The sequence below is a fragment of the Pisolithus orientalis genome, assembly GCF_024613125.1.
Source record: "Pisolithus orientalis strain OTSU chromosome Unknown F5J12scaffold_52, whole genome shotgun sequence".
In the NCBI taxonomy this organism is placed as follows: Eukaryota; Fungi; Basidiomycota; class Agaricomycetes; order Boletales; family Pisolithaceae; genus Pisolithus; species Pisolithus orientalis.
In genome coordinates, this window is record NW_026260833.1 from 52861 (window position 1) to 121586 (window position 68726).

General features: G+C 45.3%; 13 protein-coding genes across 13 annotated transcripts; 6 read left to right on the forward strand and 7 right to left on the reverse strand.

Moving 5' to 3' along the window:
* Positions 1 to 14357: 14357 nt before the first annotated feature.
* On the forward strand, positions 14358 to 14973 carry F5J12DRAFT_786225 (uncharacterized protein; the record flags this gene model as incomplete). The annotated part of the gene is made up of 3 exons (XM_051743390.1): positions 14358 to 14395; positions 14517 to 14744; positions 14871 to 14973. 3 exons carry the CDS (start codon positions 14358 to 14360, stop codon positions 14971 to 14973), a joined length of 369 nt encoding a protein of 122 aa, XP_051595550.1.
* An 11997-nt stretch (positions 14974 to 26970) lies between these two features.
* F5J12DRAFT_727142 (uncharacterized protein) lies at positions 26971 to 27393 on the reverse strand (the record flags this gene model as incomplete). Its single annotated transcript, XM_051741780.1, has 2 exons — positions 26971 to 27147; positions 27229 to 27393. Coding segments are annotated over 2 exons (342 nt in total), but the record flags the coding sequence as incomplete, so codon positions are not given.
* Positions 27394 to 28626: 1233 nt separating this feature from the next.
* Positions 28627 to 29551, forward strand: F5J12DRAFT_786228 (uncharacterized protein; the record flags this gene model as incomplete). The annotated part of the gene is made up of 5 exons (XM_051743391.1): positions 28627 to 28759; positions 28815 to 28926; positions 29017 to 29030; positions 29065 to 29161; positions 29248 to 29551. The coding sequence occupies 5 exons, from the start codon at positions 28627 to 28629 to the stop codon at positions 29549 to 29551; spliced, it is 660 nt and encodes a 219-aa protein (XP_051595552.1).
* A 2342-nt stretch (positions 29552 to 31893) lies between these two features.
* F5J12DRAFT_691269 (uncharacterized protein) lies at positions 31894 to 32427 on the reverse strand (the record flags this gene model as incomplete). Its single annotated transcript, XM_051740387.1, has 2 exons — positions 31894 to 32003; positions 32052 to 32427. Coding segments are annotated over 2 exons (486 nt in total), but the record flags the coding sequence as incomplete, so codon positions are not given.
* Positions 32428 to 34272: 1845 nt separating this feature from the next.
* On the reverse strand, positions 34273 to 37594 carry F5J12DRAFT_786230 (uncharacterized protein; the record flags this gene model as incomplete). Its single annotated transcript, XM_051743392.1, has 14 exons — positions 34273 to 34625; positions 34810 to 34829; positions 34921 to 34995; positions 35214 to 35327; positions 35419 to 35493; positions 35585 to 35659; positions 35917 to 35982; positions 36044 to 36157; positions 36249 to 36323; positions 36542 to 36664; positions 37088 to 37121; positions 37171 to 37258; positions 37305 to 37354; positions 37402 to 37594. The coding sequence occupies 14 exons, from the start codon at positions 37592 to 37594 to the stop codon at positions 34273 to 34275; spliced, it is 1455 nt and encodes a 484-aa protein (XP_051595554.1).
* Positions 37595 to 44303: 6709 nt separating this feature from the next.
* Positions 44304 to 45623, reverse strand: F5J12DRAFT_965695 (uncharacterized protein; the record flags this gene model as incomplete). The annotated part of the gene is made up of 4 exons (XM_051749999.1): positions 44304 to 45065; positions 45168 to 45259; positions 45303 to 45364; positions 45394 to 45623. 4 exons carry the CDS (start codon positions 45621 to 45623, stop codon positions 44304 to 44306), a joined length of 1146 nt encoding a protein of 381 aa, XP_051595555.1.
* A 163-nt stretch (positions 45624 to 45786) lies between these two features.
* F5J12DRAFT_860616 (sulfate transporter family-domain-containing protein) lies at positions 45787 to 48902 on the forward strand. Its single transcript, XM_051746856.1, has 14 exons — positions 45787 to 46726; positions 46779 to 46854; positions 47010 to 47091; positions 47217 to 47295; positions 47363 to 47495; positions 47571 to 47746; positions 47823 to 47974; positions 48051 to 48088; positions 48147 to 48193; positions 48279 to 48467; positions 48527 to 48632; positions 48696 to 48776; positions 48821 to 48828; positions 48861 to 48902. Exons 1-10 carry the CDS (start codon positions 46237 to 46239, stop codon positions 48464 to 48466), a joined length of 1461 nt encoding a protein of 486 aa, XP_051595556.1. The 5' UTR covers positions 45787 to 46236; the 3' UTR covers position 48467; positions 48527 to 48632; positions 48696 to 48776; positions 48821 to 48828; positions 48861 to 48902.
* F5J12DRAFT_860627 (uncharacterized protein) lies at positions 48880 to 49401 on the forward strand. Its single transcript, XM_051746857.1, has 2 exons — positions 48880 to 48943; positions 49002 to 49401. The coding sequence occupies exons 1-2, from the start codon at positions 48910 to 48912 to the stop codon at positions 49262 to 49264; spliced, it is 297 nt and encodes a 98-aa protein (XP_051595557.1). The 5' UTR covers positions 48880 to 48909; the 3' UTR covers positions 49265 to 49401.
* Positions 49402 to 53813: 4412 nt separating this feature from the next.
* F5J12DRAFT_461253 (uncharacterized protein) lies at positions 53814 to 56702 on the forward strand. The gene is made up of 9 exons (XM_051739546.1): positions 53814 to 54112; positions 54165 to 54313; positions 54364 to 54458; positions 54530 to 54638; positions 54693 to 54738; positions 54797 to 55464; positions 55518 to 55633; positions 55683 to 55815; positions 55868 to 56702. Exons 1-9 carry the CDS (start codon positions 54036 to 54038, stop codon positions 56341 to 56343), a joined length of 1869 nt encoding a protein of 622 aa, XP_051595558.1. The 5' UTR covers positions 53814 to 54035; the 3' UTR covers positions 56344 to 56702.
* Positions 56703 to 58430: 1728 nt separating this feature from the next.
* On the reverse strand, positions 58431 to 61398 carry F5J12DRAFT_965726 (L-Aspartase-like protein; the record flags this gene model as incomplete). Its single annotated transcript, XM_051750000.1, has 10 exons — positions 60837 to 61398; positions 60648 to 60781; positions 60217 to 60574; positions 59978 to 60162; positions 59573 to 59922; positions 59489 to 59525; positions 59297 to 59437; positions 59184 to 59244; positions 59035 to 59128; positions 58431 to 59003 (listed from the first exon to the last, which is right to left on the reverse strand). Coding segments are annotated over exons 1-10 (2088 nt in total), but the record flags the coding sequence as incomplete, so codon positions are not given.
* Positions 61225 to 62360, reverse strand: F5J12DRAFT_461622 (uncharacterized protein). Its single transcript, XM_051739548.1, has 4 exons — positions 61933 to 62360; positions 61800 to 61879; positions 61431 to 61746; positions 61225 to 61360 (listed from the first exon to the last, which is right to left on the reverse strand). Exons 1-3 carry the CDS (start codon positions 62226 to 62228, stop codon positions 61529 to 61531), a joined length of 594 nt encoding a protein of 197 aa, XP_051595560.1. The 5' UTR covers positions 62229 to 62360; the 3' UTR covers positions 61225 to 61360; positions 61431 to 61528.
* Positions 62361 to 64675: 2315 nt separating this feature from the next.
* On the forward strand, positions 64676 to 66558 carry F5J12DRAFT_727148 (MFS general substrate transporter; the record flags this gene model as incomplete). The annotated part of the gene is made up of 7 exons (XM_051741781.1): positions 64676 to 64822; positions 64920 to 64985; positions 65107 to 65267; positions 65323 to 65457; positions 65512 to 65668; positions 65720 to 66218; positions 66278 to 66558. The coding sequence occupies 7 exons, from the start codon at positions 64676 to 64678 to the stop codon at positions 66556 to 66558; spliced, it is 1446 nt and encodes a 481-aa protein (XP_051595561.1).
* Positions 66559 to 67087: 529 nt separating this feature from the next.
* Positions 67088 to 68637, reverse strand: F5J12DRAFT_915549 (uncharacterized protein; the record flags this gene model as incomplete). The annotated part of the gene is made up of 6 exons (XM_051749157.1): positions 67088 to 67308; positions 67372 to 67432; positions 67505 to 67805; positions 67861 to 68225; positions 68274 to 68366; positions 68419 to 68637. The coding sequence occupies 6 exons, from the start codon at positions 68635 to 68637 to the stop codon at positions 67088 to 67090; spliced, it is 1260 nt and encodes a 419-aa protein (XP_051595562.1).
* Between the last annotated feature and the right edge of the window lie 89 nt (positions 68638 to 68726).

Consider the following 68726-nt stretch of genomic DNA (forward strand, 5'->3'; position numbering starts at 1 on the left):
ACTACCAAAAGGGTGTAGTGTAGTGTTTGCTGTGTATTGTCCAAAATTCTGCTACCAAAAAAGGGTAGTGTAAGGTAGTGTAGTGCTCATAGAGTAGTGTCTGCATTTTTGATTACCAAAATAGTGTAGTGTAGTATAGCATTTATTGTGTAGAGTCCACATTTTCTATTACCAAGTAAGTGTAGTGAAGTGTAGTGTACATGTTTGACTACCAAAAGTGTAGAGTGACTAGCAAAGGAAGGCAAATGCTTGATTAGCAAAAAAGTGTAGTGATGATCTTGACTAGCACAAGTTGGTAGTGGTACTGGATAGCCCTAGAGTGTACTTTTTTGACTACCAAGAAAGCACAATTGATTAGGGTTGTTGGGTAATGGGCTACTAAACCACTACCAACTTGATTACCACAAGTTGCTAGTAGTATGGGATAGCCCTATAGTGTGCTTCTTGTGGTGTAGTGATTACCAAAAAAGTGTAGTAGTATGGTGCTGATCACCTAGAGCCCACTACATATGTGCAAACATATTTTCCATTATGGAATCACTGTTGTTATCCCTTTCAGCAAACATGACAATTGCATGAGAGTTTTCTTTGTGCTTCTGGTATGTGATGAGGAGATTTGTGCTTGGGGGAGCTGAATTTCTGAGCCAGTAGATGTGCATCCTTTGTTTCCAAGTCTGAGCAGTAAGCTTCTTTCCAGTGGTGAGTACAATGTTCCCATCAACAAATGGTATCCAGCTGTACAGACTGGAATACCAATGGGAGATTTGCCTTCAGTGTGTCAAAGGCTACATCACAGTTGTCACATAGATACTTTTTCACACAACCTCAGAAGAACTCAATGAAGTTGAGCTTGAAATGGAAGAATATACACAAGTGTCCCTGGGTTAGGGCTAGGGTTCCAGTCATAGTGAAACTTGGCATCTGCACACATGTAGTGGCCTCTAGGTGATTGGCACTATCATAGTCTAGTAGGGTATTACAACTTGTGTAGTAGCATTAGATTTGAATGTAGTGAAAAGTTTACTCTAGTCTTTGGGTGAACCTATGTGAGACTAAGATCCTAAGTACTAGACCAAATTTGGTAGTGGATTCAATTGTCTGTGGTACTGCACATGCTGTATGGGACTGTAACGTAAGGGTTGTTTTTGGGCTTTCAACTGTATGGTATTTCACACAGTAAGACATAGAGAAAAGATTATTTTACATGACACTGCAAGACACTTTTTATATACAAGCAGGGCATGTGATACCAGGTGTCAAATGCCAGTAACAATGACCACCATATTGGGGTAGACCCTTACACCTTCCCCTGTAGAGTTGGCATAGGCTTGGAAAGAAAAAGGCAATGGAGAAAAAAGAGAAAAAGAAGCAAGGCAAAACAGCAGACATATGTGAGGGTTGACCTCATGATTTTTGACAGTTGAGGGTGAAGTCTTGGAATTCTATGCAGAAGAGGAGGTGTTGAACCCTGTGCTTCTGAACTCAAGGGAGAGTTGGATCTCCAGAGGGAATACTCCCTCACATTCATGACCTGTCTTTGGCATTCAATGATCACATGTCAAAAATATCTTGTGAGCCAGACCTTACAACTCAGCACATAGGGCTGCTTTTCAGCCATACATACCTGCTTACCTGCCTTCCTGGCTTGTGTGTTACCCCTTTTGACTGCCCTGTTTTGCCATGGGTCAGTGTTATGCTTGACCAAAGTCAAGACATAGGTTGAGCTCAGTTGCAGGCTAAAGGTTTCTACTGAGCAATGGCTGCAGTAACCTCTGTAAATGACAGAGGATTTGGGCAATGCCAGTAAGAGTGGTCCTGGTTAGGGACACTGAGGGTGAAGTTCTGAGGAACACTGCATATAATTGAGCAGCTCAAGTCTGGAGTTTCCAGGACTTGAGCTGGCAGTCTAAATACTACAAATGAATGGACCATGAGGCATCTGGATGTAATGAGCTATCTATGCCATTGGTTGAACAATGATGACACATGTCCTATGCATGTTACAAGTTACTAACACTAGTGGTGGAAGTAGAGAGCCATCAGATCAGAGAGAGGATGGCTCAAAAAGGAAAAGAAGTCCATCAGAACAAACATGAGGTAAATGTACAGTGAAGCAAGGAAAAACAGAGGCAAAATGTAACATTACCCCCTCTCTAAGTGTTGAAGTCCCTGACTTCAACTACTCTCTGTAAGGCTCTCTGGTCATGTTGCTAATGGCAGAGTCATCAAAATCAAAGTTATTATTATATAAGTTGTTATCCTCACTCCCAATGAGGGTACAATCATCTACCAATGCAAGGGTAGAGATTCTTTCTTGTAAAGGCCAACAAGGGTGTATGGATGGACACTGGGCTTGAGTATGCCCAGGATGTGTGGTGTGGCAGAGAGGGCATTTGTAAAGGCCACAATTGACCCTAATATGTCCAAGGCAGTGACAGACATAGCACACCTGATGATAGCATGGGTCAGATGGGGTGAGAGGATGATTAGCCTCAGTAAGTGCATTCAGCACTGGAGATGGTGGTAACTGGGCAAGGGTTTCAACCTGATTCATAGTGTAGGCAAGTTCTGCCTTGGAAACACCAAAGGCAATTTCAGGGTCAACCTCAGAGGGTGATGATGAATCATGTGACTTGCAGGGTTGGGGACTAGGGCCTGACAGACAGCAGGCATGAGGTCTGTCTGCTCTTCAAAGGGAGCCAGATGAGCAGGAAGATGACAGTGATGATGCTGGAGGGGAGGACAACATGGAGGAAACTGGAGGGGAGGTTGCAGTCAAGGGTCTTCAAGACCCAGGGGGAGAGGGAGCAATCAACATGGGATGTTGATGGATGTTATAAATGAGGTCTGCACCTCCAAGGATATCAAAAAGTCATAAGAGCAGAGGAACCTGCTCATGGGTGATTTTGTTCAGGATGGTTCTGGCAGGGGATAGAAGGGGATTCTGTTGGTTCACATAGCAAGAAAGTTCCTCAAGCCAAAGGGCTTGGATCATGGCATGATAAATGAGGTCGAGAGGAGAGTCCTTGTCAACTTCATGGTAGACAGTGCCAACAATGGAGGGGTCAGCAATGAAGAGGCAGTAAGAACTTATCATCTGGTCACTGGTGGGTTGTCATTGGTGATGAGCAAACAGGGTGTGGCAATGAGAGGGTTTGTGAGGGTAAGTGTAATGATGAGGAGGCATGCTGAAAGTGATGGTTCTGATAGTATGGGAGGATTGTCAAGCAGATGGTTTCTGAGGGGGAAAGTCTTTGGGGAAGCATTTCTTATATGTGGAGAGCATATCATCCACATGTTCTAAGTGTGCTTCTTTTTGCCATGAGTTTTCAGAAGAAGGGTAACCCTTCCATTTGATTAAAAAGGCATGTCCATGGCCAGACCTTTTATGGCTGACTATCACCTCAACTTCATACTCCTCTTCCTTGTTGACAAGGTCAGGTGGTGGAGCCAGGAAGTTTGGTCTGTGGATGTCATTTTTGTGATAGGGTGATAAGAGAGAGGCATGGAAGACATTGTGGATCATCCATTGTGCAGGAATCATGAGGTGATATGTGATTGGAGATAGGATGTCAGAGACAGTAAAGGGTCCTTCTCTTTTTGGGGTGAGTTTCCTGTTTTCATAGGAACATTTTAAGTTCCAAGCTTCTAGCCAAACCTTATCTCCTTTTTGGAACAGGGTGAAGGGTCATGACAAGCAGTCTTTCATTGTTTTTCTAGCCAGGTCATGTGCCACAAGGGCCTCTTCTCTGGCTTTTTGGAGTTCTTTGAGTCTGAACTCAGCAGCTGGAAGGTGGGTGTCCACAATCAGGGATGGAAGCAGTTTTGGTTCATAGCCATACATGAGGTAAAACAGTGATTGATGGGTGACAGAATGAGGGCAGTGATTATGTGTGAATTCTGCCATGGGAAGGTTGTCCACCCACTGAGTGGGGTCATTCTGGCAGAAGATGTGGAGGTATGTTTCAACCTCCTGATTTATGTGTTCTGTTTCTCCATTGGTCTGAGGGTGATACACCATTGACAGGGTGAGGGAGTATCCTAGTAGGGAAGTGAGTTCTTTTGCAAATGTTGAGGTGAACTGAGGACCTCAATTGGATATGATCTTGTCATACAACCCAAAATGGGAGTAGACCTTCTTGAAAAAGAGGGCTGCAATATCAGCAGCAGAGGTGGTTTTCTTTGTGGGTGATAAAATTACCCCCTTTGTAAGCCCATGGTCTACCACAGCCAAGAGGGAATCATAAACCTTGGAAAGGGGAAGGTCAGTCACCAGATCACAGGAGATCTGTTGACAGGGGCAGGTTGAGGTCAAGGGGATGGGCATGAGGGGAAGTGTTGTCAGGTGGGTGTTTACTTTATTCTGCTGGCAAGTAGCATGGCCTTCAATGTACTTTCAGACAAAGGACATGAGTCCTGGCCACCAAAACTTGGAAGAGATGAACTGTTGAGTTTTTAAGACACCAAGGTGTCCTTCAGAGGGGTGACCATGGTGGTTGGACATGATGGTCTGTCAGAGAGAGGATTCATCAGGGATATACACTCAGTCCTTATAGAGTAGTACCCCATTATCAAATCTCCAATCTGAGAGATGGGATTTGAACAGGAGGGGCATATCAACATTTTCAATGGTGTGAAGAGCCATCTGGACAACAGGATCTGTCATGGAGGAGGATGCAACCTTCTGGGTAAGGTTGGTGTCAATGAGGTTGACAAACATGGTTTGGGGAAGGAGAGTCACTCCTTTGTTGTCCTCATCATCATCCAGAATGTGGTTGGGGTGTCAGGAGAGTGTGTCTGGAGCTGCTGGGTCTTTGCCTGGGATGTGTTCAAGTTGCAGATCAAAGTCTGTGAGATCCAGGAGCCAGCAAGCTTGGTGATGGTTCTGGTTCTGGGGTGCTTTGAAATAGGTCAGGTTTTTGTGGTTGGTGAACACCTTGACCAGAAATGGGGATCCATGGAGGTAATGTCTCCAGGTTCTCAATCCTTGGATGACTCCTAGCAGTTCTCTATCATAAATGTTGTAGTTTTGTTCTGCTGGTTTAAATGATTGGGAAAAGAAGGCACAGGGTTGCCACTGGCCATTTGAGTCTTCTTGGAGGAGGACACCTCCAGTTGCATACTTGGATGCATCTGTAGTGATCATGAATGGCTGAGAGGTATTGGGCATCCAGAGGGTCAGTTGAGTCATGAAGATCCTTTTCAGGTGTTCAAAAGCGATTTGGCATTTTTTTGACCACTCCCAAGCAATGGTCTTCTTGGTGAAGTTGATCAGGGGTCAGGCAATGTTGAAGTAGTAGGGGACAAATCTTCAATAGAAGTTGGCAAATCCTAAGAAGGATCACACATCCTTAACCTTCATTGGGACAGGCCATTTGGCAATGCCTTGGGCCTTGACAGGATCCATAGCAACAGTGTTTTCTTTTATGATCATTCCAAGGTATTCCACCTTGGTGAGATCAAAGTGACATTTTTCCAGTTTGAGGGGTAGTGACAACTCCCTCATTCATTTGAGAATGTGACAAGTTCTTTGTTTATGTTCTTTGGTATTGGTGGAGAAGATGAGGAGGTCATCTGTGTAGACAACCAGCCATCCTTCAGCAATCATATCTCTGAAAGAGTCATTCATGAATCACTGGAAGGTGGCAGGGGAGTTGCACAACCCAAAGAACATGACAGTTGGTTTGAATAGTCCTTTGTGCATGATGAATGCAGCTTTCCACTGGTCTTCTTCTTTGATATGGACATTGTTGTAGCCTGATCTTACATCCATCTTGGTGAAGATGGATGCTCCCTTAAGTTTATTGATGAGATCTGAAATAAATGGAAGGGGATATGCACCCTTCACTGTGTTTTTATTCAGATATCTGTAGTCCTGACATGGGTGGAGGGAGCCATCTTTCTTTCCAACAAAGAAGAATGGGGCAGCCTGAGGAGACTTCAAAGGGTGAATTTTCCCTTCTTGAAGGTTCTCTTTGATAAACTTTTCCACAGACTCTCATTCAGAGGGAGAGAGTGGATAAGCTTTAGCCACCTTGGGGACAAAGTCCTCAACAAGGTTTATAGCATGGTCATATGGTTGTGATGGGGGTTGTACTCCATCAGAGGGTTTTTTGAAGATGGAGGCAAACTCTTTGTAATCTTCAGGGAGGGGTGGCCTTCATTTTCTTCCTATGTTCTTCTTGCACTAACTCAGTAGCAGTGGTAATCTTTCTAAGAAAGCTATTCTCACAGCACACATTTTTCAATTTTCTTTGTACAAACATAGGGAAAAAAAATCTTTGAAAAGATATGTTGTTTTATCTCATGTTCTCTGCTGAAATAACTGGCAATAATGTTGTTTGAAAGGTTTTTCTGACAGAAAACATGACACAGTGGATTTCCAATGTTTTATTGGTGAAAAGCAATTAGCATGACCCACCACCAAAAACCAAAAACCATCATCAAAAAAATTATTAGTACTGTTTTCTACATGTTATGCAATACATTAATCAAATACTTTACCACAAAATAATTTAAACACACTGATCATTGAAGAACATGTAATGTTACATAGAACATCAGAAGTAAATGATATATGTTTTGTATGTGATAATAATAAAAACATTTGGCCAAGTCTTTCAATGTTCACCTGAAAAAAAAAAAGAACAGTAGTTCAATGTTTTCTCTAATGACATGACATGCTAAACTACAATTTTTATGTACAAGAACATGGTACTGAGAGCATGCCAAATGTTCTAGGTCAAATTACAGTATCTTATCTCCCAGAAAACATAATAAATAAATAATGTATTAAAATATCCTGTTCTACCACAGAATAACTGTGAAGTAGGCATGTTATATGTAGAGGTGTTGTGAAGGTTCTGAGCTGTTTAGGTTCATTTGTGGGCTGGCTGCCTTGTGCACAGATCCAAGTTTGTCTCTCTTTGACATTGTTTCATAGGTGACAAGCTGACCACTCCCTTCCAGTGTGCTTGACTTGTTTTTCCAATCTTTCAGCATCTCTGCCCTAGCTGCATCATCAGGCCTCTTGCTGTTCTGCTCTGCTGTGCACTTAGTCCCTCAGTAGCTTGTCAGCATACTGAGGTCTATCTACAGATTCCACGATTATATCCTAAAATAAAAGATGAAACACATAAAACAGTACAATGTATCACTGATAAAATGACTCATCCAGTTCTTCCAATGAGGACCATGGTGGGTCTGTCATGCACAAAATATCCTGTTTGACAGTTCTGGACAGACAAACATGACAATTTTACTCATTGAATTATTCCAACATGGCACAACATTCCAGGGGTGTTACAAATGTATACTAGGCATATTCAGGACATAACAATGCAATCTGCATGAACCAATTTTTTTTATACTAAGTTTTTGAAATTTTGACCCAAAAATGTGGCCAGCCCCCAAAAGAATTTGTAAAAATCCTGGAAAAAGCGGAATAAGTAGCATTAGCCTAGTACAATATGATTGCAATGTCAGGGTACAGCTGTCACACTAGTGAGGAGCAGAAAAAATTGAGCAAGTCTGAGGTTTGTGGTCATGTGAATTGCTCTTAGACACTGTTATGCTCAACCAAGGTCAAGATGTAGGGAGAACTCAGCCACAGTCTATTGGTTTCTACTGAGCAATGGCTGCAGTAACCTCTGTAAATGACAGAGGATTTAGGCAATGCCAGTAAGAGTGGTCCAGGTTAGGGACACTGAGGGTGAAGTTCTGAGAGAACACTGTGTATGATTGAGCAGCTCAAGTCTGGGTCTACTGGACTTGAGCCAACAGATTAAATACTGTACAAGAAATGGACCATGAGGCATCCACATGTATTGAGGTAACTATGCCATTGGTTGAACAACAATGGCACATGTCTTAAGCATGTAATGAGCTGATAACACTAATGGTGGAAACAGAGAGCTGTCAGATCATGGAGAAGATGGCTTGAAAAGGAAAAGTAGTCCATCGGATCAAACACAAGGTAAGTGTGAAGAGAAAAGGGAAAAGACAGGGGTGAAACATAACATTACCCCCTTTCTAAGCATTGAAGTCTCCAACCTCAACTACTCTCCATAGGGCTCTCCAGTCATGTTACTGATGGCAGAGTTGTTGAAATCAAAATTATTGTCATACAAGTCATCATCCTTGCTCTTGATGAGGGTACAATCATCTACCACACTTGGGGTAGCAATTCTTTCTTGTAGTGCATGATGAGGGCATAGAGATGGGCACTGAGCCTGAGTATGTCCTGGGCAAGTGGTGTGACAATGGGGACATTCATAGAGTCTGCAATTGACACAGATGTGTCTGAGATGACAACAGACATAGCATGTCTGACAGTATCATAGATTGGAAGGGGTGAGAGGATGATCAGCCTCAGTCATTGCATTCAGGACAGGGGACAGGGGCAGTTGTGTGAGAGTTTCAACAATGTTTAAGGTGTAGTCAAGTTCAGCTCTGGAGATGCCAAAGGCAGTCTCAGGATTGACTTCAGATGGGGAGTCATGGGACTTGTGGGGTTGTGGGTTGGCACCTGACAGACAACAGGCATGAGGTCAATTGGCTCTTCTGAGAGAGTGAGACAAATGGGAGGAGTGGGAGGATGATGATGATGCTGATGCTGGAGGGGAGGATGATACAGAGGAGACAGGAGGAGAGGTTGCAGTCAAAGGTCTTCTAGACCCAGGAGGAGGGGGAGCAATCAATGTCAGATACTGACAGACATTAAAAATGAGGTCAGCTCCACCTAGGACATTGAAGAGTCAGAGGAGCAGGGGAACCTGTTCATAGGCTATTTTATTAAGGATGGTATGGGCAGGGGACAGAAGGGGGTTCTGTCGATTAACATATCTGGACAGTTCCTCAAGCTGAAGGGCCTGGATGGTGGTGTGATAGACAGTGCCAACAATGGCAGGGTCGGTGATGAAGAGTCAGTAAGAATAGTGGGTTGTCATTGTCATCGAGCAAAAGGGGTGTGGTGACAAGAGGGTTCATGGGGGTAAGTATAGCAATGAGGAGGCATTTCAATGGAGATCTTTTTGATGGCATGAATGGGATGTTGAGTGGGTTGTTTCTGAGGAGGGAAATCCTTAGGGAAGTGTTTTTTATAAGCAGAGAGTGTATCATCCACATGTTCAAGGTGTGCTTCCTTTTGCCACAAGTTCTTGGATGAAGGATAACCCTTCCACTTGATTAAAAAGGCATGTCCATGGCTGGACCTTTTATGGACAACTATTGCCTCCACCTCATATTCTTCTTCTTCATTAATCAGATCAGGCAGTGGAGCTGGGAAGTTTGGTCCATGGATGTCATTTTCATGATAGGGCAATAGGAGAGAAGCATGGAAAACATTATGTATCTTCCATCATGCAGGGATTGCAGGCAATAGGTGATTGGAGACAGGACTTCGGAGACAGTAAATGGTCCTTCTCATTTTGGGGCAATCTTTCTGTTTTCATGGGAACATTTTAAATTCTGTGCATTGAGCCAAACCTTATCTCCTTTTTGAAATGGGGGGAAGGGTCATGACAAGCAGTCTTTCATTATGTTTCTGGCTGGATCATGTGCTGCTAGGGCTTCTTCTCTAGCCTTTCTGAGTTCTTCAAGTCTGGACTTGGCAGTGGGAAGGTGGGTTTCTGCGATAAGAGATGGAAGGGGTTTTGGTTCATATCTGTACATGAGGTAGAATGGAGATTGATGAGTGACAGAATGAGGTTGGTGGTTATGCATGAATTCTGCCATAGGGAGGTTATCCACCCATGAGGCTGGATTGTTTTGACAGAAGATTCAAAGGTAGGTCTCAACCTCCTGGTTAATGCATTCAGTTTCCCCATCCATTTGAGGGTGATATGCTGTTGACAGGGCGAGGGAATAGCCAAGAAGGGAGGTGAGTTCCTTTGCAAAGGCAGAGGTGAACTGGGGCCCTCTATTGGATATAATTTTGTCATACAACCCAAAATGGGAGTAGACTTTCTTGAAAAAGAGGGCTGTGATTTCAGCAGCTGAGGCAGTTTTCTTTGTGGGTGTTAAAATTACCCCCTTTGTAAGCCCATGGTCTACCATGACCAGAAGAGAGTCATAACCCTTAGAAAGGGGAAGATCAGTGACCAGATTGCAAGAGATCTGTTGGAAGGGATGGGTGTAAGGGGTGGTGTTGTTGGGTGGGTGTTAACCTTATTTTGCTGGCAAACAGTGCAGCCTTCAACATATTTTCAGATGAAAGAGGCAAGTCTGGGCCACCAGAACTCGGACAAGACAAGCTGTTGGGTTTTCAGGACACCAGGGTGTCCAGCAGAAGGATGGTCATGGTGATTGGACACCACAGTTTGGTGGAGGGATGGATCATCTGGGATGTAAACCTGGTCTTTGTAAAGTAACACTCTGTTGTCAAACTGCCAATCAGAGAAATGGGATTTAAACAGAAGTGGCATGTCGACATGTTCTATAGCACGAAGTGCCATCTGAACTATAGGGTCTTGCATAGAGGAAGATGTGACCTTTTGGGTGAGGTATGTGTCGATAAGGTTGACAAACAGTGTTTGTGGAAGGAGGGTGACTCCCTTGTTGTCATCATTGTTATCAGGGATGTGATCAGGTTGGTGAGAGAGTGTGTCAGAGGTGGCTAGGTCCTTGCCTGGGATATGTTCTAGTTGCAGATCAAAGTCTGCAAGATCAAGCAGCCAGCATGCCTGGCGATGATTCAAGTTTTGCAGTGCTTTGAAATAGGTCAAGTTTTTATGGTCAGTGAACACCTTGACTGGGAACAGTGATCCATGGAGATAGTGTCTCCAGGATTTCAATCCATGAATAACCCCCTAACAGTTCCCTATCATAAATGTCATAGTTTCATTCAGCAGGGTTAAACAACTGGGAGATAAAGGCACAGGGTTGCCACTGGCTGTTTGAGTTTTCCTGAAGGAGAATGCCTCCAGTTGTGTACTTGGATGCATCAGTGGTTATTGCAAATGGCCAAGAAGTATCAGGCATTTGGAGGGTCAGTTGTGCCATGAAGACTTGTTTTAGGATGCCAAAGGCAGTCTGGCATTTCTTTGACCAATCCCAAGTGACTGTCTTCTTGGTGAAGTCAACCAGGGGTTGAATAATGTCCAAATAGTATGGGACAAATCTTCTGCAGAAGTTTGTGAATCCAAGGAAGGATTGCACATCCTTGACCTTTTTTGGGACAGGCCACTCAGCAATGCCCTGGACCTTGACAGGGTCCATGGCAATGGTATTTTCTTTGATGATCATTCCCAGGTACTCAACCTTGGTCAGATCAAAATGACACTTTTCCAATTTGAGAGGAAGTGACAACTCTCTCATTCATTCAAGAACTTGACGAGTTCTGCATTTATGTTCTTCAGGGTCAGTGGAGAAGATGAGAAGGTCATCCATATAAACGACCAACCATCCTTCAGTGATCATATCCTGGAAGGAGTCATTCATGAAACACTGGAAGGTGGCAGGGGAATTGCACAACCCAAAGAACATGACGGTTGGTTTGAAGAGTCTGTTGTGCATGATGAATGCAGCTTTCCATTGGTCGCCTTCTTTGATGTGAATGTTGTTATAACCCAACCATACATCCATCTTTGTGAAGATAGATGCTCCCTTGAGTTTATCAACAAGATCTGAAATAAGGGGAAGGGGATAGGCATCCTTCACAGTATGCTTGTTCAGATATCGGTAGTCTTGGCAGGGTTGAAGGGAGCCATCTTTCTTTCCTACAAAGAAGAAGGGTGCTGCCTGGGGGGACTTTGAGGGGTGGATTTTTCCCTCTTGAAGGTTTTCCTCAATGAACTTGTCTGCAGATTCTCTCTCCAAAGGAGAAAGCAGGTATGCTTTAGCCACCTTGGGGGTAAAGTCCTCAACAAGGTTGATAGCATGATCATAAGGTTGTGACAGAGGAAGGACTCCATCGGAAGGTTTTTCAATGACCAAAGCAAATTCCTTATAGTCCTGAGGGAGAACAGCTTTTGGCTTTTTCTTGTGTTCTTCTTGAGCCAACTCAGTGGTTGTAGTGATCTTTTGAAGAAGACTGTTGTTTGGATTGATTTTCTTTGCTTCTTCTACCAGTTTTCCAACCGACATCATGAAATGTGCACGGATGGTTTCATCCTCTGGTTCTTCATAATCCATAAACCTATTTATCCCCTTCTTTTCAACTGGGGACACAAGGTTTACAATGGGTTCTTCAACTGCAACAGAAGAGATGTTGTGTCTCAACTCTTTAGACCTATCAGTCTTTTCATCAATGGAAAGAGTGCCCATTCTCCAATCAATGACCAGGTTATTTTCTTGAAGCCAAGGGAGACCCAGGATGATGTTTTCCATTCCACAATTAATGACATGGAAGAAGGTTTAATGAATGATTCCTTCAACTTTAAAATAGAGGGTGGCAGAGAACAGGATTTTTCCCTTGGAGTTCTGAGTTCCATCTGCATTTTTAGCAAGGATGGGTTCAGCGAGTTGTTGAGTAGGAATTTGGTGCTTTCACACAAATCCCCAGTTGATGCAAGAAATTTCTGCATCAGAGTCGACCAGTGTGGTGGTTTTGATGTCTTTTTCAGTTCTTTCTGATGTGTAGAGGGTGATGGGAATTTGCATAGTACGATCTGGGGTAGAGGATACTAGTACAGGTGCAACAGAAATAGAACTGTCCTTAATTTTAGGAATGTCTGGCATCAATGCAGAGTTCCTTTCTAAAAATCCTTCCCAAGTGCTCTGGCAATGTTCACAAGAGCAATGGACCAGCAACCATTTCTTCATTGTCACTTTCTTTGATCTCCACAACTTTGCAGATTTTCTTTACTTTCTTTTGGGGAGTTTTCCCCTTGTTGGGACATTCTTGAGAGAGGTATCCTTTGTTGCTGCAACCAAAACATCTTCCTTCTTTGATGTGGTGGTCTCTTTCTTCTTTGGAGAGTCTCACTCCATCCATGTCCATGGCATTAGGATCTTTTTCTTCAATGAGGTTGTTCTTGGGATAGAACATCCTCTGTTCTTTCTTTCCAGAAAGTTCATTCACCTTCCTCCACTTTGCATCGAACTTCTGGGCTTGTGTGTACCACTCAGTAATCTTGGTGGGAGTGGTTTCCATCATATGGATTCGGTTTGCAATGAAGGGTTTGAGTTCCTGTGAGAAGAACTTGATCAACACAATGTCTTCCATGATGGTTGAGTCAGCAGCAGCAGTTTGGAAATCAGTGATGTACTGTTCTACTGATTCTTTTTGTTTCATGGTGTGTAGCTTGGTTATTGCTGCACCAGCAGTGTCAGAGGATGTGAAAGAACTTTTGAAGTCTTTCATAAAATCAGCAAAGGTGCTGAAACTCAGGGGGTTCTTTTCCAGAGAAGTCTTCTGGAAGGTAGCTGCCCAGGAGCAAGCAACACCTTTCTTCATATACAACAAGGCATAGACCACCTTTTTGGTGTCATTGTTGTAGATTTCTTCATTCACCAAGAGATAAGTCTGTACAGAGTACAGCCAACTCATGGCATTCTTTTAGTCACCATCAAAATCAGATGGGATGCCAATCTTCAATTTGGTAGCTTTGGTGGTGACAGTGCTGACTGTTGCTTTCAACAATGAACTGGACATCATAGTCTGTTGTAGAGGTGGGGGTGTGGGAAGGGTAGTGGTGGGTACTGGTGGAATGGGAGTACCAAGCATGGCAAGGGAATGGGTAAAGAGGTTCGAGAGGATGCTGGAAGTAAATCCTCTATCTGGTTGTTCAGGTTCATTGGAGGAGGTGTCAGTGACAGTGCTCTCCTGTTCTTTGTCAGATGACAATTCTTCATGAGTGGGTCACAACAGTGCCCAATGTCAATTGTTTCAGGGGTTCATGGTGGTGCACTAACCAGTGACCAATTCAGCCAAAGGCTGGGAGACTTGAGCTTTTGTTACACTTAATCAAGGTCAAGATGTAGGGAGAGCTCAGCCACAGTCTATTGGTTTCTACTGAGCAATGGCTGCAGTAACCTCTGTAAATGACAGAGGATTTAGGCAATGCCAGTAAGAGTGGTCTGGGTTAGGGACACTGAGGGTGAAGTTCTGAGAGAACACTGCATATGATTGAGCAGCTCAAGTCTGGGTCTACCAGACTTGAGCCAACAGATTAAATACTGTACAAGAAACAGACCATGAGGCATCCACATGTATTGAGGTAACTATGCCATTGGTTGAACAATGACAGCACATGTCCTAAGCATGTAACGAGCCAATAACACTAATGGTGGAAACAGAGAGCTGTCAGATCATGGAGAAGACAGCTCAAAAAGGAAAAGTAGTCCATTGGATCAAACAGAAGGTAAGCATGAAGAGAAAAGGGAAAAGACAGGGGTGAAACATAACAGACACAGGAATGCCCTTGAAAACACACTGTAACATGCAACATGGCTGGTCTGCATAACCAGAGCTCAGCTGTTGTTGAAATGGGCAATGTATCATTCCCTGATACACCCAAATCTGACAAGGATCAGCATGCAAGCAAATGCATGAGGACATGATCTCATGCTCCCAGCCCTGAGGCAGAAGATGAAGAACTGGAGTGGAAATCCACCAATGTACTTGACAGTTTGAAGTTTACAGCCAGTGAGAGTGAGTCAGAGGGTGAGCTTGAAGATGATGATGCCACATTCCAAGTCATGGGTGTTGGTGAGGCTGATCTCTGTGCTCAGTTGGTCAACCTTGCCATTAGTGCTGGTGATGATCCTCTTGGTGAGACTTGGTTACCTCTGAGAGAAGCAAAGTGTGCTGCCCAATGAAAATAGTCACTCAGATGCCCCAATGAATACAAGAAGGGTCCTGATGTCCATCAGCTCTCACAGAAAGCTATGATGTTCATTGAAGTGGTTCTTAATCCTACCTTATATAGGGTCAATAACATGTTACCACACCCTAAGTACCACATTCAATCTAACCAAAATTTTGGCCACCCTAAAAAGTCATGGGAAAAACTTTGGACCACTGTTTTTTGATGTATTTTCACCTGTAGCATCTGAATCAAGTGTTAATTTGCCCCCAAAAAGTCATGGGAATCCAGAATCAAAATAATTGTGTTTGTCTGTCCATGACTGTACCATGGAACATGATAAATAAATAGTGTAATAAAATATCAATATCCTGTTCCACCATGGAGCATTATAACTGTGAAGTAAGCATGTTATATGTAGAGGTGTTGTGAAGGTTCTGAGCTGAGACTGCTGCCCACTGCAAATACAGTGCAGAACTCCCCATTTCTTGCATGAACTGCCTTGTGCTCCTTCACTTTCAAAAGTGGACTGGGGACATTCATGAGTGGTGGGGGTGCTATCAGAGGCTACTCTTTCTCTAGTCAGTCAGGGCAACCATGGATTTTGGACTATCCTGGTCTACCACAGAACATTATAATGTGTGTCATCAATGTGTTGTTGCAAGAAAAACAACAAAGGACACAGAATACTCAAGTATAAAAAGTCAGGTGGCACATATCATGACTGACTGAGGTTTATTCCATGAGATAAGATCATGTGACAGCATGTGATGGGGTGGTTGAGCAAGGACAAGCAGTGATAGCATTGATGGTTGCAGATGCCACTTATCATGTTCTGTGGAACAACAGGACACTTTAATACACTCTTTATTTATCATGTTCTCTGGGAGACAAATCGGTGTGATTTGATTGAAAATATTTAGCATGTTAATATGGAATTTCAGTAGCATGTTTTTGCACATAACAAATATTGTTTTAAATGTCATGTTTATGAAGTAAACATTGAGCCAATAATCTGATGTTTTGTGGGTCAACATTGAAAGACTTGGTTAAAGTTTATTAGTATTATCACATACAAAACATTTATCATTTACTTGTGACATTCTATGTAACATCACACATTCTCTAATGACTAGTGTGTTTAAATTATTTCATGTTACAACATTTGATTAATCAATTACATAACATGCAGAAAACAGTACTAATATTTTTTTTGATGATTGCTTTTGGTTTTTGGTGGTGGGTCATAGTAATTGTTTTTCACCAGCAAAACATTGGAAATCTACTATGCCATGTTTTCTGTCAGAAAAGCTGTTCAATACATAAGATTATTTCCACTTGTTCAAGAAGAGAGAATGTGATAAAATAGAGTATCTTTTGAAAGAATTTTTTTGCATGTTTGTGCAAAGACAATTGTAAAATGCTTGCTGTGTCTTGGGATTAACCTTCTTTGCTTCTTTGACAAGTTTTCCAAGTGACATCACAAAGTGGGCACATATGGTTTCATCTTCTGGTTCTTCATAGTCCATGAACTTGTTAATCCCTTTCTTCTCAACAGGGGATACAAGGTTCACAGTTGGTTCTTCAATGGCAACAGAGGAGATGTTGTGAGAGAGTTCTTTCAACTGGTTGGTCTTTTTATCAATGGAGAGGGTTCCCATTCTCCAGTCAACAATAGGATTGTTCTCTTGTAACCAAGGGAGACCAAGAATGACATTTTCCAATCCACAATTGATGATGTGGAAAAAGGACTGGTGAACAAGTCCTTTGACCTTGAAGTAGAGGGTGGCAGAAAACAGAATCTTTCCCTTGGAGTTCTGGGATCCATCTGTGTTTTTGGCAAGGATGGGTTTGGTGAGCTGCTGAGTGGGGATTTGGTGCTTTTGCACAGAATCCCAATCAATACATGATATTTCTGCACCAGAATCAACCAGTGCAGTGGTGTTGATGACTTTCTCAGTTTTTTCTGATGCATAGAGGGTAATGGGGATTTGCATAGTATGATCTGGAGTGGAAGATACTAGTACAGGGGCAACAGAAATAGAACTGTCCTTTTTACTGGGAACATCTGGCATCAATGCAGAGTTCCCTTCTAAAAATCCTTTCCTAAGGCTCTAGCAATGTTTACTAGAGCAATAGAGGGACCCATGACTTTTTCTTCATCATCACTTTCTTCAACTTTGACAATCTTTCTGATCTTTTTGACTTTCTTTTGGGGAGTCTTCCCTTTGTCTGGACATTCTCAGGGAAGATTCCCATTGTTTCCACAACTGAAACATCTTCCTTCTTTGATGTGTTGGTCTCTTTCTTCTCTGGAGAGTCTTACTCCATCCACATCCATAGTGTTTGGATCTTTTGCTTCAGAGAGGTTGTTCTTTGGATAGAACATTGTAGGGAGCTGTATACTCCCTGACACTAAAACAGGAGTCTGTCACTAAATTCCACTTGCCTCTGCACCAAACCCCTATTGCTCCACACCTTTGGACACTTTCAGAATTCTTCCTACTCATCACCTCATGTTTCCTCCCAACCCCTGTTGCCTTCAGAGTTTCTCCCAACCTTCTGCATGTCACCCAGTCATCAATAAGCAATAAGCTGATCCAGAAATTCTGCATTCACCCAGACTCACCCAGAGTTCAGTAGCTGAGCCACTGCCCAGCCATGTCACTACTCATCCATGCCAGTTGCCTCTAAAAAACTCTGATCACCCCTGTCACCCCAAATTCCACAAGCCAGACTTCATGCCAGTATGCTCTGCCCTCCTATGCTTCCACCCTCCTGCCAGCTCCACCTCTCACCTGTACATGTACCCTTGTTCTGTTGGAAAATACCCCTTACTGTTGTCCCATTTTACTCTCATTTACCACTCACTGGACCATTTCACATGCATCTGCATTTCACTGACATCTGTCATCCTTTCTTTTATTTTCCAGTCTTTTAGTTTCTCTGCCCCACCTTACACCAACTTGTACCTATGTCCCTTGTACTATATAATTCTGCCATAATGTCAGAAATATAGCACCCACTTTTAGAGTCACTATCTCCGTGTGTTTTGTGAGTTCAAGAGTTCCCAGAGTCTAAGTGCATATATTGAGTCTACAGTGTCTACAGCATCTCCAGTGGTCTTTGTGTCTCCTACATCCTCCAATCCTACACACTATATCCTGTTTCCCTCTCACCTCAAATACACTCTCCTCATCACAGAACTGCTTCTCAGAATTTTGTATACCCATCTCACTGTTCCTCACATGCCCACATCCCTCCAGAATTTAAATTCCATGACCCTTGCACAAATACCCCTCCCTTTCTAGTTTTTTATTCTCAACTTCTCCTTCCACCCAGCGCCCCTTGGGATGTTCCTAGGTAATCCTCTCTACAACCTTCCTCTAGTTGCTTGCTTCCCAGAAGTCATGTCCCACAACATCCTCTTTTCTTTCTTTCCAGAAAGTTCATTTACCTTCCTCATTTGGCATTGAACTTCTGAGCATATTCATACCACCCATTGATCTTGGTGGGGGTGGTTTCCATCATGTGGATTCTGTTTGCAATGAATGGTTTGAGTCCTTGGGAGAAGATTCAGAAGTCAGTGATGTGCTGTTCCACTGAGTCTTTTTGTTTCATGGTGCATAGCTTTGTGATGGCAGCACTGGCAGAGTCAGGGGAGGTGAATAATGCTTTAAAGTCTTTGATAAAATTGGTGAAGGTGCCAAAACTTGGGGGATTTTTTTTCCAGAGATGTTTTCTGGAAGGTCACTGCCCAGGAGCAAGCAACCACTTTCTTCATATATGACAGGGCATAGACAACCTTCTTGGTGTCACTGTCATAAACTTCTTCATTCACCATGAGATAAGTCTGGACTGAAAACAGCCAGCTCATGGCATTCTTTTGGTCTCTGTCAAAATTGGATGGGGTGCCAATCTTCAATTCAGTGGCTTTGACAGTGGTAGTGCCAGTCACAGCCTTCAATGATGAACCAGACATCATAGTTCTGGGTGGAGGCAGGGGAGTAGGAAGTGTGACAGGGGAAGGTATTGGTGGGATGGGAGTACCAGGGAAGGGATTGGTTGAAGAGATTTGAGAGGATACATGAGGTAAAGCCTCTATCTGGTTGTTCTGGTCCATTGGAGGAGGTGTCAGTGACGGTGCTGTCCTGTTCTTCATCAGATGATGATTCTTCTCATGTGGGTCACAACAGTGCCCAGCATTGGTTGTTTTGGGGGTTCATGGTGGAGCACTAAACAATGTCCTTTGGCCAATAGGCTGTGGAGACTTGAGCTTTTGTTATGCTTGACCAAAGTCAAGATGTAGGTTGAGCTCAGTTGCAGGCTAAAGGTTTCTACTGAGCAATGGCTGCAGTAACCTCTGTAAACAACAGAGGATTTGGGCAGCACTAGTAAGAGCAGTCCTGGTTAGGGACACTGAGGGCAAAGTTCTGAGGAACACTGCATATAATTGAGCAGCTCAAGTCTGGAGTTTCCAGGACTTGAGCTGGCAGTCTAAATACTACAAATGAGTGGACCATGAGGCATCCAGATGTAACAAGCTATCTATGCCATTGGTTGAACAATGATGACACATGTCCTACACATGTTATGAGTTACTAATGCTAGTGGTGGAAGTAGAGAACTGTCAGACCAGAGAGAGGATGGCTCAAAAAGGAAAAGAAGTCCATCAGAACAAACATGAGGTAAATGTACAGCAAAGCAAGGAAAAACAGAGGCAAAATGTAACAGTCAGTTAGATCACATTCTGAGGCTCAATTTCTCCACCTTCTTTGAGTGGAAGGTGTAGGTAATGCTGGCTTTAGGCTGTTTAGGCTGTGGAGGCACATATACACAACTTAGTGAAGGAAATGACACCCCCAGCTTTGCTGATGATGCCTCTACTTTCCCAGTACCTGCTGATCATTGGGACCCACTGAGAAGGAACAGATGGCCATCATAACCTGGCTGATCTAGGCCATGATTGCTGTCCATTCTATCTCATGTAGATGTTGCTCAACAGCTGCTCCCTGCCCATATCTGGCAACATCAGATGAAAGATACACATGATGCATCTCATTGCCTGAGTCAACATGTGGGTTGATTTGATGCATTTAACTCAGAGCTTCTGCATTAATGGTCCTGTGGCACTTTGACATCCACTCTTGGTACCAGAGTGCTTTCAGCCTCTGAGTGCCAGTGCACCATCCAGCTCATCCATCATTGCAGTCCTGACACCCTTTCAGCAATGTTTGAAAGCATTTCTACAGAGACAGACAAGGATATTCACCATCTTATCCATGAAACTCCCCTGTCTGAGGTTGGTTCCAATATGGTCATCCAGTGAGTGCCAACATTGGTCTTGCCATGGATCTTTGCAAGATGTACAGTTAACCTATCCTATGATACCCCTGAGGGAAGTGCATTTTTCTTTTTACTACACCCAACTTCTGCAGGACAAAGCCCCTTTAGGACCAAGACTAAACTCATCCTACCTTTATTATTTTCCAGATTTATTTGCAATCCATTCTCTTCATCAGAGGCAGGGTCAGGCTGAGATGGAATGGTTGTGGGGGGAGGAGGGTCTAGGTGAGGTGGCAGCATCAGCAAACCCCAAAACAACTGCCAGAGTGACAGCTTACCACAAATTTGGTTATGCTGCCACAGTACCATATGGTACCCCAGAGTCCCCTGAGAGTCTCTGTCCTATAGCATTTTCATGTCACAGTATTCTACAGTACTTCACATTGCCCTAGGGTCCCCAGAGTGTCTCAGCCCTACAGCAATTTCATGCCACAGCACACCACAGTACTTCACAATATTCTAAAGTGCCCCAGTCCCACAGCAATTCCATGGGGATACACACATTTGGTAGTCCACCACACAACAAAATACTATGCTTTGGTAATCAGAACACTAATCAAACACTACAAAAATAATCCTAATTATGACTTCCAAACCTAAACCTATCCCAGTCTCATTTATGTAAGCCTAATCCCAATCTAATGCTGGTCTCACTCTAATCCCAATATATTGTACTTCTAATGCTTGTATCTTTCCAACTTGTTGGGAATCATGATGGGAAAGCACACCACTGAGATTATCTTGTCAGGGGCTGAAACCTTACTTGTGATATCATCACAATCCAGCAACACTTTGTGTGTAAAAACTCAAGAATTTTGGAGTATTTTGCATTTTTCTCATGCACCTTTTCACTTCTTGAGAAGATAATCATACTCCCATGATCCCATAATCATGGGCTACAAGACTCACTATCACATCATTACTCTACAGGCACTTCCTGTGGCAGTACACTAGCAGTAGTGTATGCTGGAAAAAAATTGGTGCACTTTGCACAAGTCACATGGCCTTCACCAGCAAACCCAGATCCTGCTGTCCAGCCCTGTCCAGCCTATGACAGTGGCTACAGTACTACAGGAAAGTCCTCCCCCTGTCAAGTGCTGTAAAAGTACTGTACAGCCCCATACAGCCTATACATGTACCATCCTGTTGAAGGTAATGTGGTTTTTGCTAAGGTTGTTACTACCCAAAAAGTGGGCCTCCAAATGCAAGCAAGCTTTAGTGTCATTGACCCAATAGGGACTCCACCTGGAAGGGTGGAGACTACAGGGTAAAACATTTCCTACTAGAACAGTAGACTCAACAATTAGTTGAAAGACACTTGGAAGATCTTGAGTCCTCCTGCTGGAATGGCAAAGTCTACTCCTGTATGCACAAAGTATAGAAAAGGGTGCTGTAGGCAGCCTCAGTAGTGAACAATCTACTAATATATTGAATATACCTGTAGACAGCTACAGAGAACCAGTAAGTAAAATACTGGTAACAAATGGTAATCTTACCCCCTGGGAATGTCTATGGTGTTTGCCTTAGTTAGAGACCATTGTTACCAAAATACTGGTGAAATGACTGCCCCACCTTCAACTGAAGCCAAAGCAGGGCATATGCTGACTCCAGATTATCACCTAGAAATGGCTCAGGCATGAACTCCAAGAGATCCTTACAGGCACTTCACCATGAAGCATGGCCCTTACTCTCCTAGTCTGCACATCCCTAGGACAGGAGAAAGGAATGGCATCAATGAAACTTCATGAGCAAGGCTTGCAAGTAAGGCAGGTTGGTTTTGTAGGATGATGAGCTGCAGGATTGTCAAGTCTACAGTGGCTCCAAAAACTGTCCCAATGTTTGAGCAATTTTGATTGATGGGAGTGTAGGATGTCAATGACTAAGAACTGGTCCAAGTGTTAGTGTGGGGTGTGAAGCCCATGGTCTGGGCTTTCTAACAAGTCCTAGGTGATGCTGGCCAGGCAAAAACTAGTGGAGGTATCATCCTTTTGGTGTGGTGATGCATTGGGACAGTTTTTTGAGTTTGAACCCAGTCTGCATAGTTTTGAGTTTAACAAAGTTTAAAATGCTGTGAGGTGCTTACTAATGCTTACATGATATATCACATGGTCTATTCAAGCATTCATCATCATAAAAACAATGCCAAACAATGAATTGGGACCATCAAGGCTCCCTCTTCTACCCAACTCATGACACTATCCTCCTTGTCCATCTGGGCCATTTGCTCAGAGTGATCTCCATAGATATTGGTGTCTTCTACAGTAATGTCATCAGGGTATATGTATGTCCAACACAATCAAACCCTTAAAAAATCTGCTTTCAGTCATCCCCTTGCTGTTTCCCCCACCCATACCTCACATATTTTGCAACTAATCAGTACTGAGAATGCTGAAAATGCCATGATGGTTAATCTGGCACTGTAAATCATGACCAACAATCCAATCACCTCTTATCTGGTGGGTTTCCACCTCACCCATGCCTGACATGTTCTCCAACTAATCAGTACTGTGACAGCTGGAAATGCCATGGAGGTCAATCTGGCACATCAGGAGATGATGAACAAACAAAACACCTTTTAGCCAGTACATTTTCACCACAGTGCAACTAGTTTCAATGCTGGGGTGAGACAAAACTTCCACAGTACCCACCAACTAGCCCATCCTGGTTGCTGGAAAATTGGTCATACCCAGGGGTGGCAAGCCAACATTGGACCCCAGAAAATCCTACCAGTGATGACACACTTCTGGGGTCAACTCTCCCTTTGCAACCCATATACTCCAGCAGCCCCTTCCTACAAGCAATCAGTCTTCTCAGTCACACACATCACCCTGGGCCCTGTCTCCCCACTCCAGCATCCTCCAGCTAATCCATGGCATATATCACCAGCCACATTGCTGAGAGCTGTCAAGTGTTTTGTAGGTTCATTAGGTGCATTGTATCTGTGCATTGCCTGTGCCATAGATACTTTTCCAGTAAATTAGATTTCCTGCTGTCTAATGGGTTTGAACTTTGTACACTCAAGGCAGAACAAGTATAGTTGAGTAGGATATTTAAAGTTACAAATAGGCATATATGTGAGGATACATTGATTCATGACATCCCAGCATGCAATGGACAAATTGAACTGTCTTGTGTATCATGCCCTTGTCAATTCACTTATTAATTTTACAGTGTAAATGACTTGGCTATTGGTCAGCTTAAAGTCACTAGCCACAGCTAGCATAGCCACCTTAAAGCTGTGAGAAGCTGTGCCTCTGGCTTATGCTCAGCCCAGCTAAACCAGTGCTGGCTATGACTAATAGCCAGCAGCAACCCAAAGTCATGGAAACACTAGGCTGACAGTACTCAGCAAACCAGTCCACATTCCCTTCATGGCATGCATTCAAGTTTGACCTTGGTTCCTGGTGGCCCACATATCAGCTACAATGTACCTCACCCTCTCCATTCTATGCAGTTCAATCATCCATTGCAGCAACATACTTTCACCAAGTGGCTCCCTGGGCCAGGTATCCCACTGTGGCAGATGCCATGGGTCCCTTATAATTACAACACTATCATACATGGAGGATGGTACAACCATCCAGCAGTTCCCTATCCTCCTCCATGTCCACCATCTGGCCATGCATCTTACAGATCATACATGGAGGGCACACCATCAACCATGCCACAGCCACAGACTAGTAACATGGGACATCCAAACTACAACATCCAGCATGTCACGATCACTCATGTGCCAGATTACTACTTTGGCAGGGGAAGGTATGATGATTCTCACTTCTGCCATGACCTGCTCCTGTCAGCCAGACTGCCACTGTCCCAGAGTTTTTCAAGCTTATATGTTACCATTTGCATACATCTACCTTATTATTCTTGAGAGAAAACTTTTTTTAAAAGTTACCATGTGCTTCCAAGATCTCATGCACAGTATGTGTTGGTCATTGATACACATCATGTTCTGTATACCCCCAATACAATTAGTTTATGCACTACAAATCATACTCATGTGACCAAGCTCAAAACTAACCAAAGAAAACATATTGTATGGGATGACTGCCACAAAGAACACAAAAAAGCTCCAGTGAGACCCTCAGCATAGCCTCTCAGCAACATCAGTCTGCTCCAATGGACCACTGCTAGTGGCTCTTAAGAGCTACTCACAAAAATTTGTGGAGCCTGTACCCTGGATTGTCACAGAACACAAAAAAGCTTCAGCAAGACCCTCAGCATAGCCTCTCAGAAATGTCAGTCTACTATGGTGAACTGCCACCAGTGGCTCTTAAGAGTGACTCACAAAGGTTAGCAGAGATGTTGCCTTACATACAGTATCTAGGGAATTCATTATGGCATTGGAGGCTCACAGATGATGCAACTATTTTTGGAATTGGCACAAGCCCCACCCTGAGGAACTGCTGCCAAGGGTGTTCCTTGTACATTGTCATCACCTCCCTCAGACATCCTATCTAGTCTAGTCCCAGGCACTCAAGGCCCCTTGGTCTTACTCACTGCATCAGAATTTTACCCTTCTCCTCACAAACTCACAGAATTATTTTCCTCCTATCAACATGTTGACATAAATGTGTGAGTATGCATGAAACAGCATGGATATGTGTGTAGACAAGATTTATTATTGCATCTAACCATACATGTGAAGTACTGTAGAGATAGTACTTTTTGAATGGTTTCAGCAAAAAAGAGAAATGTTTCCAATGCAGTATTTCTCACTGTATGCATCTATGGATTCTGCCTACCATCATGTACAGAACCTTTAGAACTGCTGTCACATGCAATGTGCTGACCAAAGGATGATCCAAAGTTCAGAGAATGGTTCATAACCATAACACAGTCCAGAGATAGGATTTAGTATCCTAACATAGTCAAACAAGAAAGGAGCACTATAAAACAACTTCTGGTTTTATTTCAACAAGTTCTTTGCTGATTGAAAGCTTTTGAGTATGCCATATTTACAAAAGAATTAAGCCTTACACATTTGATTCTCCTTTGCAATATCCACAAGAACAGGCCTCAAATCTTCCACATTCTCACCATGCCTTGAAAAAGCTTCCTCAATCAGTTTAATAACTCTACCTTGGACACCTGATGTCTGATATTGCTCAACAGCCAGTGTTACATGTGCTTGAATATCTTGCTGACTTTCCTTCTTGACTTGCAACAAGAAGTACAAAGATTCAAACACAAGAATAGTTCCTGCTGTTATAAGTTTTTTCATGTCAAAAAACCTCAGATATTGCCTACCAATGCCATGTTCTGCTATAAACCTCATTGGAGATTTCAATGAAGTTGATAATGCAGGAATAGTGGATGTTGATGGATTGTGAATGAAAGACTGACATTTGGCAACCAGATATTGACCCCAAACAACAGTGAGGAAAAAAGAAACATACCATCTAAGTGGTATTTCACAGCTATTATGAGAGTTGACATGAGGGGGAGATATAGCCACAAACCAGCTGTAAAATATATTGGTCACTCTGCATATTTAAGTCACAATAGAAAATGAGGATGCATACATTCTGTGTGAGGGAATGAGAAGTTATCAGTAATTCAAAGGTGGTCATGACTGACTGTCTGATGATTGCATATGGCAATACTATTGTCAACACTGCATTTGATGATGATGGAGCACACATACATCCTGAGAATAGATGATTAAATTTTCTGGTATGTCTAGATCAATGAAACTTACCATCTACTACAAATGATTTTACTGAGTAGGCACATTCTTCAAATGTAACTCACTTGCTATTGAAGCAAGTCACACAAAAGCAGAAATAAACACAGTCAGCATCTGTGTGCAACTGCCACCACTGCTGTGGCTCCACTCACATTCTATCAACACAAATGCAAGAGGGTGGCAGTGAACATGGTCAACATTATATCTTCACCATCTACTATGAATCCACCCACCCACTATCAGCCCAACCAGGTGGAGTTAGCACTCAACCTCCACCATTTTCAACACTTCACTCACCAGCTATCAATCCAAGTCAAACAGAGTATGAGGGAACATAATCAGAGTCTACCCTATACTACTGCCATGATTTCACTCATATCCTGTCAAAGAGGTTGTAAGTGAACTTTGTCAGCATCCATTGCCATGCCCCCACTTACCCACTAGCAACCCAAGTCCAGCAGGGTAGGAGCAAACATACATAATCAGCATCCACACTTCATTACTTGCTGCCATGGCTCCACTCACCAACTATAAAACCAAGTGGAAGTGAATATAATCAGCATCCAGCCTTCACCTTTGCCAAGACTCCACTCACTTCCTATCAACACAAGCCCAAGAGGATGAGAGTGTCAACATCTGACCTTTACCATCTGTCATGGCAGCACTCACCTACTATAGCAGGATGAGAGTAAACATGGTCAGTATCCTTACTCCATTACATGCTGCTTTACCTCTACTCACTGCCTATCAACACAAAGCCCAATGGAGTGGGAGTGAGCATGGTCAGCATTCATAGCCTCCTGCCCTGTTTCTACTCACTGCCTGTCAGCCAAAGCCCAATAAGAGGAGTAAACATCATCAGCATCCAATCTCCTCCACCTCTATGATTGCACTCACATCCTATCAACCCAAGTCCAACAAGGTGGGGGTAGAGTGGATGTGGTCAGCAATACTCCACCACATACTACCATAACTCCACTCACTGCCTGTCAATCCAAGTCCAGTGGGTACAAGTTTACATGGTCAGCATCCATGTTGTACCAGCTCCCATGACCCTACTTACTGCCTATGAACCAAAGTCCAACAGGGCAGAGTACCAACACCATCCTATGACTCTCATTCAATGGGATGCAAAACCTAACCCAACAACAGTGCTTAACTTTCAAGTGTCAGCCAAGGAAGTACTTACCAAATAGCATGTATTCTCTTGTCTAGCTTGGCTGTATTGGCACAATCCATCACAAATTCCTTCACTACACCAAATTGTGCTTCACTCCCAGCTTCAAAACCACATGAATCATGGAACACAAAGCATGGACCACACTTAAAGATCAGCTCATCCTCAATGCTGTGGTATCCACACTAGAAACAATCAATAGCAAGTTATGTTCAATGGGGGGATGATCTCACTGCTAATGAACCTTGCACCATAGTGGCATCAACCTGGATACAGTCAACAACAAGGCTCAAGAAAAGATTGTGCCTCTTACATACCTTTTTCCCTTCACCATTGAAAACCTCTGGTTGATCCATAGTGTTACAGATCCTCTGTAAGATAGTTGTTTTTCCCACATTTGCTCTGCCCATGACAAGGATATGAAAATGGTGGATGCAATCAATATGCCCTTTAGCTTGGGTGAGATCCAAGGAGTAATTGGCTTTCAGAGAAATTGTTTCTGGGACAGTTCAAAGTCCTTGCCTGATATCAAGAAGTAAAATACATACTCATGCATACTGAATCAGTCAATCCAGAGACAAGATTCTCCACAGTGTCCTGGGTAGCATGTGAAAGAATGCTAATGTCACTCAGTGCAGGTGCAAAAATGCCTGTTGGGGTGGAACCACAATGCATAACCTCAGCAAGTGCAGGAGTGGCAATCTCAGCCAGTACAGGGACATGAAGATTCACACTGCCTAGGGAAGACAGCACCCAAATAAATTCAGCCAGTGTAGCTTGCTTTGTCTGAGACATACTTGTTTGAGTGACTTTGATAGAAACTTGTGGAATGACAGCCTTGCTTCACAGAACTCACAAATGCAGCCATAAGTCACAGAGTCTGCTGAACCATCCAGAAGCCATGGATAATGTAGTAAAATTGGGGACTAGTGACTGAAAACAATACTTTGAGCAGCAGATGAGGTGAGAGTGATGGAAAATATGTGAAAAATGAACTGAAGACCCATGTTGTTTCGATGACAGGCACCATTCACATGCCATGTTAGCCAAACACACCCTGTGGTGTGATGCTGGCACATTAACATGTCAGTGCAATTGGAGTTACATTAGCCATGGCCCATTCACATTTCCTTTGTGAGCATTAAGTCTGAGTGACAGCAGCAATAAAGACTCACAGTTGTCATCATCCAAGTTCCAGACTGATACAGGGTCCTGCTACAGTTGCATGTTAGAAGAGAGATGGTAGGTGATTTATCACCACAGTTGAAGAGAAAGTGCCATGATGCAAAGGGTGGACTACCTGCTGACAGAACATTATGCATAGTAATGGTGTGGATGAGAGGACATGATCAGTAAATGCAGCATCAAGTGCCCTGTTCATCAAGTACATGCTGGTACTGAGGGGATTCTGGAAAGAAGCTGGATGGTGTTAAGGAAGGGGTGGTTGTATTCAGTGATGCTGTTACATGGAGGGCCTGCATCATGCCAATGACAGAGACATGTGCAAGGTGGATTAACAGGACATACAATGACAGACTTCAGATAATTTGTGTTGCCTGCAGTACTGACATCACTGAAGGACACCTGACAAGGCAATTACAGGAGGTCTGATTCTCTTGCCCATGATAAGTATTATATACACCAAACAAAATTGTGAGTGATCAATGTCTCAAAATCAGGGTGTGGAAAATAGGATTTTATTGGCATCCCTTAATATGCTGCAGTTAGATGCTACTGTAGTGTCCAGGACCAACTCATCAACCATCCTTGACACTGCTTCTATGGATGTTGAACATGGTTTGTCCTCTGGCAGTACATTTCATTAAATGAGCTTTGATTTATCTAAATCCAGGTGGTCCATCTGTTGATCATTCTATTGTCATGAATACCCTCCAAGCACCTCAGCAGGTCACATCTAGGCCTGACTCATTGACTGTCCCTGGTGTTCCCATCAACATTAATCTGTCTGTTGATCATCCTGCTGACAAAAATACCCTCTCAATGTCCATGCTTGTGTGTCATTGTGATAATGCTCCTATGGATGTTGAACATAGGTTGTCTTCCAGCAGTAGGTTTAATTAAATGAGCATTGATTTATCTAGATACAGGTGGTCTGTCCATCGATTCAACTGTGCTTAATGCTCCTGTCAACATTAATCTGTCCATTGATCATCCCACCAATGCAAATACCCTCTCAAGGTCTGTGCTTGTGCATTATCACAAATTGTTCCATGGACATCGGATTGGTGTGAGCCACCTTCTCACTCAAACATTAGCATTTGAAGCCAGCCAAAGGCTGTGAATGATCCACCCCCTGTTCTCCATCAGTGGCACTGCTCAGCTTTTCTTATGCATCAGGAGGCCATCATGAGCCTGATCAGGTTAGTAGATGGTGTGTACCCCCAAGACAGCATGGACCTGGATGTTCAAGAATCACAGAGGTGCCTTTCCCAGGAGCTGGACCCTTATCATGAGTGCTTGGATGCAATAGTTGATGCCCAATGGGCAAAGCTGAAGGGAGAGCAGGGCTTGCAGTCATTTTCTGGGAGTCTGAACTTGATGCCTGACTTAAGTTACTCCACTGGTTAGTGCATTTCATCACTTGGGATGAAATCATATAATGAATATCCAACAGACCTGCACATTGGCTTCCTTGATCATATCAAAACTGCATCACCACCTGTGTTGGCCTGTATCACTGTTGCTGTCACACTTCACCTTCTGTCAAATATGCCACAAAATGCATCTAATTTCCTGTTGAATGCAATAAAGACAGCCTTTCCATCTTTGAAGAAATGCACTTGTCTAGGAACTGACTTGCACAGAGGTAAACCTGCTGGAGGTTCCCAAGCCATGGGTTGAAAGGGGTCTAAATGAATCACCAGTCACCAGTAGGCATTATTATTTATCCAAATAGTGAACATACCTATGTCATGTCATATGTCCAGGCTAAGAACAACAATATGACCTCTTGCAACTGCAGCAACTCTTTGAGTACTGTCATGAACTGCAATATCCTTGACACAAGCTTCTGACAAAGTAAACATTCCAGCCTTAAAGAAAATGTTCTTCAAAAAGAAATTCAGTTTCACACTTGGAACAGAATGGTGTGGAATATACCCCTTTGTCTGGTTTCTTCCAAAGCTGAAGTGTTCCATCCACACCACCCAATATAAGGAAGCAAGAATTGTAATCTGTAGCATCACAGTACCATTGGATGACCATTATGGGCCCTTGCCTAACACTTATGGATTGTACCTGCTTCCCAGTTCACATGTTCCAAATAATGACATGGCTGTTGTTACCTGCTCTGCATGTTCAGATACAGGTAAAAGGGGATCATTAATTTCCAATCCTTACTGCTGCTTGCAAGGTATGGGGCATTGTCAGAGAATGCAATGGTGTGTATGGACCTATGGTGTCCTTCACTGGTCCAGAGAAGCTTGGTATGAGGGGTCTCCATTGAATTCTTATGGATTAGTGAAGTTACTTACTTGAAGAACATCTCAGACAAAGGCTTTTCAATTATGTAAGATACTTCGACTGGAAGCACCCCAGTTCACCTGCCATGGTGATGCATTATGACTGCTACTTTCCTCCAGTTACTGATACACAGGTCTTTGATGCAGAATGCAGTCCGAGTCCATGGGAAGGTGAAGCAAAATTAACACCAGAGCAGATTTTTGGCTTTGAATTGCCCATCAGTCTGTCATCTCCAGGCAGAGGTATAAACTCTAGACATCAGAGGCCAGAGGATGAGAACAAAGTGACCACTGCTGAGACAATGCCAATGCTTCCTAACTTTGTCTACCAGAGTCCATTGGAAGGTTGGTACTGATAATGGTGACATGAATTGACCATTGGCTTGAATTTTAAATATGTTAGGTCTTGCTCTCATCCCTCATCCCCTAGACTGATGTCAAAGCCAGGCCTAGGTGGGTGGTCTCTGAGGGAAATGTTGGGCTGGTCCGATAGTACCTACAGCAAAGTCCAGGTTGAGATCATGTTTATGCTTTTCTGGTAACATGGTAACACCAACTGAGATTCTGTCATTTAGGATGATGTACATGTGCTTTGCAAGCAGTTTTTCAACCTGACAAAACCATACAGTCAGCAGGATCCTGAGGCTATAGTGAGATATTCATTGGCAGTGGGTCACACAAGCTGTTTAGTTTGCTTCCATGATGCTAACACCTTGCATGGAAGGCTTGTGAAAAGTTTCCCAAAATGGTACATTATGTCTCCCTCTGGCCTGCAGAATCCTTTGCCACCATGTATCTCAAGAACATGGCATTTGAAATGCACAGGAAAGTTTTTTCAGGGAAATGAGAGTGCCCTTCATTGCAGGTCAATGAGTAGACATGACACTTTCTTCATGTGTACAAAATGTGCTCTGCCTCTATGGGGACATCAATCTGATCCTGCATGCATTGCAGGAATTCTAGTAGAAGCTTGTGTAGTTTGATTGTCAGACCCATACGAGCTGTTATGGTAATGAGGTTTAAAGAATGCGAGACACATTGAAGAAATGAATGTATAACAAATGTGCCATTCACCAAGAAATGCCAAGGGTGAGAGAAAGCAGATTTGGGTGTTGGAGCAACAAGCATGATGTCCTGTGCTGACTTGAGCATGAAATCAGCAGGCAGGACAAAACCTTTGTATGTCATCACTGACTGTAATGGGGGTTAAAGACTATTTGCAAAGTCATCAGAGATAGTGATGTGGGAATGATGGTGTACACACAAGAATGAGTGCCCAAGCACCTTTCCAAGCAAGAACTAGAATGAATGTGATCACAACAATCTTAATAGTCCCTGGATGATCTACTTTGTCCAAGTTGAAAAGCTACATCCCTGCCATGAAATACAGTACTCTATGGCTGCAAAACGACCCACCTGTCCAAAAGCATGTTTGATTTCCACATCTGTTTTTGCCTTCCAGAGTTTGATGGTCATGCACATGCTGTGTCCAGCAGCAGATGTTGCTAAGAAATTGTAATTCCTGCCCTGGAAACCACACAGCACCTGTACCATGACACCTACAGAATAAGCAGTTGCTATGAGGTATGTTAGCAGATTGGATGTACTTCCATGATGAAGAGTTTGGACTTGTGTTCCTGTTCTCATGCACCACACCCATACCTTACCATCAGTAGCTCCACTGACCACCTTTTGACCACAATCAACAAAATCAATAGCGCATGGATAATTTCCATTAGAAGAGTCACATGGGAATGGAAATGATAAGGATATGACAGAGTGGCCCACAGGATACAGGTCCAGGCCAGTCATTAGATTGGATATCAAGATGTGTGTCTTGTCTGGCAATAGCACCACACTCCCTCTGTAACCTTGATTGTCAGTTTGATTCCAGATGAATAAAATGAGGACTAACATATGCTGATGCATGTGAGCAGGACAGATTTGCCAAAGCGATTGTGATTTCTGGATGTCCCAACAGCTTGATGGAATATTAGAGGACACTAACAGTGAGATATTCTGATGACATACATCACTCTGTGATTTAGGTAGGCCACAACAACTTGATTCTTGCCTTTGAGGAAGTGTGCAGATCTCGGCTAGATACATACATCTGCCTCTGTTTGATGTGCATCAAGCTCTTTTGGTGCAGGAAGGAGGATTACCATCATATATATGTCTATCATTCAGAAAAGAGCTGTTACTGGTCAGTCCTTGTGACAACTGTAAGTCTACCTTTGTTCAGCTCTCATGCAATGTGGACTTTGCAGCCTACTCCTATTGTGAGGCCCCCAGAAGAAGGGTTCATGTCTAGGCAATGAACAGGTGCCATGATCCCCTTCTGGATGTCTTGTGTGTTGTCCAGGTTCTGGGTCACCATGATTCAGTACAAGTGGTACACTTCCATTGAAAGGGTAAAAAGATATCTGCTCACATTAAGTGCTGGTACAAGTGCCAATTTTCTGTCTTTACACCCAAAGATGAGTCTCGAAGAATGGGAAGAATGGACATCCCACTGCAGGCAAAGTACTGGACTTTGAAGGGACACCCTCTGTGTCATCACTCTTGTGTGGACATCCCAAATAATGAGCTGTAAATCTTTGCTGCCACTGGAAAGATACTTGCCACACAGAGAAAAGGAGAGGCACATAACAGAGTCAGTGTGTCCATCAGCCAGAGCCCCGGCTGGTTGGTACACATTAGTAGTTGAGTTGCTGGTCATGGTCATGAATAAAAGAATATTGAAGAATGTGAGTGTCAAAACATGGCATCCATTAAGCACCATTCAATGCTTTGTCTCTCTTTGAGGTTATGAATCCTTATGGGTGATGTTTGAAGCCCAAATCTCGAGTTCAAAATACAACTCATTGACAGTTATATTCTGAAATTTCTATCAAGGAGAATTGGTAAATGGGTACACATTTGTCTCATCTATCTTCAGTAATCTCTGCTCCTCTGCACAAAGAGAGTCACACCAACCCCTATTGTAACAATCAATGGGTAATCCCATTGGCACTTTGGCATTTGTGCTCATTTTTGGGGGATCAGGGTGGATACAGAATCATGGTGAATTACCCTGCAATCCAATATGACCTGCCTTCACCATTTGGTAGGCAGCACAGGAATCATTGATTTGCTGATACAGAGTGGCCAAAGTGGTGCTTCTCCAGGGTGGAGTTGATACAACATAAGTGCACTGTTCAAGAGGCCCTTCTCCTTCATCTGAGCTGATACCTTTTATCCCAATGTGTTTGAGTAGTGGAGCATGCCTATGCATGCTGGCATCATCTTTTGCCATCACAATATGTGCCTGAAACAACTGTGGTATAGGTGAAATGGGGCCTTAGCCAGAGTCAGTGACATAGATAAAGTGAACCTGCCTGTCACTTTCAGGTGGTACTAGCTGTGGTGACTAGACACCTTTGTTTCTTGGAATATCCACCCTGGAGTTCATCATAGATTTTCCAAAGATGCTTCAATTGCCTGTTTAGTGTGAATATGACATAGTCCACATTCAAGAACTTTTCCAGAATGGGGGGGTAGTTGTACCATTTGTGGTTGACAACTTTATTGATAAAATCAGCAGCTGCAACAGCCTTGGCACAGTTGTTAAAGGTGGATGTCTGCTTTCCAATAAGATCAAAACAGAAATTCTCGGAGGTTATTTCAATGCAACCAGGCAGCTTCTCATTGAAGGCTTTAATTTCATCTTGTGTGGGGGGGAGGGGGGGGGTACTGTGTCCAGAAGTTGTGACGTTGATTCAATTTTGAGGAGGATTTGTAAGTGCTTGTGAAGGTGTTGCTGGACATGGGAATCAGTTACTGAAATCAAGATGAAGCAGATGGAGCTCCAACCTGAAAGATTACTCTGAGGGGATCCTTTGCAAAGGGATCAAATCTGGTGCCTCCCTCGTCATCCAATGCCTCATCATTGGCTTCACTATCATGTATGTTAGTGCCAGGTGACTTCCATTTATGGCGCTTGGTGTTTGTCGCAATGTGTTGATGTACAATTACCAGTCTACTAACTGCTCCATGAATGGCAGTGAATTCTGCTCTAAGGTTTTCTTTGAGGGTCTTAAATGCATGAGATACAACACTGAGAAAGGGCCCATTTTGATCAAGTTTGTCCAATGCTGGCTGCCTTGAAGAAGGGTGAATGCCTTCCATGGATGTCAACCCTGGAGCAGAACCAAAATGCCTATGAATGGAACTCTGTGAAGGAAATGGCACCAGGTTACAGTGACTGGAGTGGCTGCTCATGGAACTTGCAGGCACAGCTGTCAGCCCTGGTATGGGACCAGATTGTCCATGAGTGGAACTCTGCAAGTGCAAGGGCTGTGGGTGATTGGAGTGTTCACTCACAGAATTTGCAGTTTGAATTCCTGTAGGATGTTAGAGGTCGACAAAACTGTCATAAACAGTGGGAACAGACACCTCACACAGGTGTTGGCCCTGATACAGAGCTAGATTGACTGTGGACAGAACTCTGTGAGAGCAATGGTGGCAGATGACTGGAGTGTCTGCTCATGGAACTTGTAGCTTGAATTCCTGTAAGACATTAGAGGTCAACAAAAGTGACACAAACAGTAGCAACAGATACCTTGCACAGCTGTTGGCCCTGGTACAGGGCAAGACTGACCATGAATGGAACTATGTGATGGCAATGGCAGCAGATGACTGGAGTGTCTGCTCATGGAACTTGCAGCTTGAGTTCCTGCAGGACATTGGAGGTTGAAAAAACCATCATAAACAGGGGGAACAGATACCTTGCACAGGTGTCAGCCCTGGTATGGGACCAGACTTTCCATGAATGGAACCCAATGAGGGCAATGGCAGCAGATGACTGGAGTGTCCACTCATGGAACTTGTAGCTTGAATTCCTGTAAGACATTAGAGATCAACAAAAGTGACACAAACAGTAGCAACAGATACCTTGCACAGCTGTTGGCCCTGGTACAGGGCAAGACTGACTGCAAACAGAACTCTGTGATGGCAATGGCAGTGGATGACTGGAGTGTCCACTCACAGAACTTGCAGCTTGAGTTCCTGTAGGTTGTTAGAGGTCAAAAAAACTGTCATAAACAGGGGGAACAGATACCTTGCACAGGTGTTGGCCCTGGTATGGGACCAGACTGACCATGAATGGAACTCTGTGAGGGCATTGGCAATGGATGACTGGAGTGTCTGCTCATGGAACTTGTAGCTTGAATTCCTATAAGATGTTAGAGGTCAACAAAAGTGATATAAACAGCAGACACAGATACCTTGCACAGGTGTTGGCCCTGGTATGGGACCAGACTTTCCACAAACAGAACTCTGTGAGGGAAATGGCAGTGAGTGACTGGAGTGTCCACTAATGGAACTTGCAGCTTGAATTCCTGGGAGACATTAAAGGTCAACAAAAGTGACACAAACAGTAGGTGCAGATACCTTGCACAGGTGTCAGCCCTGGTACAGGGCCAGACTGACCATGAATGGAACTCTGTGAGGGAAATGGCAGCAGATGACTGCAGTGTCCACTCATGGAACTTGTAGCTTGAATTCATGCAAGACATTAGAGGTCAACAAGAGTGACATAAACAGTAGGAACAGATACCTTGTACAGGTGTCAGCCCTAATATGGGACTGGACTTTCCATGAATGGAACTCTGCAAGGGAAACAGTGGTGAGTGACTGGAGTGTCTGCTCATGGAACTTGCAGCTTGAATTCCTGGGAGACATTAAAGGTCAACAAAAGTGACACAAACAGTAGGTGCAGATACCTTGCACAGGTGTTGGCCCTGGTACAGGGCCAGACTGACTGTGAACAGAACTCTGCAAGGGCAATGGCAGCAGATGACTGGAGTGTCCACTCATGGAACTTGTAGCTTGAATTCCTATAAGATGTTAGAGGTCAATAAAAGTGATATAAACAGTAGACACAGATACCTTGCACAGGTGTTGGCCCTGGTATGGGATCAGACTTTCCATGAACAGAACTCTGCAAAGGAAATGGCAGTGAGTGACTGGAGTGTCTGCTCATGGAACTTGCAGCTTGAAGTCCTGGGAGATGTTAAAGGTCAACAAAAGTGACATAAACAATAGGTGCAGATACCTTGCACAGGTGTTGGCTCTGGTATGGGACCAGACTGTGCACTGATGGAATTCCACAAAGGTCTTGATTGGGGGTAACCAGAGTGTCCACCCATGGAACTTGCTGAGAGAAGTGTGGGGGATGCTGTAAATGTGGCATGTATATGGGGAGGGTTAATGGCAGAAGTGCTGGCTTCTGAGGAAATGATGGAGGGTGCCAATGTCACATGCACATGAGGAGGGTTGGTGACAGGAACTGCATGGGGTGAGAGAGCCACCAAGGATGCTGCAGATGTGGTGCATGCACTGGGAACATTGACATCAGAGGATGAGTTAGCGTGCATCACAACCACAGAACTGCTCAATGGTGAGGGAGCCATGGAGGATGCTGCAGGCACAACACTGTCAGTACCAGCACCATCAAAGGACCAAGTTTGTGTTTGCTGTATAAAGGCAGGGGGAGCTTCCTGGTTTCAATTATGCATAAATGTGAAGTTGAAATTAGCAGGCATAATTGGCACTGGATGGCTGGAAGTGTTTAGACCTCTGTTGAGGAAGTCCAACATACTTTCCCTGGGATGTTGGAGAGGTATCCCATTTTCCTGGGGCAACAATGTTAGGGTGGATATATTGAAGGAGATTTAAAGATACTTGCATCACATTCCCTGTCACCCACCACATCAACATCCATTGAAAGATCTCCCTTATCACCACTGTACAAGGGCTGTCCACTAGACCTCTGACACAAGGTGTTAACAGAAATATGTGATACAGTTTAAACTAACCCATTGCTTCCAAAGGTGAAAACAGTCATTTAGCCAGGTCACCCAGTGCCCTACATATCAATTAGCCAATTGTGCTATTTGAAGAAGCCAGACTTACTAACTTTACATCTCTTAATCTGCGGCACCTGCAGGGTGGTCATCATCTTTGCTTCCTGGTGGTGTTGCTTTGCTTCAGGAGGTGGTTCTGGATTCTCTAGAGCCTGTTTTCCAGGTGTAGGAAGGCCACAACATTCATCAGTGTGCTTGCCAGAGACATCACTGGAGTCAACATCCAAGCCTGTTGTCACCATAGCCAGAGAAAACAGGATGGCAAATAATCTGTAATCATACCTTTGTAATATATGTAGTCACAGGGAGTGGCTCTTCAGAGACAAAGGGGACCTTTAACAAAGAATCATCAAAATTAGCAGAAGATGGATGCCAGCACACAGAGTATGTCTCACAGATCTCACTTGACAGTAACAAAGACAATGGCAGGTTGCCTTGTATGATTGTATGGCAGGTGAGGGGATCCAGTATTGCTTCTTACAATTGCAAAGTTGAGGGGGCTGTCATCATACTTAGCATGTTTGTATGTCAGATAACAGATCAGACCACAGAAATCCCATCTAAATCTTGCACTGAAGGACTGGAATGCAGGCAAAACCAGAATGATGACTCATGAGGAAATGAGGGCAGGGCACCAAATCAAAGTTGCAGCTCATGCACCAAATCAAAGACAGCTCAAGCAGGAAAGGGCTGACATAAGCAATCTACTAGCATCTAATGGCACTCTGGGGTATACAAAGGTACATGGGTTATCAGTAAATGCACCAAAAACTTGGAGTCACTAAAGAGAAAAAAAGTAGTGCCTAATGGTATTAGAAAATTATTTGAGCACTATGTAGAACAGTTAGTTTTCAGTATAAAACCAGCAGAATGGAGGGACAGAGAACTGCTCCCAGGATTGGACTAGCACATCATGGGTGAAGAGGCTAGCACGTTGATGCTGTTGATCATCCCCACCACAGAGAGAGTGGTAGTGGAATGCCCAGTAAGCCACAGGGTCACTAAAATGGACACAGTAGAGAAATCTGTTGATGAGTATAATCATGTGCTCCTGGGATCACATTGATAAAAAGGTCATTCCAAAATCTAATGATGATTGACAGGGGACTCACAAAATTGTGTGAGGGTGTAAGAAGGGTACTTTCCTTGACCAAATGTTGGATGAATATAAGGCCATCAGTCTTCAAAAGGAACCAGGCTGAACAGTCAAATGTTTGAGTAATGGAATGCAGAACACAGCATAATGGGAATGACTCACATTGTCCAGGAGTTTCCAATGCAACAAGCATGAGTGATGCCTGTGGAAATGCCAGCATAACTGGTCACAAAGGGGATGGGGGCACTGGGAAAAGCAAAATTCAGTTTGGGTACAAGACAGGGAAGAATTCTGACTGACAAATCAAGTGGGTTGCTGAATGGGAAAGGAGTAGCCTTGGGGAATGTGAATTGCATCAAGAATGACAGTACCTGTGACTGATCATAAGACATGACTGGTGACCATTAAATAACAAGCAGAGGTGCCATTATCCAAGCACCTCCAGTCTCTTTCAGTTGGCTATCTCTAACAAAGCAGACATCAGAATAGATCAAATGATACCTTGTGTGTATTGAGTGTGAACATTTAGCTTGCATCATGCCTCAGAGACTCAGAGGTTCAGAGTTGTTTGGAGTGTAAGCACTCTGTTGCCTTTGAACACTCAAAGGAATGAATAGTTGGCTATCTCCTTGTGTCATAGTGTTCAAAGGCCTGACTTTGAACACTTCAAGCAACCTGTCAATGTGTGACTTCATAAAGTATGTCTATATACTTCCTGTCCACATAGAAATTGTGCTCACAAAGAACCTGCCAATCAGTCTGGATGATAAATATCTGGCTAGAGGCCTCACCCTGAGGCCATATCCATTTGATTTCCCATTTCTTTGTTCTGTCTATGTCTGCCCAGCTATGCCTGCCACCCGCCTGTCACCTACCTGCAACTCACACACTTCTCCATACTTGTTGCATCCCAGGACTACCCCCCCCAGCCAGCCTTCGCCAAGCCTTCCTCCTAACCCCATCATCTCTGACATGTAAATGTCGCAGAAAGGGTTTGAATGAGCTCACCAAAGCTCATCAGGTAATACAATGTTTCCATTGATGCTGCAGTGCTCCATTGAATATGTACATTAATAGGAAGTTGAATGCCTTACAGTGGAAGTCAATAAAGCAAAGGCGAGCATCAGGGAAACTCAGGAGAACCTTGACCACCTCAAGCAAGTTGTCAATCAGGTCAGTCTTATCCATGCCAACAGCTGTTGGTCCCTGATACTCACCCTGATTGACTGCAGTTCAGTATTCACAGAAGCATGGTACTCAAGTGTCCCCTTTGCAGTGACACCATGCAGCAACCATTCACATATGTGTTAGTCTTTGCCTTTGGCTTTACTGTCATGCTAACTCTGATCATGCAGGCTGGTTAAATGTGGACATACATTCTGTCATACTTGCCTTTGGTCTTGGTTCCAGCAGTCCATTGCTAATGCCATGAGGAATTATGGCAACATCACTGTTCCAGAATACCTCAAGAACCATCCATACTCAGTTGGTGACATCAACACTATATTCATGTGTAAATACATCTCATATGTCTTTTATACCTGTCCTGTATGCAGGACCCACATTATGGACAAACCCACTGAAGCCTGGTCCCTCTGGGAACTCATCAAGGGCATCAATTCCACCTTTGGCAGTCCAGAAGACCCAACCGATGACAATGGCATTCAGTTTCTGCAGGATATATGGGCTGATTGTTGGTTTGACAAATGTGAGCTTATCACCATTGATGATTAGATACTTTTTGCACATCCCTATGTAATTCTCAACCATAAATGCATTTGTCTTGAATGGTATCAAAATAGGACATGAATGCCTCCAGATGCATAAGAAAGGCTGAACAGTGCAGCTAATGGAGAACAGCAGGTGGTGTTTGGCTGGCTTTTGAATGCTGATGTTTGAGTGAGAAGGCAGCTTGCACCAATCCAATGCACATGGAACAATTCATGATAATGCACAAGCATGGACCCCAAGATGGTATTTGCATCAGCAGGATGATCAATGGACAGATTGATGTCGATGGGAGCATTAAGGATGGTTGAATTGATGGATGGACCACCTGTATCTAGATAAATCAATGCTCATTTAATTAAACCTACTGCTGGAAGACAACCTACATTCAACATCCATAGGAGCATTATCACAATGATGCACGAGTGTGGACATCAAGAGGGTATTTGTGTCAGTGGGACAATCAATGGACAGATCAATGCTGATGGGAACACTGGGGACGGTCAATGAGTTGGGCCTAGATGTGACCCACTGAGGTGCTTGGAGGGTATTCATGATGATAGAACGATCAATGGATGGACCACCTGGATTTAGATAAATCAAAGCTCATTTAATGAAATGTACTGCTGGAGGACAAACCACATTCAACATCCATAGAAGCAGCATCAAGGATGGTTGATGAGTTGGTCCTGGATGCTACAGTAGCATCTAACTGCAGCATTTTAAGGGATGCCAATAAAATCCTACTTTCCACACCCTCATTTTCCATGGATTGGCAATGTTGCTGTGACAGTTCTTCATCGCATTGATGGCGAGCATGAGTAGACAGTTTCAACAGAACACCCAAGATGGATACACTCATCAGAGGATCTCACAAGTGGCCCCTGCAGCAACTGTGAATACAGCACCAACAAATCTTGTACTGTTGTTGCCTGGCCATGATTGCACTGTAACAAGATACTCAGTACCACAGATGCTAAGGTGAGTTGTTTAATCGATAATGCAGTAAAACAAAACCTATTGCAGCAATTTCCTTTTTTGTAAGGTGCTCATTTGAACACTGAGGGTGCCAGTGGTGTCTGTCCCTATGCAAGATATCACTGGGGATCAACAGTATGGTAGACTATTTCACTGCTCTACCATTGTCATTTGAATGATTGACTGTCTGTGGCAGGATTACCCCAGTGATCACTCACCATATATGAGGGCATCAGGCAGTGACTGTGTTGGAATCTGCTGCAATAGCCTTGAGCCCAAAATGAATCACACCCTTAGCCCCCATTCAACTGACTCCAGTCCATGTGCAGGGCACAAGAAAGGTAAATCCAGCTCTGGACGTCTTCCCATTCTAAGCCATTGACTTCTTCCAACTATCCATGTTCTCGCAGGTCCCCAGTCTCTGCCTCCTTCTCAACCCAATTTAATTGTAAATGCCATTGCTGCAGATACTTCTTCACTGCTCACATCTCCCTTATACAACATGCCACCAACTGCCTTGTCAGTGAACTGACTTCCAGAACCTCTCCAAGCTTGATGCACCCAATGATGGCAACATGGCCAGTATGCTATTACAATGCCAATTTACCCTGCCAAGATGAAGTCCCTTGCATGTTTGCAGTCATTAGTGAGAGGTTTGTAGGTAGGCCACTTGAGGATTGTGCAGTGCACAGCTACTACATTAACAGAAATCATTGACATCTATTTATGTATATGTGCAAACAAAACCTCTGAGAATGGTGCTGAGCTGATGCGCTGTAGCTGATGATGCTTACAGTACTCCTAGTGGCTTGGCTGTCACTACAACATTTGTTACAAGTGCAATGTTGGTTGAAGTGAGATAGCAAGTGAGGAAAAATGTTCAATTTATGCTTGATATTGCTGTGGCACACATGTGACACAATCATACAATTTGCACTTGATTTGCATTCCTTTTGCATGTGCCACCCTGTTTATCATTTGGTAAGGTATCTGCCTAGTAGATAGCATGATGGTATGTATAATTTCATAAAGGTTATTTACCTGCAGATAATTATGGGAAATTAAACTATTGACAAGCTTGCAGATTGAAATGAAATTCAAGTATTGCCCCTGCATTGTTCACACAACCCCACAGACAAAAGTTGAGCTTTGAATCAGATTTTACACTGTAATAATATGAGAACTAGGATGAAACTTAGCCATACTTCATACCAGCCAAATTCTTATGCAAATTTCACAGTTTATATCAATTTGTACTTCAGAATACTGGTGCAGAGAACCTTAGAGCCTGGTCAGCAACTGAACACCTGACATCAACTTAACATGTGTGTCAGTTAGAGTGAAGCAGAGATGTATCAGAGATTTAAAATAGTGATGCTTACTAATTGATATCTAGCACCTCTGACTGATATGGACCCTCAGTGACCTGAAGTTCAGCAGTGGCTCTACCAGTTTATAACATTGATTCTCAGTCTTATCACATGTGCAGCAGTGACTGTCATCCAGCCCCAACAACTCCAAAGAAAGACCCCTGAACCATACCATACATCAGCACTTTCAGGCGAGGCCTGGGAAATCAAACTCCTTGTGGGGCATCCAGAGCAGATCCATTGCGAGCTAGGAATGCATGCATTTGTCTTCACAGAACTCATCACAGAGTTGTGCACTCATGGTCATGGAAACTCCAAGTTTATCTCCCTTGAGGAACAAGCCACTATTTCTTTGTACATGTCTGTCATCAGATTAACTATTTGGCATGTTGGTGGACAGTTTCAACATTTGAATGCAACAATTTCATGGTATGTTTTCCATCATCTTTCAATTCTTTTTTATTCTGATTTTTCACAGATATTTCCGCAAGATGCTGATAATATTTTCTACCCCACCATTTTACACCAAATATGTCCATCTCCCAGATGAAAATAAGATCCACACCTGCATTCAAGACAGCATGAGGTTTTGGCCATTTTTCAAGGATGCAATAGGTGCTTTAGATGGGAGCCACATACATGCAGCCCCCAGCACTACTGACCATGGTACTTTCTGAGACCACAAAGGCTTTATCTCACAAAACTGTCTTTTTGCATGCAATTTTGACCTTTTCTTTACCTATGCACTCATGGGATGGGAGGGGTCTGCTACAGATGCATGTGTTTACCAGGATGCATGTACCAAAGGCCTCTACATCCCTCCTGGCAAGTATTTCCTTGCTGATGCTGGCTTCCCACTGCGACCAGAGCTTCTTGTTCCCTATTGGAATGTCTGATACCATCTGGCTGAATGGCAACATGCACAGCAAAGGTATGTAATTCATTTAAAATCACAGTAACACTGCCTGATCAAATTTATAGGCCCACCAATAAAGAGGAATTGTTTAATTTATGACACACCTCTGCACAGAACACCATTGAACAAATTTTCAGTGTGCTCAAATGATGATTTCATATCTTGCTTCTAGTGCCTGAATATGACCTAGAAACACAAGCATGCATTCCCAGCACACTATGTGCTGTTCACAACTTCATCTCTGTTCACAATCCCACTGAAGGTCCAATCCTGGGATCTGAGATGTTTGGCAGTGGCAGGAGTGTGATCAATGATGATCCAGAAGCAGACTGGGAGAATCAAGATGTGCTGGACATTGAGGCTGAAGCGATGCAAGATAGCATTGCACAAGTGATGTGGATCAATTATCAATGTATCATCAGGGAGAGGGACTACAATCATATTGTGCAGGGTTCAGAGGATGAAGGGGCTGAGGTTGAGAGGGATGATTTGGATGATGATGATGATGATGAGTTGGAATCCTGATTGTAGTAGTCATTTCTTACTTGCAATTTACTGTGTTCACTGAAACAAATGAGATTGATACATTGATGTAGTGAAACATGACAGAAGGTACATATAAATTGTAGTCACAAACTATCATCAATGGCATTATGCATTGTAGGAGCAGTCGAACTACATCTTTGCTTCTGAAGTAAATCTAAGATATACACATGGTGGTGGTCAGGTTTAACTAGTGTCAAAACATCTGAAATATAGTCATCCTTCCTGATGAGTCTGAAAAGCAAAATACATTGGTCAATACTCAGATCATCATGCTCCTCCTCCACAATACAAATGGCACTCTGCTTCTTTGAGCTCAGTCACTCCTCAGCTGGCTGCATTGTACATTTGATGGAGCCTGCCAGCTGGGTAACAGCACCAAGCAAGGTCACCAGAAGTGGGTTGGGTGGCTCTTCTGGTGGTGGTGCTTTTACCCAAGTGTTGCATGAGGAGGACCCTGCAGCAGCAATTGCCATCACATCAGTCATGGACACCACAGGAAGTGGTTCACCTATGTTGGCCCCCCTCCTCTTCTTCACAGAAGGCCTTGCGTCAACAGAGGAGATGGTGTTTGAATATGGGAGCTCCAGAAAATTTGATCTGACAGCAGGGTCAGTGTCACTGATTTTGGTGAAGGGATGCTTTCCCTGGCTTGATGCATTGGAGTGGGTAGGCCTCAGATTGCCAGTGCTAGTACTGCCACTTGTTGGGTGGCTAGGGGAGGAGAGTGTTTGAAAGGAAAACGTCTCCAAATTTACAGAGCTCAGTGATGAGGGAGGGAGGGGGGGTTCCATAGAAATGTCACATTGAGGGCCTTCATCCTCTCCAGCAGTGATGGCAGTAGAGGCAACATTGGTGGCAGCAGACATGGAAGGTGCATTGAATTCACCAGCAGTCAAGGTGGTAGACATGGTGGGGGTGGCAGATGTGGGAGAGGTGGCAGATGGAGCTGAGGTAGACATACTGGGAGCACTGGCATCAAATGCATGGTGACTGCTCACAATGCCACTTGGCATGATCTCAGATATCATATCAAACAGTGACCATCCCCAATTCCTGTATGGACAAAGAGATTTGTGTGTCTAAATTCATGGCTGTCAGTCAGTATCTATAGATACAATGTAACCAAAGAAATATTTGACCTTCATATATTCATCCCAGACCTGCCCCACATCAGTACTGACAATTGCAGCACCATTGTCATTGTCCCAGTGTTTTCCAGATGTACAATACCTTTGAATCTCAGCATATAGCTGCCTCAGCTGAATATCAGGCACTGATCAGTATGATGAAATAGATAATGAAAAAGTGCAACCTACCACCCTCCACTCGTTCTTGCATTGCAATGGTGTCTTCACAGGAGTCCCAGGCATTCAATAGGCTGCAATAGCAGCAGGAAGGTGGTTGTACATTTGTGGCTTGAAATTCCCTGTTCCATCCATTGCCTCTGCATGATGGGAGTGGAGAAACTTGACAAGTTTCTCTTCTTCTACTGGCATCCACTGTGCCACTACCTTGGGTTCACCATTGCTTTTGGGAGGCATCAGGAGAAGGATCATGCTCTGGATGGCCACCACCACCAGGGATGCTAGGATCTCCCAAATGCGTTGAAGATCACTGTGGTCAAATCGATAGTCCATGGCTTGAGAGAACAAGGTTTGGATTTCAAACTCAGTTGACCTGCCCTGCTGGTGTGCCAACAATCCAAATAACTACAACATGGTGATCTGGCATGCATAGTCGGGTTGCTTCGGGTTTCTGAACAGGCTCTTATATTCCTGTGGTGTCATTATGCCTCATTCCGTTCTCCCACTCGGTACCATAGGCTGATTGCCTAACAGGCTTCTCCAATGACAAAACCACTCTACACCTCGTCGCATCCTCACTCACCTACGTGTGTCTGGTGACATACGCGAGAATACCGTCCAGTTGTCCAATTTGCCTTTTCCTTCCCGTGGGCGATCGTGCGTCCTCCAGGAACCGCCATTTACGTCCGATCATTGGCCACACGGACAACGTGCATGAGTGCGAGACTTTGATTCTGATCACGCCCACCCCGTCCCTCTTTCCTCCCTCTGAATCGGTGGCTTTTCTTCCTTACGATGGTCAGGATGGAGATGGGCCTGCCGGAGATCTAGATTTTATTTCCCATCTGCAAATTGCGTCCTTAGATACTGCTTCTGCCTCTGCCTCAGATTTCCCTGCTCTTTCCCCTACTTGGAGTCGTCTCAAGAGACGGGGACGTCACAAAAGATGCTCTCTACCTCCTCACACGAGGATACATCGTTTGGATCTCCCTTATTCACACCATCAGGCCTATCTTTCCTACTCACTCGAAAACTGACATCACCTAGCGGTGGAAGTATGCCAACGATTGTCAAACACTCACGATCATCGTCTTTTACAACTGGGGGGTCCCTCCCTGACGAGCCTCGCTATAGAAGGAGGGACGAGGTCGCTGCCCGGGAAAGTGGTATTTTCCCAATACAAGAGCAAGAAGGAGCACTACCGCGTACGCCATCTGAAACGGCGCCCTCATTGCCTCGGCACACCGTCATCGCCCATCGCGATCCCCCCTCCAGTCTGGGTCCTCCCAAGAAAACTGTTCTCACGGGTTTGGGTGCCAGATTGCATCACGTATTTGAAATCGACGTCGATATTTGCGATGTGGCAAAAATAGCCATTTCCTCTGTTCCTGCAGTCATTTTTGGTGCCCTTTTGAACATCTTGGATGGTCTCTCCTGTGAGGGATTCTTTCTGCGTCCTTCCTGTTCTCTTCATGGACATTTCCACAGGTGGAATGATAATGTTTCCTGCTTCCAGTGTTTTCACTAGCTTGGGTGGAATGGGCGTATCGCTATTTTTCGTCTCGTGAGTACGAGCTTTCCTTTGCTAGTGTCGATGGTATGGCATTCCGACACCACCATCCGACTCGAATCCCGGTTCCACCGCTTTTTTGCTTTCTCGAGAATATGGGCACAAAATTCAGGGGATGGCTTGACACTTGAAACTGAATTCATTTCCAGAGCAGTGACTTCCCTATTCATCTACTCGTTCGGCGGAAGTCAGTTCGCAGGTGCGAATGGGAGTAACATGATCGAGACAGTCGTATGTCCATAACCTTCTCACAATTTCCAATCTGATCCCGCTTCCGATGTCCGAATACTGTGCTTCCTATTGCCTAAATTTCCTGTGAGGGCAGCCGTTTTTCCATATCATCGCGTCGACAATAGAGAGAGATCGGGAAAGAGCACGTGCGTGAAGTGATCGCAACAACGCTTATTGCATTTGCCTTGTCCTCTGTCTTGACAGGTAAGTAAATTTGTCAAACCATAACGCACTTCATCTTGTCTCGATGATGGAGCCTGCGTACCAATAGTTGGCGCGGATGATGTACGGACTGACGTTCCTCCTGCTGGGATACCTACTCTCGGTTTCATCATCGGATTCTTCCCGAGACACATCCTCGTCGGGTGCATAGGTGGAGTTGGCGTGTCCCTTATTTTGACAGAGTGAGCAAAACTCGGATTGACTGGGGCACTTATATTCGGGTCCATCTAATTCTGCCACGTCCGTCGATATGTTAGATTGACAGATAGCACACGTCTGCCCTCCGATGCGCTCGATCCACCTACGTGGGACACCCTTCGATATTTAACGACGAACACACATGCACTTGGACAGTGGATCCCGCCTTTGGCCCTAGCTATCCTGATGAGGGTTATTACACCCCGGTGGAAGCATCAACTCGTGTTTCCAATCTGTGAGTACAGCTTATTTTCTTTCCGGCTGTCAAGTTACTCATACTGCTCATACCCAATCTTTTTTTCGGACAATAGATTTCTTGGTGATGCCGGTGGTGTTTTATGTGATAGTCATCGCTACAGGTCTCGATCCAGACATGTTACGAAGAGACGGATGGCTATTCGATTCTGCAGGAACGACTGGGTCCGAAGGTTGGTATGAGTTCTACACCTATTTCGGTGAGTCTGTCTCTCGTCATAAAATTGTGTATTTCTCGAGTTTTTGGTTTTGCTGTGCCTGGAGACCACGGCTTGATTAAGTAGATACCAATGTGGAATACGTTGCCGACGCAGTTAGCACTGTAAGTGTCACATCATAGACTTGAGATCAACAGGGCCAGAAGGGTTTTCTCGGGATAGGTTGTTTTTTAATATTTTGCATCCGCCCCTCAACGTCCCCGCTTTGTGTGAGTCTAATTTACGGTCTGGTTGTTTCATGATAAGTCGCTGATATAATGAGGGCGATTGGGTCGGTGGTGGAATCATGAGTAGCCATTTCGTTGAATCAAGATATCGACACAAACAAGGAACTCGTCGGGTATGGATCGCCGAATTCGATTTCTGGATTTCTGGGTTCTGTGTATGCTCGTCTCTTTCCTCGTAGTGTGATGTTGCCAGGTCATTCTGACAAATTCGCTCCATTTGTAGGCCCAATTATCTTGTCTACGTCAATACGTTGATGTAATTGTTCCCTGCATTTTTCTGTACTGGACACTCACGCGAAGCTTGTCGTTCGATAGGTTCTACCGTGTCGGAGGAGGAAATAGAATCGCAGGGTTAATGCTTGCTCTTGTGACCCTTCTCATCCCGCTGGTCGGCACGGCACCAGTTGCATACATCCGTACGTCGTCACCTCACTTGAGTTCTCAAATCTCGTTCAAGGGTCCGTTCACTTGCCTGTGATAGCGTTCGTCGTCGTCGGTGCATTAATTTTTGCGCTTGGAATTGACCTTGTCGAGGGGACACTGTGGGATACAAGGTATCGCGTGAGTTGGTGCGTGGCAACATTTTCTTTCCTTTTCCGCAAGGTGGAGGGGGAACGGGTGATGGTGACACCGATTTCATTGCAGGACTGAGTATGTGACCATCGTGAGCATCATGGTGACGATGACTGTGGCATTTCATGATTGGCGTGCTGTTCGGGATAATTGTCAGTTGTGAGTTTTCTTTTCATTTAACTATGATCCCAGCATGTATCGTTCATTCCTTGCAAAGGTGTTTTCTTTGTCGTACAGAACTCGCGGCGGCGGAATATTCAAGCATGCTACCCTGGCAGCGCAACCATGTCCACTGTCCGCCGTCCTGCTGCATACAGGGCCTACATCCACGAAGTCTCGAAACAAACACACATTATCCAACTACAAGGTTTCCTTTTCTTTGGAACGATCGTGCGCGTTGAGGAAAAGTTACGGAGTATTGCTGAGGATCCGGACTGGCGAACCAACCCTTTACAGTTCATAGTCGTAGACTTTTTTTAAGTCTGAATTTAAGTGTGTGAGGGTGGTTCTACCCTATGTTGCACTATTCTAGCGTAGTTTGACGATCTAGCTTTGGCCCCCTGTGGCCTACCATTCCTTACCAGCGAGTGAATGCCCTGATGGCAGACCTGTTGGCCCCCCATCAGTCCGCTGTTCCCGCTGGCTGTTTTAGACACTCTGCCTTTATGGTGAGGATATGGTAGGAGTTTCAATATCGACAGCAAGATATACCGCGCCGACTTTTAGGATCGCATAGAGGACAACGATGGCCATCAGAAACTGTGGCAAGAAAAGAGGTACAATATCATCGGGACAAACAGATAAAGCATCTTTCAAGTACTGTGCGAATTGGTTGGAAGCGGCGTCGAGTCCAGCATAGCTATATACCACTCTTCCATCACATTCAACGGCGACGTTTTCTGGACGGGCAAGGGCACGACGTGCCAGCAGATCGTAAACGAAAGAGTAACGTGCAGGGTTCTCCGGCTCCGCTAAACTGTTGATTTTGACGACAGAGGGGGTTCCTGCGTGAACGCATGCTCGTTCGCTGTCATCATATTGACTTCCACACCAGACAATGAGGCGTTAACGAGGAATTGTTCAAATGCAAGAACGAGGTGGTCGAGCGTATACTGCATATCTTGCACGTCAGAACCGCCGGGAACGAACCTCAATGTGAAGGTGGGGTGTATGAGAGTGTCAGGTGCGGGGGCGTGTCGTATGAGCGGAAATGCGATCACTGAGCTAAGGAGAATAGCGAGAATGCAGGCTCCTCTAGAATCTCTGCAACAGAGTGGATTCCCTCGTTTATCACGCTCTTGGTAACTTCCCAGGTGGCCGAAGCACGAATGGCATCTGGAGCAAGTGGCAGGGACAACTGCTCTCGAGGATAGAGAATCGAGGAGAACCAAACCCGTCGAGGGACGAGAACGATCCCTGGCAGTACCGGTAACATTGTTCTTTAGTGGTAAATCTCGAAGACGTTAGATGACACGCCCTCGGCGGTGAGGATACCCTCGGTTCCGGCATGCTCTGACAGCACCACAGCCCAAGCATACAGCAGAGTCAATCGAATATCCACGTGCTTCATTCGTCCCAGACCAAGATGCTCGAAATCTGTGTGTGTTTCCGTGACTCAAATGGAAGCAGATGCTGAAGGTGCACGAACACATTTAGTGAGAGGGACCGAGCCGAAGTCTGACAACAGGGTGTACCAGTAGCGTTCAGAATCTGCGTATAACTGGCTAGTTATCATATTACACCCAGATGGTGGGACGGGGGAGACAGCAGAGGAAGAGGAGCAACACCAGTCAATGTAGTGAAGAATGCATAGAAGAGAAGAGTTGTCAGAGAGCAGAGGACTTGCAGATAAAACAAGGTGAAATGACCCATTATGAACATCGCCGAGGATATACATTCAAGTAACGTTGCAAGGGGTTCATTCGAAAATGCCATCGACAACATCGTGAAATCGCTGTTCGACGTTTGATGAGGTGAATACGATATTATCGCCACCCCTCCAAGTGGTGTTATAAGATGAACTCCCATGCGGAAAATTGTATAACCGGTATTCTACGAGAGAAGGGCAGGAGCTGAATCGTCGCGCAACATGCCAATCTTGCTCACAGAGTATCCACTATATGAAAAAAGGCTATGGGTGGCAATGGTTTGTCTAGTAGATGATATGAAGGTCAACAACTAGATCCCAGTGCCCTCGAGACGCTGCACAAAGTATGGGCAATTTTCCGTATGTGCATAGGCGAGTGGGGAAGGGATCACTGAGCTTGTGTTCAACGCCTTCAGTTGGGAAGGAAACAGATTGGACTTTGCAGTCGCTAGTTCATAGCACTCAGACTTGCTCGGTTCCCTGTTTTGTGTGAAGGAAAACGTCCGAGAAGCCTGAGGCCGCCGCCGCCGCCACGATCATGGAGCTGCCAAGAGTGCACATGCATGCTGTGTCACCGGATATACCGTGTCAAAAATTGGGGTGGTAGCGATGGTGTGACAGGGGGAGTTCTTGATGCTGGGTCATGATGAGCGTACTTGCTAACCCAAATTCATATCTTGGTAGAATAGCCATGGGGAAGGGAAGTGTAACCGCTAGCCAAGTAAGTTGAGGCGTTTGTCATGGATGTATGCATTAATGATGCGACGCGTGCGCCGTCTTGAACGACGAGCGTGTTGTCGTCCCCATAGAATCAAGCCATCGATGCGATGGACTCGGAGAGACTCTTCAAATCTGTGGATTGCAAGTACGGATGGGGCGGGTACGGGTGACCGTTCTGGACGATGAAAAAGGGTCATAATTTCACCGATGGCGACCTTCTAGACTTCCGACGATGAACTGGGTGCCACCATTTGTGGTTCATGCGACAAGGGATATTTCAGCCGTTCACAATACCCGTTACACATGCAACTAGTGGGCTGCGGAAGACTTCACATTGCTGCGTTATATGAAAGTGACCTGCAGGTCATTCCATACGACTAAACGTAATTCGCAACAAAACATGCTGCATTGAGGTGGGTATGAAGGAAGTACTCTCACCTGACTGCCGAAGTCAGCTTAGCCAGTTGCAACGCACGTTGCCCTCGCCACACAAGACCTCCAACCACGTTACTAACTGACTCTGTCCATCTAGCCCTTCGAGTCTGTCAGAGAAACTCCTTTTCTAGCAGACAGCATGAATTCACTGTACTCGGGTATGCGTACTTGGATTCCACTCACCGATCGAAATCATTTCATAAAATAGGGGTCGATAGGCACGCGTGATCCGAACGAATGAGGAATGCTATATGCACGTTGCAAGGAGGTTCAAAGACGACCCACCTTCAGCACCGCGATAAGCGTGAAAAGTGAAGAAGGTCGACACGTTCCGACACTGATGACACTAAGGGAATATCCGTGGCCAGAACAACAGCCGAATGTTCAGGCCCGTTCGAACCCGATCGCTGACGGATATTGGGCGGAAGTTACACCTCGAGGTCACGGCCTACATACTCTCTGGCCCGAAGTTATGCAGGACCGAACTGAAATGCGTGTGAATGGTAGTCAATTAGCTGCACATGCGCATGCGCTGGTCAGTGCTGCATGAGGTCGTAGGCGGATCGGAGGACAAGCACGCTGTCTTCGTCGTACACCCATGTGGTATAATATTGCCCGCGCATACCGGCCAGGGCCTACTCGGTGGATCGTTGTCTGATCTGTATAGACATATGCGCCAGTCAGTACTACACGAGACCGAAGGTGGATGGGAAAGCGAGCACGCTGGGTTCGTCGTGTACCCATGAGGTGTGATATTATCCGCATATAGCGGTCCGTGCTTACTGGATGGCTCGTCGTCTGACCTGCCATCACTATTATCGTGTTCTTGTATCTCAGTAACGAGGAAAACTGACCTGTTCCTGAGCGAATCGCTTCGCCAGAGTTACATAGGCGTACACGTCACCATGTACTAGCGGAGCTGGCACAGATGCCGATGCGCTTAAATGGGTCCTCCGACTTCTTGGGCGGTTGAAGGCGCGCTTGACTAGGAGCTTGTGGCTCAGATTGATGCGGGCGCATCACCGCCTTTCGACAGAGCAGCCGACCCTGACAATGGAAAACATTCTGATGGGCCGAACGGTGAGACCCCGAGGGTGGCTTCCAGCATTCCCTCAGTCACAGCCTTATTCGCAGCACTATGCGACTCCAAGCATCGGGAGTTGCGATAACCCCAATGTATTCGGTGGTTTCGTTCTCTTCTCAAGTTGTAGCTCAAAGAACCCGATCAGCCATCGGGAAATCAGTTCTGAGCACGTGTATTCCAAATTCGGATGGGTGATGCTGATTGGCCGGACAATTGCAACAACCTACATACTGAGGTCGAACTTCGGGTGCTTTTCCAGCAACAATAGTCGCGCCGACGTTTCTGCTCCCCGGTCTCAGTACCATGCTTGATACATCATGTGCAGCACTTACCGTATTGAGGGGTGTCGGAATCGTTGCCAGGGACGACAGAGTGAGAGCGCTCGTGGAGCGTGCATGACGTCACTGATCACGACACTAGAGACTGCGGGAGGAGGTGCGAGAGGAGGGTAACGATGAATGCTGTGGTTCGCTGACTGATATTTGTGGAGGAATTTACCCCGTTTGGACCACAGCCTCAACGAGCGGAGAAAGAGGGAAGTTCTGTAGTACATTATCATCGATAAGACGCCGCCACCGCCGCGATCATGGAGTACTGTCAAGAGTGCACATGCATGCTGTGTCACTGGATTTACCGTGTCAAAAATTGGGGTGATAGCGACGGGGTGACTCGGGGTGGAGAGTTCTTGATGCTGGGTCATCAGGAGTGCACCTATTAACCCAAACCTCCACCCTCTCGAAATCGCGGCATGGTAGAATAGCCGCGGGGAGGGCGGTGTAATAGGCCAAGTAAGTTTAGGTTTCTGCCATGTATGTATACATTAATGATGCAACGCGCGCGCCGTCTTGAACGACGAGCGCATTGTCGTCCCCATAGAATGAAGTCGCATCGATGCGATGGACTCGGAGAGTGTCTTCAAATCTGTGGATTGCAAGTACAGATGAGGCGGGTACGGGTGGACCGTTCTGGACGACGAAATTCTCCATCGATCAGAATTTAGAAAGCATGTCGGCTAAAAGAATGATGCCCGCTCCAAACTGGGGTGCCAATGGCTTCTATTTCCCACTTTAGGCTTGCCCTGTCGTATAAAAACAAATGTCGTCTGAGATACGGTGAGCTTCTCCCCCTTATCCTGTGCTCTCACCATGTCGGAGAGCGTACAGGAGTCGAAGCGTCACCATGAACACCATTCCCACCTGGACGCAAAGACTAGGGTTGTATCGTGCGTCGTTCACTCCTCGTTCGTCCTCCACCTTTTCACCCGATAAGTACAGCAACCTCGATGCCAAGTTGGCCAATCCACTACGAGGGGTCCCATACGAAACTCTCATGAACGAGGTCGAGATATTCGCTCAGGAGAGGGGCCTTTCACATATACTTCCTGAACTGAAAAAGGGGGCTCTTGTAGCACAAAATGCGGATGGTCAGTGTGACTTGAATTTCGTCCCTTGGTCTGTCTCATACCCCTGCCAGCCTACAGGCAGTATGACATGTTTACAGACGAAGATAAGAAGTTTTTGGAGGACGAGGTTACCCACAAATGGAGACAAACAGGGACCCTGTACTACGTGCGCACTCCACATTTCGACTTTCACACATGGAGTACACCTTTGACGCACGTTCTCCCATACTTACATAGATGGTCGTCATGTCTTCCCTGGCTGCCGCAGTACAAGGCATGGATGAGGCTGTGATTAACGGGGCCCAACTTTTCTATCCGTCACAATTTGGAATGGATACCACGACTTGTGTGTGCTTCACTTCTATATATGTCTGATTACACCTCTCATCATCTGCATCAGCGCGCGGCAGCTGGTTACTCGGCGTCGTTAACTCTGCGCCTTATCTGTACGTTATCATTAGCCTCCAAATATCTTCCTTGCCATCACTGATTCCCACACACTAGTTGCTGCGCAACCGTGTCATGTTGGCTCACCCACCCAATGAATCAATGGCTTGGGCGGAAGAAAACGATTTTTGTTACTTGCTTAATTTCGTTTCTCACTTGTATATGGTCAGCATTGACAAATACCTGGTGGCATCTTTTCATCGCGAGGTTCTTCCTCGGTTTCGGCATCGGTCCCAAATCTGCGACCGTCCCCGTCTATGCCGCCGAATGTGCGCCAGCTCCAATCCGTGGTGCACTTGTCATGATGTGGCAAATGTGGACAGCATTTGGTATCGGACTCGGCGACATCATTGATCTAGCATTCTACTTCATTCCCGACTCAGGAGGTATCAAAGGCCTCAACTGGCGGTTAATGCTTGCCTCTGCGGGTATCCCGGGTTTGATCGTTTGCTTGCAAGTTTTATATGCACCCGAATCTCCTCGTTGGCTAATTGGCAAGGGTCGATACGAGGAAGCCTTCAATGAACTCTGTCGCTTGCGTTTTTCACGTGTTCAAGCTGCCCGCGACCTGTACTATATCCATATCCTGCTCGAAGCAGAGAACGAGATGAAGAAGGGTAGAAACCGTGTCGTGGAGATGTTTACTATTCCCCGTAACAGGAACGCAGCGCTCGCAAGTTGGATTGTCATGTTTGGTCAACAATTCTGTGGGGTAAACGTGATCGGTTAGTTTACCTTCTTGCCTAGAGGCATATCGTAGTCTGATCCGCTCTCGCAGCGTACTACTCGTCGAACATCTTCTCCCAGTCTGGTTTCTCGGATACTTCTGCTCTCGCAGCAACGGTTGGTTTCGGAGTTTTGAACTGGTTATTCGCGCTCCCAGCAGTCTTTACCGTATGTCTTCTCTTTCTACGGTGTCCGTACTGTAGTTCACCCATCCCAGATCGACACGTTCGGGCGTCGTAACTTGCTCTTGTTCACCTTCCCGTGTATGGCGATTTGTCTCCTGATAACTGGCTTCTCTTTCTGGGATACCGTCAGGGAAGGACGAATTGCTGGGGTAGCGGTTGGCATCTGTATGTGAACTGCTTGTTTTGCTCAGTACAACTGTCGCTTACATTCTTCCAGATCTTTTCGCCATCTTCTACTCACCCGGCGAAGGGCCTGTTCCATTCACCTATTCCGCCGAAGCATTCCCACTCTACATCCGTGACATTGGCATGTCCTTTGCAACCGCCACGACTTGGTTCTGGAACTTTGTCTTGTCCATCACATGGCCGTCTCTGGTGCTTGCGTTCAAGCCCCAAGGTGCATTCGGGTGGTACGCAGCGTGGTGCATGGTACTCTGGTTCCTCATCCTCCTCTTCGTACGCGAGACGAAGGGTAAGACGCTCGAGGAACTGGATCAGGTGTTCTCAGTGCCCGCTCGTGTCCATGCTGCGTATGGGCTCAGACAGATCCCGTATGGGATTAAGAAGTTCATACTGTTCCAAAACCCGACACCGGAGCAGCTTTACCAGCCAGAGTCGGAGAGTGAGGAGAGCATTAAGGAAGGAGATGGTGCTGGAAAGGAGGCTCACCGAAGTGCAGCCGCGGAGCCATAGGAAGCCCCGTGTGATTCTTCATTGCTTCACTCGTTAATCTTTTATCCGAGTCCACGCGGTTCTCTGGAACATCTATTACGCACCTTTTATGTCTTACGTGGTGATACTGATAGGCAGGCTTGTTTTGTTTGGTACATACATAATTGAGTACATACGTACACGTGTACTTCTGAACGTGCGTGTATCCCTTTAGTCATTAACCTTCCAAAATCCTCGGCTGTGGGAAGGACACTATAAGACCTTAGGAAAAGGTTCAGTTACATTGTTGTATGTTTCGACGTACCGTCACAGGGGTACTTCTAATGCCATTCCAGGAGACACGCACGAGACTCATCAAGTCTTTTCACGAGTGCCGATGACAACGACATACTCTTACGCTGTACATGTTGCCCCCACCAGAATCAAGGAGTTGTACGTTGTAACATATAACTAACCATTTTGCCAGAACTAGTGGTTCAAGCCCGGGAGAAAGATGCTGCATTTCGTATCTAGTGAGTGAGTTGTGCGATTTTGTATCCACAATATCTCGTGATCGAGGAATGAAAAAGTCCCATCGAAGGAGAGCCGAGGCTTCCGCGGAACGAGACCTAATGGAATACTTGAACGGTGCCTGGTGACTATGCACCTACCATCATAAGGCGAAAACCAGGGCTCCAAGCAGCCAGCAGCGGTGTAAAGTTTCAGAGAGTGTTTCCTTCGAAATCTACTCTCGACTCCCTTCTTAACGCACTTGGAGATATCGAATATGGGAACCTTGATACATGCTCGCTGATGCCTGCATCAAGCGAAATGGAGACTGTCAGTTGTCTCACCTTACATCGCAACTCCAACAGTGTCGCGTGCATTCATCACAGGACAGAAAGTGATACTAACTTGCACCATCCCACAGGACAAAATTGGCTCGAACTCCAAAATGTGGTCAGGACGACCCGCCCGCTAAGAGGCATGAGTGTCAAATGAGACTCTTCTTCGATATCCCCATCCCGAGGGCTTGAGGTCCGGTCGGCCTTCGAAAGGAAAATAAGTGTCAGAAACGAAACTTCAGAAGCACCTCAGTCGCCCAGCTACTTCAACAGCTGCGGAATACGAGCATTATGTTTCGGCCGCTGTTCGTCCGCTGGCTTGCTATGCTATGCTGTGACAAGCATCGCCAACTGGTGCTGCGCAGATGGTGGCAGCCCATGAAAAAATTCCCGCAAATATTTACGGTTCGGCTCCCTAACGGTATAGCAGCGCATCGACTGGGACCCAAACCTTAGCGTAACGCAACTCCAACAATCTCGGCTGAATGAAAGTCGTCAGGCGACGGATCTCAGCCCTTACATCGTCCTCGAATTGAAGCTTCAAATTGCAATTTTCCGTCACTTATATTGTGCGGGGTCGCAGACAACGTAGGGGATCGTGACTGTTGTGGTGACAGAGGAGGTGCTGGGGGGGCAATATTCCTGAAACATGATCATTAACTGTTGTATGCCATTGGTGGGAATGTCCTACTACTGTCTGGCCCCTGCGTTTGACTCTTACTGGTCTCGACCAGGAGGTGTGAGAATCGGGGCGGGGTACAGCTTCCCCATTGCAGATCTCGCAAGAGGAAGGTGCGACTTCTGGTCGTTCCAGATTCCCGCCACGTATGAATTGTCGATAGTGCGTCGTCTTCAGCGTCGCAGTGTTTCGCCTACTGTGCTGGCCTAAAATTTCACCTTCTACTATGCATACCTGTTATTACTTTGCTTGTGTTATCGCGCTGCCTAAATGACCTGATCAAATACCACACGTTAGTCGACAGCCGTGTTAATTGTCGGCAAGGTTGAATGCCCCTTTTGAAACCATCCTGCCGATGACACCACACCAATGCTCGGGGAGCTTAACAATTGAGACTGAGCAAGGCTTGCCAGCCGCTGCCACCTTGCATCTATAAATATCTTTGTCACTTCTCAACTACAACGTACAAAGAAGATGTTTACATAGGACAGATTTTCAACATGGGCAGGTATTCCCTCAACACCTGCACTCCTACAAGTTAATCCCTGCCAGGAGCAGACCGGCGGCACTCAAAGTTTCGCGCGACTAGTACCACCCAAATCCCCTTCTGAGCCCACCAAAATCCTGACCATCAACTCTGCCATCTCAGCGGACTTCCACGCTCGGAAAATTTTCGCGATTTCCGACCCGATCGTTGTCTTGTCCACGGTCGGGTCCCCCCAATGTATCTTCACCCCTAACACCCCCCGAACATACGTATAAAGCATCCCTGTTCGACCGAGCAACTTCCCTCCAGCATCAGGGGATTTTGCATAACCTGCCCTGGTTTCCACGAAAATTTGGCGGGAGTGCCTGGTGAGTGATATGCGCCACTGGTTGATGGCTTTGAGAGGTACGTCCACGGTGGCGGTCTCATCATTTAGGAGGGATATAAGCGTGGACGCAAGGTCACCCATTACATGCTCGAAACGAGTCGCGGAATCCTGATCGGTAGACCCGTTCAAGAGCACGATCAGACGATTGTTGAGGCGTGTGAAGAAATCGTCGTCAAATCGTACGCCGGGGAGGTGCACGGCAGTCTCGGTGCGAAGTACGGAAAAGAGCTTGCTACGGAATGTCGCCTCGATGGTCCGGAGATCAGCTGCCTGGCAGAGAGCGAAGAGGTGGGTTGACATCAACTACAGGACTATGAGTATCGCCGGCACGAACACTCAGTAGGGACGTAATAAGACTTGCCATAAAACAAAGCTTGACCGCTTCGAGAGTATAGCGTCCGCTTATCAAAGCGAGAGAGTTGATAGACCTATTATGAGTATGTCAGTGCACATCACCTGCAGTCTACACTTAAGATACAGAACTGGTTATGCATCTCAGCAGAAACAACGTGCGTGCTAACAGGATTGGCAAGGTACGCAATCTCTAAAAGAACGATTAACGAGGGACAACACTGTTTTACCCGTTCTCAACCCACCAGAGAGGTAGGCAGCGGCAGCAACATCCGCCCCCTTCAGACTATAGTCGACACTAGGTTCGCCAACTGCGAGGTTGGGAGGCAACCCACAGTTCGTGGAGTGGTTCAGCAATTCGGTGAGCTGAGCAAACATCAACTTGGCTTGGGACAGAATATCAATTCCGTGTGTCCCCAGAGGCGATCAGAGCTTACCTATATGGTGCACTACTAATCGCAATTTCTCTGTTGCCTGGGATGTGTGAATAAAAGACAACTCTCAAAGGAAAAAATGCCTACAGAAGTCACGGCCATAGCCATAAAGTTCGCACCATGATGTATGTATTCTGTCTGCACGTCGACAATGGGGTTGTCTGTTGTCGAATTCAGCTCTACATCCAGGATTTTCTGCGCGACAAGCAGGTCCTCAAGCTGCGGCCCGAGCCACTGTGGAACGGAACGCAGACAATATCTGTCCTGTCGTAGCGTCGCCTCAGGGTCAGATTCGACATGATGAGGTCGTGCGAGTTGGGATGGCAGGAGAACACGACGGATGTTGGCTGCAGCCTCGATCTGGCCTGGGTGCGGGCGGGTAGCTTCGTGCAGGTATGGAGTGAATGGTTCCTGGAACCCCTTGAGCACCTCGACCGCTAACATGGTATTTGAGTACAACCAAATCTCAAAGCCAAAACGAAACTGGATTACCGAAGGCAGACAAAACCTGGGAAGCGACACCGATGATATGGCAGTCATGCATCCCCAAACATGCAACTGCACTGGAAGCACCCGTGCCGTTTATTAGTGAAAGGCCTTCCTTAGCGATGAACTCGATGGGCTGCAACCCGATCTTTTGCAGAATAGTGGGAGAATCGTACACCCTGCGTTCCGCGCTACGTGCGATATAAGTGCAAAACTACAGTGACGAGGACTCAAACAAGACTTACCCTTGACCATACCATGCATAGTTGTCAGGATGACCAGTCAAGACGCCGGATATGTACGCAAGAGGACCTAGATCTCCAGATGCACTTATACTTTGACGGAGCGGAACACAAGGTGCGACGTCATGAAGCAGTAATTTGTATAGACCCTCGATGACGATCCATCGCGTTCCAGATTGGGCACGGATGAGAGAATTAAGTCGAACGAACATCACACCACGGATCCAATCCTGAGGGAACAATAGATCCTGTTCCTCAGGAGTGAGAACTTGTCCGTTTTTAAAAGAGGGAACGATGCCCGCTTGGCAGAGTGCGATGAGCGCCTTCTGCAGAAGCGCAGTTTGCTTGGTCCGCGTTGTCGCTGAAATATACGAGTTCGGAGAATGAGGATCAGTTTATACGGCAAAAGGGAGCAAAAGGGTCACCAAACTCACCGCTCCCTCCGAAGCCGGTAGTGATCCCGTACTGGCTTTGTTCACCTGAAGCCAGCTTTGCGACGACCGCGACTGCTTTCGCAATATTTTGCTGCTTTTCCGGGGAGCAGTCAATACGGGGGGCATGAGCATGGCTGCAATAATTAGCCAGGCTTAGATAGCGACGCTGAGATTTCTGTAGGGACTAACCGAGAGACAGCCACTACTGCGGGCACATCGACACTATGGCCGTCGATGACCGCAGTTTTCTGACCATGAGTATGTGACCGAACTGATTCTAGGTGCTGCTTGACACAAGACAAGTGAGTAGACATGGTGCCGACTACTGGAAGCGTGGAGAACATAAGCCAGAATGGAGGTCCACATTATATATGTTCAAGAAGTGCAACCCTCCTGGACGGTCTTGTGGACGCCGTACAAGTAACGCAATGCTCCGGATGGCCTTGTGGACGCCGCACAAGTAACGCAATGCCCCCGGAGGGTCTTAAGAACGCCGTTAGGCGGGTCTGCAAAATGTTTGTCCCCCGAGTTTTCACATGCTCGGTATCGACTCAATTGACCGCACGACTTGTCAATGGGGCTGACACACGCAATTTTGTCATCTGGCCCGCTCCTGTTTGACTACCGGTGGCACGTGCGCTATAATTGTCTTGCTTGCGAGATAAGCGCAGCAGAATTCGAAAGAAGGGAAACTGCTTGATTACGAAGTGATACTGACTTGCAAACCATTCCACAGGAAAAAATGGCTTGAAGTCCAAAATATTATCAGAATAATTGACCTACCGAGAAGCGTATATCTTACGTGGGATGTTCCTTCGATATCTATGCCGCATGAGGTTTGATCAGTCTTTGGAAGGAAAGTAGACATTAGAAACGAGGCTTCATAAGCACTTGAGCTGCGGAATGCACATTATTTTTGGGTCGTTATTGGCCGGCTTTGCTATGCTGCGGCAAGCATCGCCAACTCGTTCTGCGTGGATCGTGGCAGCCCATGGCAAGATTACCGCAAACATTTGCGGTATAGCTTCCCAGTGAGCATGCATGGCACTGCATCGACTGGGACCCAAATCGTAGGCCAACGGAACTCCAATGATCTCGGCTGAATAACAGCCATCAAACGAAGAAATTCAGCAAAAGAATGAAACAACACACCCAGCTCAATTCTACAAGCAGTCAGTTTGAATTTCCAGTCTCGACGTCCAATGAAGTGAAGTCGTCCTTCATGATTGACACTGGGGAAATCAGCATTCAAAGATCAGAATGGGCAGGACGCGTTAAAACTCACCAGCCGAAGTCGCCAGTTCGGTGCATCCTAAACTCTTTCCTGAATGGATCCGTCATGAACAACTGCGCAGTAGCCTCCGGGTAGCCTAAGCTCATAGTCGGACCGGACATGAATACCTCCCCTACGTGCCAACCGGAACAAACTTCATGTCGGAATCCAAAACGTACAATCGTGTCTGTCCTCCAACGTTGAACCCCAAGGGGGTCTCGTTTGATGCTGACGAGCGCAAGGAATTTCCACCGTGAAACCGCAGATGGACTCGCTGGGACCGAAAGCGTTGAGTAGCATTCGTCCATCACTAAGCCACTCTACGTATCTAATTTGTAAAGAGGAAAAGCTGCAGACGATGAGACGCACTCTCCCGTACATCAGGAAATTAACACTTTACTATTTTTGACCTTTTTGTGACTTTTTTTGACTTTTTTGTGACTTTTTTTGACTTTTTTGTGACTATTGTGACTATTTGTGACTTTTTGGGAAGGAACCTACTATCTGTACTTTTTTTTTTGACCATATACAGCATTTTGAAGAGTGAAAAGAGAACAGCATCGATTGAGACAACTAAGTGATGATATATCTAAGCCAAGAAGACTAGAAAATGTCTGAAAATTCAGAGATATTGAGCCATTGGTGTGATGCACACTGTCTGAGAGAAAAATCACAATATCTCTTTGGAACCTCCATCAATTTGAATATATGTGGTATCTATTGAAAGCCATGAATTAGGTGGTTTGAACAAGACCAAAATTAGCAAGAAAAGTGCAGCCATGCCTGCAGGACATGGGTAATGATAGTAGACTCCTTCCCAAAAAGTCACATTAGTCACAAAAAGTCAAAAATAGTAAAGTGTTATTTTCCTGATGTAAGTACCATTTTCCCATCACTTACTTTGTGCAAGGTCGCAGACTTGGCAGACAATGTAGGGGATAGTCAGTGCTGCTGTGGCGTTGGAGGGGCTGGGGGCCAATATTCCTAGGGCAAGGTACAGTTTCCCCATTGCAAGTCTCACAAGAAGAAGGTGGAGCAAATGTGAGATCTCTGGTCATTCCAGATTCCTGCTTTGAATTGTGAATGTTCCAGCTTTGCAAAATGTCAGGGTGGCAAAATGCCAACTACAGCATGTTACACTTGAATTCAAGCCATATTATTGTACATGGAGCATGCCATACCATATCTCAAGAGGGCTGGATACTTGTTGAAGAAAAAATACATCTGTACACAAGGGGGAACCAGTTTATTGGTCCAAAGGGGTTATTTTCAGAATAACTCGTCAGGGCTGAGATCAAACCACAGCGGATAAATGTGAAACGCTGTGCATAGGAATCTTCAAACACTCCCACTTCCCACAAAAATTTTAGAGGAAATCAAGAGGACGGTTTACATAATTGTAATCATCGTTGCAATGGAGGGATGCGAGAACGTGACAATACGTGACAAGCATCAAGTGGAGCAGTGGCGGAGTGACGTGCTACTTGTGTGTCAACACGTCAAACGTGGTCCGAGTTACAATGCAAGGTGCGACAAAATGCCATTGGGCTGATGGGAACATTTGCAACTCTTGTGTCATTTCGTCTTTTGAACCAGCACCTCTTTGGCAGCTTCTACACCTCACGTGTTACTTCCGTCTCTATCAGAAGTTCCCTTACGCATCGCCCTGTACGTGCTCGTGTACTCTTCATATTATTTACCCGTGTAGTTGTGTAGTTCTGAGATACAGTGTTTCGATTTTTCAAAACTGGTGAACTGGTAGTAGTGCATCATTGTCGACGTTGCGACGTTGCGCCTACTGTGCTGGCCTAAAACTGCCTTTCACCTTCCATTTCCCTGTCAGTATCGATGGACAAAAGGTCTACCAATCACCACATGTTAGTCGGCAGCCGTGTTGGTAATGTCTCTTTCGACAGCATCATCACACTAGGCAATATCAATGCTCGGGGAGCCTAACAATTGGGGCCGAGTAAGAAAGGCGACCGTGGTAGTTAGTTACGACATGCACTGTCAACTAGATATGGTTTAATTCCGCACCGCATAGTGCGCACTCCTTCAATTTGGGTCTGGAAGTCAGGTATACTTCGCTCTGCGGTACGTGGAGATGATCCAGCTCATTGCCCTCTCCGAAATCTGAACACAAAGCATTGTGGGAAGGAAACATTGTTTGAAATTTTGCAAAGGATTACATAATGCGATCGATCGGCGACTGACTTGACAAGTACACGCTGTCATAGTCCGAACTATGAAAATAGAAGCTGATCCTACTCGCCCACCGTATCCTTTCGTCTGCGCATGGCGGTGCCAGACAAAATCTCGCTTCCACAGTGACTCCCCGATCTGTTAGAATTCTGGTTTGCAAAAAATATACTGATACAAGGACTTTTGGTGGTCTAAACCTGGCCTGTACCGAAGTAGTCTGCTTGACTGAGCGCTTGATTTTGTAGACTGGCTGATTTCCCGCGATACGCACGCTGCGTTTTGATGCTTATTCGCATCCCAAATGGGTCGGTGAGGCGTTCCGATTCCACTTCATTAGCCTTGTACTAACTAGACATTTTGGGTACTCGTCACCGATACTCGGTTGTTGGTCGTCTGAAATCGAGACTAGCTCTTCATTACAACCGCGCAGCATCATTCGATGGCTGTTCGGAGAACTGATTCGCCCTTATGATGGCGCTCCTTGACCGGTCGGTCATCTTTTCTTCCCTTCTTAACAGCTCGTTTAGTATCCTGCGCGGTGGTTGTGAAGAAAATGGCTACCGATGAAAGCACTCCCCTACTAAAAAATTCGCAAACGAAGGCGAAGACACCCCTGCCAAAAACACAACTGGGGCTTGTCTTGTTCGTCCTTGCCACTGAGCCTATGTCCTCACAATACATTTACCCGTTCATAAATCAGGTGAGTAAGACATGTGTAAGATCACTGTAGAGCACTGTGGGAGCTGATTGGATGACACAACACTGGACGGCTTCCATCGCCCGCCAACGCCGTGTAGCTAATAAGGGAGGTAGGCGTTACGGGTGGCGACGATCGCAAGATAGGATACTATGCTGGCACTATCGTGAGTATTCGTCTAGCGATTCTCATGGATGTGTTCGGCCAAACTCCGGTCTCGGGAAACCAGCTTCACGAGATACACATGCATTCTGTTCTCACACGACTTTCAATTAATTTACCTTCAGGAATCCCTGTTTTTTGTCACCCAAGCACTGACGGTCTTGAGCTGGAGTCGGATATCCGACTATGTCGGCCGCAAGCCTGTATTACTTGTCGGCCTCATGGGTCTGAGCATATCCAATTTGTGTTTTGGACTATCCAAGACGCTCTGGGCGCTCATTGCGAGGTAAGAACTCTTGTAGTGCACTCAGCTTGGAGTGTAATCCAAATTTTGGCTGTAGTCGATGTATTGCCGGAGCCTTGAACGGTAATATCGGGGTGATGAAAAGCGTCATAGGCGAAATAACAGACGACACCAATATGGCCCAGGCATTTGTGCTTATCCCTATCGTTTTCTCTACTGGTGCTTCAATCGCGTACGTAAACACGCTCTCGTGCCTACCGGGTGCTGAACATCAAGCCCTTGGCAGTCCCCTTTTTGGGGGCGGGTTGGCGAAGCCGCATGACCATTGGCCCGAGCTCTTCTCAGGGTCGTTCTGGATTCGATACCCGTACTTCCTCCCTTGTCTCGTATCCGCGTCGTTCGCTGCCTTCTCATTCTTCATAACTGCACTACTTTTGGAGGAGGTGAGCCAGCGTCGCGTACCATGTTGAACGGTTAACCATCTCAGAATACAGTCGCTGCCATCGAAGCGACATGGGAATAGCCCTCAGCCAGAGATACCTTCAATAGATACTCGGATTGGCACACCGGGTGGCAAAGATACTTCCCCAGTACCAATTCGTGCTCTACTCAAAACCTATTCGGTGATGATACCCGTCGCAAATTATGGTATACTGGCTCTTGTCGACATTGGTTTTTTCGCTCTTGTACCCTTGTTTTACGGAGCCCCTATCGAAATTGGGGGATTGGGATTGTCACCATTCGCCATTGGCGTGTGCTTGACGGCATTTGGCTTTGGCAATGGCCTGCTTCAAATGCTATTTGCGGCTCGGGCAGTAGATCGTTTCGGTGCAAGAAGGGTATTTTGTTCGACCGTACTTGCATTCTTCCCCACAATTGTTACATTTCCGATTATGAGTTGGGTCATCCATGTTCAAAAGGAAGTTGGCCCAGCCATCTGGATGCTCATCTTTGCTCAGCTACTCTCGTGGTCAGTAGTTGATATGTCCTATGGTATGTGACCCGTTACTCGATATAGTGAGTAGCTCCCTCATGCAATCGAGAAATTACAGCTATTATCTCTTTATTTGTCACGAGGGCTTCGCCGAACAAGCACTCGCTTGGTACAGTGAATGGTCTCAGCCAGACTACGGTATCGATTGCAAGGGCAATGGGGCCAGCAATGTTCACATCACTATTTGCGTTCTCAAAAGAATACAACTTACTTGGAGGAAATCTGGTATATATTGTGCTTCTGGTCCTTTCGTGTTTGTTAGCCTTCTTGTCGAAGCACCTTCCGGAGTTGAAGAAAGACAGTAAAAACAGGAGTACACACTCGGAATCGATACCGTGATACTTACATACACCGGCCCTTCGGGCAATCCAGGACGCGGATCCATGCATGGCTCAATCTCCTACCCGAACACAAATATACTGTACTATACAATGTGCATTTGGTTGGACATAGAGTACAAAGTCAGAAAAGGAACGTAGAGTGTGGATTCGGGACGAAGCAAAAAATGCGTTCAGGAATGGTGGAAAAATTTTAAAAAATGAAAATAAATGTTTCAGGGGGAGGGGGTTCGAGAGCGCTGTGGCAGGTACCATCGCCGTCGCATATGGCGTTAGATCTGCACATTTATTCCTGCGCGTTTTGTAGCGCCAACGCGCTTTTTTCCCCAGCTGGCCGCGCTGACGTAATGCCTGTGCCGCGCATTTTGTACCCTCACCACATTTTGCCTTAGTTGCATTGTGGTGTATTTTGTGCTCTACCGCATTGCTTTTGTACTTAGTTTGCTTTCAGACTTAGCAAGTTGGAGAATGTGACACAGTGTATTCAATCCAAGTATAAACTGTGTCTAAACAAAGTTACTAAACTCATGCTAAAGAAATGATTGAAGATCTTTCAGGGATAGAATGGTATAAGTTTCAGAGTCAGAAATCCAAGGGTTGACAATGGGACCAGCATTTGGCGAATCAGGGTGATGGCATCTCTGTAACAAGACATCATCTTCACTGATGCTGATGTGTTCTGGTGCAGATGAGATTTGAGCCTGAGGTGAATTGTGCTGGGGGATACTGATGGGAGGAATAATGGTACCAGCTTTGATGAGGCTGCAAACACCAAGTTGTTAGAAACACAAGGATTACATCATGGAAGACATACCATTCTTGAGCTTCTTGACTGCAGGGGGAGATTGTATTGGTGAGTGTAAAATGCAAGACCACTTTCCTGACAGTTGGTGGGAGGAATGTCAGTATGGTAGTAGTTATGAGCATAAAAATATAAAAGGACTGACCAGATTGTTGGGGGGGGGTGTCTTCAGGATGAGACAGTGCCTTTCAGTGCCCTTGCCTTTATCCATGACCTTAGCAACAATGCAATCATCTCCACAATGCAGGTTGAGCTCAATCATCAAACTTGAGAGCTTCACATCAATGTTGCTGCCACTGCCATTGTGGTTGTGATCAGACAGACAGATAATCTCTGTGCCATGGAAGGAGTCTCCAGACATGTCTGAGTCTACTTTGCTATCAGAGCCAAGGACAAGTGGCTCGGTATTCCATAACTCATAAATGTTGTCTGGAATGGTCCTTTGGCTTGCTGTGGATTATTGTAAGTCTGATGACAGATAAATTATTTTGGTGACCATACCAAACCACAATGCATGCCTTTCCACAACCCTTATTCTCATAAAGGGTGGATCTGTTAGGTTGAGTGACTTCAATGATCAAGAATGAGTGGTGGTTGATAGTAAGGAGTTGCCAATCTGGGGTTACAGATAGTGAGGCTGATCTATTACCTTTACAACTTGGATTCTTGTCAAAATAGTTGAAGACCTGTGGGAACCATTGGTGAAGTTGCCTGTTGACATTGGGGTGCATCCATGATGGGTCAATCTGAATGCCACCAGCACCGGGTGCAGCAGAGATGAAACAGCCACAATTTCTCATTAATTGGATACTGCTCCAGTAGCTCTTGCCAGAGGGAGCCATCAGATTCTTCAGATATCCATCCTTCTGTTGTAATCATTAGTTGTTAGTACTATCTGATTTTGTGAGATGCACATCAATTCTGCAAATGACTATACCAACAGACTGAACATGAAAGATTGTGCTGGACTTGGGTGCCATGGCTTGATGGTTGGATCCCATAAGGCCCTGTGGGACTAGCTGTTATGGTTGATAAAAATTGATAGGAATAGAAACCCACCTTGTGAGAACCTTTAACAGCTGCAGGGTTGATGGGAGGGTGACCTTTCATGAGCTTCCTGTAGTTGGCCTGCTTCTTTGATGAAAACATTGCCAGAGCCTCAGCATGAGTGTCTGAGGGAAGAGTATTGCTGCCCATCACCAGGCTGGTCAACAGTTGGCAGTTCTGTGATGCAATGATGTTGCAAAAAATGCCCTGAATCTTCATGTTCAAGGACATGGTAGGTGCAGTTGCTGGATATCAAGGCTGGGAGGATGGCAGGGGTGTCAGATCTGAGTGCAGGGTTATTGGGTGTTCGGTCGAAGTCA

What these genes read in the sequence shown, in the direction of transcription:
- F5J12DRAFT_860616 (XM_051746856.1), top strand. Translation starts at nt 46,237, where the DNA reads ATGCTCTCTACCTCCTCACACGAGGATACATCGTTTGGATCTCCCTTA. An exon ending in CATCTTGGATGGTCTCTCCT is followed by an intron (nt 46,727 to 46,778) that starts GTGAGGGATTCT and finishes ACATTTCCACAG; the next exon opens with GTGGAATGATAATGTTTCCT. An exon ending in TCAACTCGTGTTTCCAATCT is followed by an intron (nt 47,747 to 47,822) that starts GTGAGTACAGCT and finishes TTCGGACAATAG; the next exon opens with ATTTCTTGGTGATGCCGGTG.
- F5J12DRAFT_461622 (XM_051739548.1), bottom strand. Translation starts at nt 62,228, where the DNA reads ATGGACGAATGCTACTCAACGCTTTCGGTCCCAGCGAGTCCATCTGCG. An exon ending in CGAACTGGCGACTTCGGCTG is followed by an intron (nt 61,880 to 61,932) that starts GTGAGTTTTAAC and finishes TGATTTCCCCAG; the next exon opens with TGTCAATCATGAAGGACGAC. An exon ending in TGCTTGTAGAATTGAGCTGG is followed by an intron (nt 61,747 to 61,799) that starts GTGTGTTGTTTC and finishes GCTGTTATTCAG; the next exon opens with CCGAGATCATTGGAGTTCCG.
- F5J12DRAFT_461253 (XM_051739546.1), top strand. Translation starts at nt 54,036, where the DNA reads ATGTCGGAGAGCGTACAGGAGTCGAAGCGTCACCATGAACACCATTCC. An exon ending in GCAAAGACTAGGGTTGTATC is followed by an intron (nt 54,113 to 54,164) that starts GTGCGTCGTTCA and finishes CGATAAGTACAG; the next exon opens with CAACCTCGATGCCAAGTTGG. An exon ending in GTTAACTCTGCGCCTTATCT is followed by an intron (nt 54,739 to 54,796) that starts GTACGTTATCAT and finishes CCCACACACTAG; the next exon opens with TTGCTGCGCAACCGTGTCAT.
- F5J12DRAFT_860627 (XM_051746857.1), top strand. Translation starts at nt 48,910, where the DNA reads ATGATTGGCGTGCTGTTCGGGATAATTGTCAGTT. An exon ending in GTTCGGGATAATTGTCAGTT is followed by an intron (nt 48,944 to 49,001) that starts GTGAGTTTTCTT and finishes TTCCTTGCAAAG; the next exon opens with GTGTTTTCTTTGTCGTACAG.